The following is a 72,089-nucleotide window of genomic DNA, read 5'->3' as shown; positions in this document are numbered from 1 at the left end:
CTTCGGATTCTATCTCTGACTTTAGCAAATAAATTCATACACGTAAGTCCGCTGAATTTCATATTGATTTAAGCCTTTACATAGTTATTTTTTTGTTACAACTACAATACTCCTTGTGTCATATAAAACCAGCATATTGGATGTTGTTGGTTGATTAACTGTCTTAACTTCCGGCGAAGTTAAACTTTAACCCTAAAACCTGCAAGTTGCCATATAGGTTTATTTTGATATTTTAACATACCAAGTATCAAGATGATATTCAAAACCCGAAAAAATCCATTAATATAAAACTCGTTTTAATGAAAGGCCCGGAATTACACGATTACTTCATTGGGGAAAATGTGACCGTACGGATCTAAAATTGGATCAAGTTCGTGCTTTTTAACCGCCATAGTGTACGCTCACTATTTTATGCTGTTCAAGTGGAAAATGTTAGCATTAAAATGAACAACGCTTCACATAGAACTGTTTCAAGACTGGATGTGACAGCAGATTCAGTTGAGTCGACTCCTGGGGCTTACACCAGCATCAGAGATTTATGGGGAATATAATGATCAGACCGGGAAAAATGGCCCTTTTCCGTGCCGTGTGTTGCATTTAGCGCAAAAAATGACTGCAAATAGCAAACCGCAGTGCACATGTGCAAATAATTTCAAAACTATGATAATTCCATCAATGTGATCAACTACATTATCTACGAGTTGAACATATTATTTTTATTGAGCTCCAAGCGTTTGACTGGTCCTCAAATAAATTCACTACGGAAAGTTATGGTTTGATGTTAGAGCTGCCAGTATGCCTATATGGAAATTGAATGTTTTTTTGGCAGCAAATCCTTCTCCGATAAAATGATTTTTTTACAGCGGATTTTTTCCTTTCTTCGTAGATATATTTTTAATTGATTTAAAGTCATGGTGGATGAATTCAGGCTGGGATTTCAAGATCTCGATTAAGATGTGGACCAGTTTTGCGTTTTACTAACTGCAATAGATACTGAACGGGATGGGAGTATGTCGGAAGCATTGAGATTAAGGCTGAATAACGTGAAAAATCGCTACACTGTGGAATACTCAAAAGAAAAATGAATAATTATACTAAAGAAAGGCAAGCGTTTTAATGATATTTCAAATGTAAGGAGATAACTGGTTGACTCGAGGTTTTCATTACATGTATGAAAATAAGACAAGAATATATTTGTATGTGCATGCGAAGAATATTGCAAGCTTAATTATACTGATGCCAAATTAGTCATAGAGAGGTTTGGGGTGATAAGTCTAACAATAAGTAATGTTAGCTGGACGAAAAATTGAGACGGTAAAATGAATGGAATAATATTAATAAAAAATACAATAATGAGATTAGGGAAATCGTAGCGTAGATTTAAAAATGGATATCTGATTGCTCACAAAAATGTTGAAATCAGATGAGTCATGCACCAAAAAGGTGCTTCTAACAAGAGATCACAAATATCCTCACAGGAGTATTTTGAGTCGCATAAAATACCACAATCCAAGGCGCGAAAAAACGTAGCGAAAAAGTATTAAGAAATCCACAAAATTATGTATTGTAAACGTAAGAAGCTAACATGAAAATAACAACTCTGCAGCGTTTCACAGATATTTTTATATGGCTCAGTTGAAACGCCACAAATTTATATGTTCATTTTTTTAAAAGGAAAAACTCCTTCACTAAGTACACCTCTGACTTACAGTAACCACCTCTAACTTATAGTAACTAATTAAAAATGAAATGGAAGTATGAATGCAGAAGTTTGTTGAATGGTCGTTTTTGAAGAGTAATGAATGTTTAACATCCTCTCCATCCAGGCATTGGTACATGTGTCTACGACCTTTGTGCAACTTGACCTTGACGTCACACGGGAGGTCGTGTATCCATCCGCTGTGGACCCGCAGAAGATGATCGAGTACGCCGAGAGAGAGGACGGGGCAGCAGTACTCGAAGAAATGGCTCCTGAGTACAATTAATTTTTTCTTATTTTTCCTCGACAAGTGAACGTGAAAGTAAAAAAAAGAGACGTCTGCATACATCCCTTCACATTATCAGCGAGTATTGAAGTGTTATGAAAAAAATTCTGCATTGTTGCATCGTCTTTCCACGTTGCATTTATGTATACAACTGGTCCGTCCCTTACCTTTCCGGCTATTCAATCCTTCAACAACGTGGAAAATACTTCCTTCCGATAGAGAATTTTCTGCATGATGAATATGTACTTTTTAGAACGTTAATGTAATGAAATCAATGGGGAATAATCAATTTCCATTTACTCGGTGCTACAAATTTGTCGCGCCATACATAGAAACCTTGGTTGAAATAATCCATATTTTTGGAATATTTCCTTTAACATTAATAATTAGCAAGTTAACCGACATTTCAATAAGGTCAATTATTGTGTATGAACAATAATGCGTCTTACGTTCAGAAAACGCCACCTTTCAACTTAGTGAGAGGCATAGTGAACTTAGGTAAAATGAAAATGATTTGTGATACCATAATTTACTTGTTGAGCTGAGGTCTAAGTATTTATGAAATCTAATCTAAAGTACTTATGGCCGAGGAATTTATTTTAATCCTTGGATGCAAAATATGGAATTTTAAGGATGAAAATGTTATTGATGCACGTAATGAATGAACACATAATGAATGCCACATTTAATTGAAAATTGATTGATTCAATCAATATAACAGTTTTGCTGTCAAATTGGAGAATTCACCGAGTAAAAGTATGTTACATCGTGTCTTTCCTCTGCGTGATAAGAATGAGATTGTTTTTATCGCTGAAAAAAGTTACTACATTTTACTATTTGCTGAAATAAATATTTAGTTTTAGTTATCGAAGAAGAATCTATGAGCTAGAAAAAAAGGTCGGTAATTTGAAATTCCATCGAGGAAATTACCTACAAAGAAATTTCTCTCCACAAGAAAAAGACAACTATTTTGTTTATAACAAAAAACTACTTATTTCAGGCTGATGAAGGAATTTGAAAATACGTACATCTTCACAAAGTTTCTGGCAGAGCAAATCATCAACCAAGCAAGAACATCAGTGCCAGTGTCTATATACAGACCTTCCGTTGGTGAGTATTTATTTGGATCCAATAGTTCATTTTATTTTAAAATAATATAGGGCAAATAATATAAGGGCAAATTGAAATGATTTATGAGTGAAAAAATGGAGGGAAATAAGTATATTTGAGTTACAATTTTTCCGGGAAGGATAGTGGAATTCCATTCAGTTACCTCGTAGATTGGTTCCTGTCCATTGACCGGGGAATTATTGAAAGTATGCAAGGTTTTATGGACTGAGAAATTTGTTCAATGAATTTATAAAAGTAACAGTAGGTAAATTTCAAAAAGAAAATCAGAAAACTGAAATTTTCTCCCTAAACACTCAACCTTTTATTATTGGAACTTGTCTAATTCAATATTAATGAATTCAAACGAAGTGACAGTTTTTCATGTGTAAAGGTCACCAGTCTTAATTTTACTTGTTGTTTTCTGAATAATGAATTAGATAAATTAAGAAATATAATTTAAGGTATAATTATTAAGTTATTCCTCCCACAGCTTGATAAATGTTTATGACAGAATACAATTTAATGTTATTTCAGCATTATTTTAAATTATGCTTACTAAGTTAGGACATCGTTTCATGTAAATTGTTGCAAAATTAGTAAATGTTTGAGGTCTCAGTTTTTTATTATTTGTTTTGGCAAAAACCTTATTATTCAAGATCGTTTATGCGTGGTTGTAAACTTGGACAACCAGTTGGTACAGTGCACAAATTCTCCTATGAAGTTTTCCTTTGAGAAAAAAATAATTAACGAAACACTATTGATTAGACCACGTAAGCCAATTATGCCGTGATTCCATCACTATGATTTTCTATTGATATGAATTAGATATCCATAAATATTGAAAATTATAATTTTGAAATAATAAAAGATTTCTATTACGGAAAAAATAGGCAAAAATGAGCCTTTTATGTTGCTGCTACCTACCAAAGTTTCGCTCGTAATGTAGCTTTCTTGTAATAGTGTAATAGTACATTATAAAGTTTATGATCTTTTGTGAATAGTGTGTCCTGCAATTGAAGAACCATTCCCTGGATGGGTACAGAGCCCTAACGGACCGATGAACCTAATAGTTGGAGCTGGCGCGGGCGTTTTACGCACATTCTATGGGAATGGTGATTTGCCGACCGATCTGTTGCCAGTGGATGTAGGTGCTGATTCTATGATAGTCATCGCATGGCAAACGGGAGAGAGTCTTGTAAACATGCCATGGAATACCAAAGATGCCATTTCTATCAGGTGAGAATTTTCTCTCGAAAATAATTAAAAAAATTAAGACCCTATTGCCATTTTAAATTTTGTTTCCAATAAATTTCTAAGCTCATTGGAGTTCGGAATATATGTGAAAGTTAACGGGGTTAAAATATAGAGTTTACAAAATGCTAGTAACATTTCATTGCTTTGTATACTAAAAATATGGTCATTCACAAAAAAATTAGCATATCAAAGTGCGATTGAATTTTAAAATAATTGATTAAGAAGTAAATTCGGGATTAAGAAAAAAGAGGCTCACTGACGAATGAAACCATTGCAAAAAATTTTTGACAATAATATACAAGGATGTCTTTTTTATCACACTGTTTGTGCCATACTACGACCTTTGAAAATCAGTAAATCGCTGGAGATTAGTGTAAGATAGAAAAGGTAAAGAAACAGAATATGTGCCGAAAGATTTTATTTTGATCCTTTGCAATTCATCTTTCTCCTCAATATGTTTTATTTGCAACTGGAAAAGAAAACGATAAAAACTTAATTTTTTGCACGTAACGATAAAGTATTATTAACATAATTTTGGGGTTCGAATGTCCGTTCTTTAAATTTAAATTTTAATAATAAATAAACATTTTACCACAGAGGACCAACGTAATAGAAGTAAAAAAATTCAATGGAAAAAAAGTTGCATTATTTTATTTTCTTGAGGCCCATAAAATATTCATAAAAGCCGAGGATTCTGCTGAAAGCTTGAAAATTTCCTCAGGTGGGAACACTTTTCTTGTTCTCATCGGAAAAGACCCTCGAGTTAATTTCTCGCTTGATGTTTGAAGGTTTCATGTCAAATATAGATGATTGATTTTGGCTTCAGACAATTATTGGAATTGGCCTCCCAACACAACAACCATTAATCATGGATAGACCTCTCATCTTCTTGGCGCTTATTAACAAGCTGGTTTTTCACTTGGAAACGTTAATGGCAATGTCAAAAAAAAAAAGATTTCCAGTTCATTAAATGCTGAAATAGCTTTTTATATTTTTACTCTGGCATATGCAACGAAATGGCTCTCTTCAAATGCCGTGATTCACATATTTTTTTAGTTAAGAACAAGTTATTCCTGCTTGTCATGGAAAGCGTACGAAAAAATTAATAAATTAATGAGTTTTTAAGCAAATAAAAATGAGTATGATTGGAGAAAGAGTTCTCGGGTTTCCAGCCGGGTCCAAGGGTTTTTCAGCACCGACGTTTAGAGGCGAAGTCTGCCATCGTCTTCAGACTTCGCCCTCGAAACATCGGTGCTGAAAAACCCCTTGACCCAGCTGGAAACCCGAGAACTCTTCCTCCAGTCTATTCGCCGGAAAAACCTTAGGTCCTTCATGAATATGGTTCATCGTTTTACTCAAAAAGCAAGTCACTTTTGGAGCAAAGTTAGAAAATATATTGATTTCAAGCTATCTTAACTCGTAATTAAGGATTCATGTCTTGTCTGAACCATTATTCTCTTTGCTTCCCGAAACTCAGTCTGTTAAGCAAGTATCCAAATTAGCGATTTCTTTCCTAAAGTTAATGCCATTGCCGTCATTATTCTGGAAAACATCGTTATTCTCTGTTCAGGCGCTTTCTTCTGGAGGCGAGTATATAGCAAAGGCCATAGGGTATCATATCAAAGTATATAGGAACGATGTCAACCATATCAAGAAGATTGTTGAATACAGAAACAGAGATGGACTAACAGAGCAAGGTCTGGCGGGTTTTCTCCGCGTCGATAATGAAAATTATGTTATCGAACGGAGAAACCTCGAGAGAACGTTCTCATCATCATCTCAGCGTACCATAAAACATCTCTGATTGAAATCGTCTTACTGTGTGCAAATATCACTACAGTAGGTAAGTATACATTGGCCTCAAAGACGCGTGATTATGCCACGCGTGCCACGCTAATCGAAACGATGGAACGAGATAGTGGTGTCAGATGTGTAAAGTTTATGATTGAATGGAACCATATACGAATATTTGATGAATTTAAATCATATTGTAAAGTAAACTTTCACTGTGGTACTCCGTTATGGCTGTGATTTCTGATTCTTTTAGTTTCCCAAATGTGCTAACTTGTTTATAAGGCAGTACTCGAGATGTGGGATAATATATTTTATTCTACCCTTAGAGGGATACATGGTCTAGATATTATCATATATATATTTACACCTTAGCAGGTAAAAGAATCATAATTATAATCAAAATCGACCACCACGCAAAATGAAACGGATAACAGTGATGCAAAGCAATTCGATGAAAATCGAGGGCTACATGTATTTTGCATTCTAATGATGAATATGATATGTCGGCAATAGTGTATTGTAAAAGCCATGAATCCAGAAGCTTAGCGACCCCTCCCAGGAAAAGTTACCATATTTAAAAATCGAAAATTTCAGTATGATACAAAAATGTCATCAGACAATAGGCTGAATTTAAGTTACGAGGTGGTTAAATTTAAAGAATTTTTCGGGGTAGAAACACCCCGGTCGGAGAAAAGAAATCACGAAAAGAGCACCACCTGGAGGGTCAGCGGTCCTCAGGAGGTCCAATCCTTCCCCTAATCAAATTCCCTGTCTATGCCCATGCATGTCAGGAGATGAAACAGTAGGTTGAAGCTGAAGGCTGTTGTAGAAAAGATAAAAAATGCGTAAAATGTGATAATAAATGGAAACATTTGTGAATATTTGTAGCATTTCCAATGATTTTGTAAACTGAATTTCCACTGTGCTGTTCCGCTATGCCCGTGCTTTCTAATGCCTTTCATTAACGAATTGCACTAACTTTTCTAAAAGGGAGTATCCAAGGTAATCATGAGAATGTGGGCTAATATATTACTTTTCATGCTTAAAGGGAAAAGCGTCCCACACCTGTATACCATGGTGCCACAGGATCGGAGACGCCGATATCATGGAATAAGGTGCTGGAGTACGCGCGGGAGACTGGTGAAAAATATCCGATGCCTGAGATTGTATGGTATCCAGGTGGAGGGATTTGTAACAACAGGCTGTTGTACTACATACAGTTCTTCCTGTTCCAACTCCTTCCCGCCATAGTGGTGGACACAGCGTTGCTATTCACCGGGAGAAAAACTCGGTGAGCATAAGCATATCGATATATATATTTAGCGGATGCTAAGATGTCTCGTGTTCTGCTTCTCAGCTTCATGATATACGTTTCGGTATGATTTAAAAATAGAAAATTATCCAAAATTATTAAAACTAGATGTATTTAAGACAAAAATTGTTATTAAAAATCACTCTCAAAGTACTTATTTTAACAAGTATTTATCTGCCGATCTCGACATGGATTTGTATTTAGACATTCATAAAATAAAAATACTTCGATTGAAATATGATTTTGTTAATCAAGAAGAGCCTTGTTTTTTGAATTTATGTCGCCTAAATTGTGCAGCACTCACAACAACTAATTCAACAATCAAGTTTTATTTCTGGCTCAAAGAGTGTTATCCAAACTACTGTCATCGATTAAATTTGTGTAGTGAAGGAAAATCATCTTAATCCCATTTGACTAAATGTAATTAATCTCTACCCGCTCCTCTATGTATAAACTTAGGACGTAATACATTTATAATTATGGGATATTAATTGACGTACCTGATAAATCTCTTAGAAATGGCAAATTTCAAAACGATTGGATATTTTAGACGAATAATCTGTAAATAAATTAGAACGGTCAAGCTGGGGGCATGCGATCTCTTAGGGTAAAAACTCGATACTGAATTTTCCCTGACACATTTTTTCTTTTCCTTAGACTCGTGAGACTTCAGATAAACATCTTCAAACTGGGTCGGATGATGGAGCGATTCACTTGGAAGGAATGGAAGTTCGACAACAGCAAGATGACTGCCCTCCGTGAATCCCTATCGCCTGAGGACGCGGTCGTATTCCGCCTCGGGACCATAGGGGTCGACTACGTGAAGTACGCGGAGAATTGGGGCCTGGGCGTCAGGCGATACATGCTAATGGTGGGAGACGAGACCCTGGCGGAGGACCGGCGTAGACTCAGGAGGCAAGTGATATCCCGTGAGAGTACTAATATCTTACGGAAGGTATTCTATAACTTTTAAAACTAGGCATTTAAGTTCTCGAATATTCTTCTTTCTTGTATCCATTTTTTTATCTACTTCTGGATTTATCTCTTTCCCTATCTCGGGGAAAATTTCTAAATCAACCCAGAATTGTGCTAATAAAAAGAATGTGTGCTAATTTATTTATTTTTGTTAGTTTAAGTAGTAATTTCAGATTATATTAAAATTGCAGTTAATTAAAAAAATTGACTTATAAATAATTTTTTTTTGTATTCTGGTCCTCAGCTTTTATGGAAAAATTATAATTGGGATTTTATTTCACATTGATGTCGTTAACTATAACTAAACAACAGTTTTATACTTATTATTGACCTTTTTAGCACCTAAAATATGGTCAAACGCTAATATTATGAGCATAACTATGTCTTAATCTATGTCAATGGCCTTACTTTTGATACCATCAGCTTTCAATCATTCCATAATTACTGTAAGCCTCTGGATGACGTTCATCTATTAAATGCAAAATGAACAGCGCAAATGAAAGGAAAAATTAATTGCGAATTTATTCTTCTTTTTCTGTTATATTTTTATGATTTTATCATGAAGTATTAATACTGTTTCGCAGTAATAACTCATAGTCGTAATTTGTTCACCCAAAATTGATGGATGGTATGGATTCGACTTGCTCAATAAAGAGAGCGATGCAAAAGGTTATTGTAACAATACAATGAAAGAGGTAGCGTTAAAAAATTAAGCAACTAAAAAGCAACAGCTAAATAAGTCGATTAATATGATTCAGTCAATCTAAGTCAGAGTGTTTGCACTGAAAGAAAATATTTGTATCCCCTGGAAATGGAACCTAATATTAAGAAATGCCGTAAAAGCGGAAGAAAGGACGTTATTAAAGTATATCCCGGCCAAGCGCTTTTCCACTCATTGATTACCGAAATTTGTGGCGCTATCTTTCCTCCATTGGAAAGCACAGGTATAATTGTCTAATAATCGGAAAATTACAAAGATCTCAGAATTTTTAACAATTGCCATATTATATGATTTGCTCTAGTCTATTGAAGCAGTAAAGAAGCCACGGCAAGCATAGCTAAATTGAATTACATCATGGTGAAGGTAGGAATATATTTATGTATACTCAGGTGAATGGGCACATCAAAATAACTATTTTATCTCGTTTCTACTACGGAGAAATAATTTATTTCCAGAAATTTCCCTGGAGGTTATGGGTATCCTCCACGGTAACGGCTGGTGTCCTAACACCTGCTGCATGTGCTTATTAAGTTATGATTTCTGGGGAGCATGCAAATCTATATTACAAGAGGACCATGATCTAATTGCACTGGAGTATATTTAAGACATATTTGCTATTTTACGATCCAAAAATTGATGGGTCGCTTGTAAAATTAGTTAATAAATTTCATGCAATAGTCCTTACTACTCCCCACTCAAGCATTCTCAAACCTATTTTAATTGATAATGCTTTAAAAAAAATCCATTTTCTCACCTTTTCTTCCACTTTATTTGAATAAAAAACGAGCAAAGGAAATTATTTTAGATATAAATGAATGCGACTTACAAATGGCTTGTGCTTTTAATTCCTCAGGATCATGGATTCAGCACTTTGCTTGAATTCTGTTCTTAATGCGGTGGCCTCAATTTTCTAGCCCTAGTTTTCGAGTTACTTCCTCCTAATGTTCAATGCATGCAACAGAAAACAATTTACTCAGCATTAACGCGCCATTTATTTGATTCAAACTCTTTGCTGAAGCAAATGCGAGACTCCTGGCTTTCCTTACTTAACGTGATTAATGCGCGGCGCGGAAGCACCAGGCCTTGTTTTCCGAGGTACATCAGCGAGGCTATTGCTCTTCGCTAGCCTGGATTTCCATTAACGAGGTCGACCGGCTGATCCATTCCCATTTGAAACGACCCCTCGTTCTATTTGCTACGGGCGAGGGAGGGACGCTATAGGTTTGGGGGAGAGTGATAGTATTCGATCACACGACTGCAAACGAGGGAATGAATGCTTTTTTTTATAGAGCTTTCCAAATGGGCAAGGGAAAATAAAGAATTTTCATCCAACCTCGTCTGCAACAGCCGCGTATTGAAAAAATATTATCCTCCTACTCCTCAGCTCTCATGTATCTATGGGGAGTGGTGTGCATTGCCCGTTATCGGTGTTTACTAAGCTTCCCTCGCTTTTTTTCCGCCGTGCCTGGGTGGCATAAGTCTATGCCGGTGTTTTTGTGTGCGCCCGATAAAGAGAGAACATACTCTGTTCTTTCGGGTTTTGAGAGTCTTATCGGGTTTAATACCCAATCTATCAGCTACCATATCTGTTGACGCAGTTTCGCCCTTATATTCCGCCTGGTTGGTCAAGAAATGATTAGCACCTCGAATTTGGCTGACGGTGGGATTTTTCCGATCCTTAATCCTTGGAATGTCGGTTATAAGCGTGAGTTTAATGAGCTAATGCGACTCTATTACTTAACGCTGTACATGCCAGAAAGAGTAACCAGTAAAAATGTTGAATAACTAAAAATTTTGGAAGACAATTTATTGGTTATTCATCTACCAAGACGAGTGCTATAATTAGAAAATGAACAGTGTTCTATCCACATACTTATTATATATTATAACGTATCTGAGGAAGGTGATCTCATTTTCACGATAAAAAGGACCTGAAGCGCAGATTTTTTAGCATCACATCCCAATGTGTATACCATTACGCGACAAAGACCTTGTTCCGGCTATTATTTGACGTGGATTCAGGATTTGAAATGACTGCTGAGTATCTTTTTAGGAAAAAAAGTCAATGATATTTTTTTAAAATCATTACAGTCAGCAGTAGATTTATTTTATGGCTCGTGGTTATAATCTACGGATTATAATTACATCTGCCCTTCTTTAGGGCATTAAAATAGATATTGCACGAACTTGATGAAATGTTAACTATAATGCATTTACTGTCGAAATGTTATCCTTGGTTAGGATTCTTTTTACTCAACATGATAGATCTATATCAATGTACCAAACTGGTTAAAATGCAATACAGTTCTGACATTGAAGTTTTTATTTAAAAAAGTTAGCACATTCAGCATTGAAATAATTCTAATAAATTATAAATTACTACATTCGAGTGGATAGCATTAACCATTTTCTGAAGCAAACGTACTTGGTACTTTCAATCCATATATTTCCTCACTCCGAGCTATCACGTCATTCCAACAAATGCATCGTATCCCCCTCCAGTTCATCTGATTTTTGGCGAATCACTTTTAATTTATTCTTATTTTTACCAATTTCAAAATCGATAGTGTTGTCAAAAGTTTTGGAGACACGAATTTTCACTCTTCACCATTTATTGGTGCGAAGAATCAAGAGCATGAATCAAGTTTTCTTTCATTAAAGGTGTGTATACGTAATGTTCTCAACTATACATATTATACATGGCAACTCTATCTATGTTGAGTAAGATTAATCCATAGCTTTCTCTCCTTTGGCACGTTTGAGTTTGGACCCGTTGAGTTGAGACCCTTGCTCACCCGAGACTTGAGAGTGGCTAAGTGACGGATAGAGAGGCCACCGGTTGCGAGATCTTCCCCGTGAATCTCAGCCCACGCCCACGGCATCTGTTTACCGATGCGGAAATGTCAGGGGTACTCGAACGGATGGCCGCCACCCGGCTCCGAAACGTCCCACTCCCCCCTGCAGAATCTCCCATACATAGGCCGAAGGCATTGATGAGCGAAGACGAACTTCGTGCGTCCCCTCAAAAAGGCAATGACTATCGCACGGAGAAACGCGAAACTATCTAATCTAACCGGAGATAAGATTAAAGGGCGTTTGGTCGGGTGCATTATGTGGCGATAGCAGATTAAAACATTATACATAACCAGACGAGGGATAACATTGACCACTTTGTGTAAGAATTGTCTATTTTTGCGATATTTATTATCGTTACAATCAGCACAAATAAAATTTTTGAATCTCTATCCTTTGAATCTCAGAGCTGGAAACAAATGGACTCTTTAAATCTTGTCTATACAAGTGAAAAAGTATAAAAATGACTTAGATATGTGAATACCTACATGATTTTGGATATCATCAGCTAGTAGCGGATCATGTCAAACAGGAAGACCCAAACTCTATACTACTCTTCATGAGACAAAATTCTCAAGGTAAGGTCTAAATGCACGGAAAATGAAATTTGGTTATTTAAAAGTATCTTATACAGTACTATTCTATCCATCTGTTCATCGAAACTCGAAGAAAAATTTTTCCAATTGTATTGTTAAAATGAAACCATTGGATAAAACGTAAAAATGGGGTTTGAGAGTATATAGTGCCACTTGTTTATCTAACCATTCATATTACCCGAAAATATATTTGTTTTATCATCGTATCACCCAACTTTTATTGGGGTAAGTTTTGATCCATAATATCTGGATAAACTATTTAATAAGAAGTTTAAATGAACGAGCGTGCTGAGCCCGCTACCAGCGGGCTTACCCCGCTCTTTTCAATGCAAGTCCACAGAGGGATAGGCGCGTTTCTAATTTTAAAATGTAGATAAAAAGGCAGGATCTTATGTACAAATTTAATTGGAATGTTCATGTACAAATTGAGGTCAGAGGACCTCTTTAAACACAACATTGGAAGTAATTACACTATCCTCTGTTAAACGCACATGATGACTTATGTATCAACAGGACACTTGAATGTGGAATCAACCGCATTTTGATAAAAGTTATTTAAAGAATGCGAGGTATTGTTGCAAATGAACAAATGTATCAATTTGTGCCCCGTTAACGTCAGGAATATTTACCGGTTTTTGTTTTTTTTGTTTTTATTTTAATTATTTAAAAAACAACTGTAGGAAACAATAGCAATATTTAGGAAATAAGGTATGCCGTCGCATGTTCTCTGATAAATTCTGTGCATTTTTGGTACCTCATTTGTTGAGGTTGGTTGCGAATAAGTTGAGAAAAAGGTATCTATACAGTAGAAATAATATAGAAGATAGAGAATTCTGTTCATTACAATCACCTGAGTTTCGTGATATAAAATAATGGAAAATAAACGGCCGATATCCATCACATTAATTCCATTAGTCACTCTAATGCTGCATGAGCAATAGATGAATGGAACGGCTTTGATGGTTATACATTATTTTGGTTTATTACGATCATTTGTACCATTTTCCTTTAACTTTTCCTTGTGTTTTGTGTGTTAAGTCAATTTAAGCGTGATATTACGGGTACATGAAAATTTTACGGTGGAATTTGATTTTATGACTGAAGTTACATGAAATTATTCTAAAACGTATTCTCTACAAATAGTAATTCCGACCCTTATAATTCCGTGGCCGAATTTTATTTTTATACTTCAAAGCATTAAGGAAAATGTGAATTGCAGGCAACTGAACTGGCTCAAAAATCCTGATGATAACTCTTTCGGACGAAAATTTTGAAGAGGAACTATTTTTAATCAGCGCACGACAACCTTGTGCCATTCTTAAAACGTCTCTATTTTTTTCTCTCGGTTGATACCAAACAGGTTTTATTGGGCGGACAAGGTGCTGAAGGGCGTGTTTTGGCTTGTCGTCGCCTGGAACGCATCCTGGCTGATCGGATGGTTGGGCGCAACCGGCGGAGTCCGGGAACACTTGCCCTGTGCCTGTCCCCGTCATGGAATACACACGTAGCCAAAGCCTTGGCGTTGCAGACCGTGAATGTGGACTAAGATACTGTAGGGAACAGAATCAGTGTTTGTGGGATGCACGTGAAACCTACGTCTATATTTCATTCTCGGTCGATTTATCCGGTTTGAATTATGGACAGTAAACACCGTTAGTTCAATCTTGAACTGATGGCATTCCTTGAATGGAACGCAGGACTTATGAGCAGAGTGAAGAAGAAAGAATGAATTCCATTCTAAGACTGATGAAATTAATGTGATAATAGAAAAAATGAAATTAGTGAATAACCGGCACAACAAAGTGTTATATTTAAATACTTACTAACTAGTAGGTGAAATTCAATTTCATTATAAGAGGTGATGTTTATTTAAAGCGATGGTTGGCAATAGTTATATTACTTTGTTTGGTTATTGCAAAATTATCATTACTGACCCATGTTGTTAAAAAAGTGCACAAGTGTTTGAATTATTGAAAATTATCTAATTCCTGTATCCATATTTTTTGCTGCTGAAGTAGCTGTAAGCAATAAAAATATTTTGAAATCTGTTATTAGCTCCTTGCTGTTTTCCAAAGATACTAATGCGATAATGTCGTACTCTGGAGCTCATTTGGTCTGTCACAATGGTACAATATGCGTAAAATCTTTCGCTGAAGAAATTTAACAAGTGTATCGTTTCTTTACAGCTCAAGTAAGATCTACTACAACAAAATTGCAGCGCCAGATCATGAGTAAAAATATGTTTTTTTAGACTTTAAGTACACTTAAAAAAAACTATATTTCATTTAGCTTACGTCCATCCAACACCTGCCGATGCATAAGATGTACTACATATAACCTATAAATGTTTCATTTTTACAAAGCCCCACAAGTAACAAGTGATTTTGTAAACAGTCACGCGCACAAGTGAAAACATGCACCAATATGGAAAATATTCATGAAAACCCGAGATTTAAACTCAAAACTACTGATTGACGATCAGTTATCCTACCTGATTCACCAACTCAAAATCAATTCTTAATTTCTTTGTTTTGGTAGGCCAACTCAAAACATAGATAGAAGCTGTAAACATGTTTCATTGCATAGTTAAGAAGGAAGCCACATACTGTTATTAGCAACATGATTACCAAAATCCCCATGGCTGAAATTGAAAATAATAATTAATAATGAATTAAAAAAAGCTTGTAATATGTCAAAGCTCCAGAATGGGCTGCTTGTATATCCTTCGATGTTTGCTTCTTGGGGTCTTAGTTTCTCTGATGACCTTGAGAACACAGCGATTTAACTCTTACACAATTTGACGCCAAAGTTGTTTTCTTACCTTGGAATTTTCCCATCTGGTAAATGTCACTATTCAGGGCTTAGGCGTAATCTCGGGATTTCAAATCAAATATTTCAAGACAGCAACTCACTACAATGAAACCTATCATTCATCATTCTTTCGTTCCTATTTTTCATAGCACCCATCAATTTGATGAAACATGAAGACTATAATTCAGAGAAATAATATGCAACATAACTTTCAATATGGATGTGATGATTGAAGTAGCAGTATCAAGTTACACATTACACAACAGGTTAGCTCCTTCAATGGCTTAGCGCTCTGTTCAATTAGCATTATTCAGGATTGGGATTGCTGCTCATCGGCAGGTCATATTTCTATGTTTTTTTCCCCTAACATTCTATCCCCATATCACAGTTGAAGTTGCAAATGTATCCATGTTTTCTAATGATTTATTTCCTCTTCCGTGTGATTTTCAAGTTAATACCTGGTTATTTTAACTTGCCTTTTTTTTGGAATTTGAATGAATTTTAATTCATTCAAATTCCATGTGCCTTGAGCGGTGTTATGCCATCACTAAAATAGTATTGAAAAAAATTATCTTGATAAATCCCGATATACTATATAATCGTTTCATCCCTAAATAAAATATGACAAAAAACGCTAGGCCATTCATTATTCATGTAGGATCAATAACGGCTGTATTTCTAAAAAAGTTAGCAAATTCACAGCCGAAAAATAATATACGAATTAATTTTTTCTGGATAATTCATCCATTACAACATTAAACCTTCTCTACTCATCCTAATAATGGCATTTTTAGAACTCGCAATGCACTATTACAATTTTGATCGAAATGACAAGATGAGAAAATTGCTACATTCATCAAGAAAGCATTTGCTGTTCAAATTGGGTTGTACATAATACTTACTTGAGGAGCTTTCTCAGTAATTGAGTCGAAAAATCTACAGGTAGAACAGGAAGATGATGATTTTTTGATGAAAAATGATTTAGTGTGAAACTTGTGTCTGTTTATTGGTTCTCATTATTAAATATGGGTGATTACAATGCTGAACATTATAATATATTGTACAAGGTACAACAAGGCATTTCAGGAAGGTACGTATAAAATAAATCCGTACAAAAGGAGTGAGAACAATCTTTCATTACAATAAATAGAATGATTTTCTGTCTTCAGAAGAACAAAGATCATCAAAAATTCAATTAGAGGTTTTTCACCACGTACAGTAAAATCAGTAATAAACACACTCAATCAAAAAATTATCGTGATACATATAGACTACTTATTTGGACTCAAAATAACCAGCAACAACGTATTTTGCAAATTAATCAATCAAACATATTGAACATAGCGGAACACATGAAGTATACGCCATAAAACTTTACTGGTGATCAATTTTAAACCTAAAATTTAACTTGAGAAAGAATAAACAATATGTATGTAAATTGTTTTGGTAAAACTTGAATCTTGCTGAGAACAACTCAAACAGTCATAGGTAGGTAACAGTTGATCTAGCTCATTTACGAAGTCTATAACTGCCACAGTTGGGTCTATTGATTTAATTTTGTAATTTACTCAAATGCCATCTGACCTAAATGACTCACTGTTATTTTTTCCACAGAGTTTCAAGCAAAGGTTTACAAACGGAATCTTCTTTCGCAAAACACCAAATTTAAGCAGCAATTAAAAACATAAACAATTGACAAATGAGGACATTTGGCAACAGAGGCGCCCGGTGACAGGCTCAGCTATATTTATATGTCGCAAAAATACGTATCATACACTTCTCTTCATTATATATATATCATACTCTTGTGTAATATTTAGAAACAATACCACCTTCGCCTCGAAGATAACTGACTTGAAAAAAATATTCCATGAGTATAAATATACATTTAGTTTTTTGGTATATATTACTTTTTGTACACAAACATTGGTTTCTCACTATCCATATTAACATTCAATCACATAGAATGCTTATACGTAATATCTTTTTTTCTTCCTTGAATATGTGAATATATAAATGAGAAAACCTAATGGGTTCACATTGTGTTTATCGTACACTCCTCTTCCATCTATATTTACAGTTTGCACAAGGCCTGCAATGCTTTTTTTCCCTCTTCTTGTAAACGATATAGTTTTTATAGTGGATCCTAGCTTTTTTGTTTTCTTTCCTTGTTTTCAATGCGCACGATTCAAAGGAGCGTTCTCGTTGCCACGGAAAGAAGAAGATCGACAGCATTGAATGGGATGATTTGAGGTCACATTTTGACGTCAAAATGTGCATTGAAATCTGCGAAACGTCTCTTTTTTCCTGGGGGCGAAAACATTATGTGCCCCGTCAGGATTGGAGGAAACATGAGTCTTAATAGATAGACAGATGGAGAGAGAGAATGAGAGAGAGAAGAGTACGGTAGAGGGCCAGTCGAGAAGACACGAAGATGATTTTCACCGTTTGAACGATTCCACGCGACATGGATAGCCAGGAGACAATGAGTTGACGAGTAGGTGTTTGTTAAATGATAAAGACTGAAATAATGTTATTGGGAGGATATGGGATAAATAATATCGTTGGGAGGATACCCATCTAGCCCCCTCCAACCTCCCCTTGTCCGTATCCCGGATCCGTAAATCATCAGCTTTATGTGCCTGTAAAAATAATTATTATTCATCCATTACTGAAATCCGTCAAATGATGAAGACATCATCGATTTTCAAATAAAGCTGACAAAAAATAAAATTGACTTGACACCTAAATAACCATCATCCCATGATACTCCCACGAGGAATGAAGATTAAATAATTATACCAAGTAATTGGACGTTGAGTAGTTGACGTCATTTCCAAACGTTTATGAGAATAATTTTTAAGAATAAAAATGAATGACATTTCGTTGGAGAAATCTCTTGAGAGCTTGATTCTTGACGAATCTGATGAGGAACATCAGGAAGAAAAGACGTTGGTGGAATCGAAAACTGAACCGAGTAGGAAATAAATTAAATAACCTGATAGATACCTGTTGATGGTGTTATTCTATGAGGATAGAATAGGATACTAATAAACTGGTAAACTTAGAATGAAAGGAGCGATAACGGTGGAAGAGAGTGGGTAAAAGCATAACTTAGCAACCGATAATTTAAGCGATGACGTAATTTAAAATTTATCAGGTCTAAACGTGCAGTGGAAATCGAGAGAGAAAGACATTGATACTTAGCGGCAAGGTTAAAAAGAGGTGAGTGTTGGTCCACATCGCGTAAAAGGAGAGAATAATATTTTAGAATGAAAATGGTAAAGATGATAAATCACTCCTTGAAATTTCTTTAGCTGGGATCCACTCTATAACCACCTACCCTGCGATGTATTTTAAAATGAATTAAATTGTTTATATGCGCAGTGCGGGACACTGTTTTCGTCTCCTCCTACACCCTGACTTCTCGATGATATAAGCTCTTATTTGTTCCATTTCAACTTCGTTTCAACTTTATCTAAGTATATTTTTCTCTCTCGTGATACGTTAATTTTACAGCAAAGAAATCGTCAGACGCCTGCGGGCTGAGATTGCCAAGGGTATCATTCAAAAACGTGTCTCATTGATTCTAATTGATGAAAAAAGAAAGAATATTGGATTAGGTCTTCGTCTTCATCGACTACAAGACGGGAAGTTTAGAATTTTTAAGCGTACTACAATAGTACAATTCGTTTCTTTGCAATAACAATGGGGCTCAACTTTAAATTTGTGGGATTCGGCAGTCATGAAAAATATTTCTTCTCCATAATGTTTCGAGGTCCTAAAAATGTTTTATTTCTAACATTGAGCCTTGACTTTAACAATGAGAGCTGTTGGAGCCCCTTGTGATGGTTACTAAAGAAGGATTTTTGGTAAAAAGTATACTCTTTCCTGATCCTATGTGGCTAACAATTAAAATATTTTCATGAATTTTGAACGGTATTCATCCAATTTTAATCTGTAGAGTGTTCTCTCAATTTCTCTCCTAAAATATTACAGGCTCTTTTACGCCAGCCTCCATCGGCCCTCAGCATATGGCGCCAAAAATTGAGACCAAGTGAATATTAGCGACTTCTTCCTACCGTGGCCGATTGGTATCCCTCTTGTGAACTTATATTTTTTTTGTTATTTTCACGTACAAATTTGTTTCCAAAAGAACACATTCACACATTTTTATATTATACCATTAATAGGCACTACAGTTCTTCATTTCTAATCGAGTCTTTCAGCTTAAACATCTCAAATTTTTTTTTAAACCGTTCACCGAGTACAAGCAGATCCTTTCTGGCCATGCGCTTCCCAATGTTCCAACCTCAAGACAATATATATTCCCCAAAAGGTCAATTATAATCTATGCCATCGGCCGCAGGATAAAATCAGCTACTCCCAATTCCTCACTCCGCGCGCCCTCATCACATTTTTCCCCTAGCAATGTACCACAAATGGTTCTAGTCATGCGTCATATTTTCCTCAACAAAATAAGTCGATCATTTGGGTCCTCTATACATATTTCCCCCACTCCGCTCGCGACCGAATTATTAACTCTCTTTCCACGCAATTAGTTCCGTGCAATGTTTGTCCGAAAAAAAATCCTAAATACCACAATCCTTTGAGACGGTAGCTTAGCTCGGTTGGGTGATTAGACACCGATCACTATAAAACTGACCGACATTTAAGCAGCTGCGGACTGACTCACCTGAGAAGCCATTACCCTAAAACACGGAAATATTTCGTCTGCTTGAAAATATCATCAATGAGGAAACGAAAAATGAATCCGCTATGAAATCTGCACATGAAACTTTCCATAATTTTTTTCTTACAGTAAACTAACGAATTCACCCGCTATTTTCCCTCAGTGACAAAAAAGACATCGACACTAAATTAACCATTAACATTGAAGGTGTTTATCGAACAATAAACCTGCAGACCTCTTTAAACTCTTTAATGCTTCTCTTAGTCTGGGGAAAAAATGGCACACTTAACACTATTGTTTTCTTAAACAATTAAGTCATCGAGACTATTTGAGAGCGGTGGAGGCTATGGGAGCACCAGCTTTAGGATTAGAAAAAAATCAGCCCCCCCACCCCCCTGGCCGCCTGATTAAACTAACGGTCAGGGCGCTAAGGCGTCACCTTCACAGATACACACGATTGGCACCTATATTTACGGTCAAGGAAAGTACATTTCTCTCTCCGGTACCATCTACGTAACATAAAGATGATAAGTGTCAACGACTCAAAAAAAAAGAGAACTCTCTCGTTAACATTTACATATTACTTACTGGTATATCTCAATTCTTTTCTCCTAAACACGCAAAAAATGCTTGTTGCGACCAGCGCAGCGCAAAATCAAACACTTGAAACACTTGGTTTAAAGACACGCTATAAATTTTTATGTGCATACATGTACATGATTAATTTTTCAATAAACAGTCCCCGTTTCGCTGTGATAGACGCAAATGCCCATACCTCGTGTGGGGATGGGACTTAAAACATTTAAGCTTGAACAAGAAATCTTCTCTAATCACGAACCTTCTTATTTTCCAGATAAGATCCACGCTGAGCATCACGCGGAGAATTAGTACGAATGTACCAAGTGATGGGCATTTGCGCGCCACGAAAAGGTAAGACTTAGCTTGTTTTGGGAGTACGGAAGGATATTCTTATGGTTTAGTTTGGGAGCAACATCCATACCCGTGGGATAAGAGGTGCGTCTATAGCGGCTTGCACGGCATGTCATTTGGTGTGTGTGTTTGTTTCCTTCAGTTGTGTGGGAATATGATCTCCGAATGATGTCGTGTTTTGTGACAATTTAGACGCATTACTAGGAAAACAAAAAAAAGGGTTTTGGATGACTTTATATATTTGTTGGGAGGCCGAATCTTAACGAGGTTATATCGCATGAAGGGGTCCCAATGATGATTAATAGTGTCGCAAAAGTGACACCATATTATAAGTTTCAACCACCGCCTTCCTGCGTGATTGTCCATAGACGCACCTGGCGTCTGTCAGTCTTTTTACTATAGCGACAGGCGCGGCTTTTTCCTACAGATATCATCTACTTTTTCGACCAGCTCTCACTTTCCTTGATTGCATGATAAATATAGTTGAAGATACATTTTTACATATAGCCGTGTACACGATATTTGATACATATTGCATGATTCTACCACATGAGGTATCCTATGATGCGCAACACTTCATGTGGCGTCACCTAGTGAGAACAGAGGCGTAGAATGGCTTAGGAAATAATATGCTTTTCCGTCGGCATTCTGTCCCGGATATAATAGAGTATAATTTACCAAAAGTTTCCATTGTTAGCCGTTATGCTCTAGCCTTTAATTTAAACGCCCTAAACTTTGATTTTGTTAATTTAGCAACAAATGATAACGTCGATCCAAGTAAACCCACAGTAATAGTGATTTTACATAATTCAGTTTAAATGTGAACTAGAAGACGCCACAATACTTAGCCAATGTGGTAGTATCATGCATGCTGACTATATACACAGACTAAGTTTTACAAAGTCTGGCATGATTATTTTTTGCTTAAGGTTTTCTGTGGTCGATGTGATTTGAACTCCATTTAAGTAATGCAAAGCAAAATAAGACAGCCAGAAACGTACTCTAATATCTTATTAATGAGTCCATATCAAATATCAACACAGACAATATTTTACCAGACGTCATAAAACCTCGTAAAACGTGTAAGGAAAAGAAACAACGATCATTGGGATTATCGATTCAGTAATACAGTTTCCAGGAGGTATTGATTATCCCAAAAAATTCTAGGCATTAATTTGATTGTTAAACTATGGGGCTGGGTGAATTTTTACCGATGTGATTAGAGTTAGGTTTGAAAAATTGATTTTTCACAGTTTGTCTGGGGGAATTTATGTATGTAACGTCACGTTACGTGGGCATGAGAGACAGGGTGTCTTCCTTTTAACGATGAGAGTACAAACAAACACGCACACACCGAGAAAACAAAGGAAGGCGACGAATCCGTGTCTCTCCTTCAAGGAAAACAAACTGAAGAACGCCGTCTCCCTCAGTCGCTCTATCCACTTATTTTTAAGTATTTCGAAAAAATCTTAATTGGCCCCTAGTTAATAGTTACCACGTAACCTAGTAATACACACAGCAGTTTTAAATTACATAATGACTCTTAGCTTATTATACTGTCCTTAAATAATTAACATAGATACTCAAGTAGCTAAGGCTCCGAGGGGATATAATTTCATTTTTTTCCACGAGGAAGAGACGAGCGAAAAATTCTAGATTCCACTCGGTCTTACATTTATTTCACAAACTATCTGATTCAGACACCAAAGCCGTTCGCATTTTCCCAATCGGTTCAGCAAATCTTTAGTTCACAGAAAGCGTGATTAACATGCTGAATATGACAGCATTTCTCCTCAATACTTTTTAACTTGTTCATATCATCTTGGCAGAAAAAATATTATTTTTTTGCCTTACCCATTGCCTTTGATATTTCACCAAAATATCGTCCACACACATCGCAGTATTTCAATAACTCAATTTTCCCCAAAATTTCTAACGAGTTAAAAATCTAAAAATGGCCTGTTACGCCACATTGGTTTTTTCTCTCTTTTACTTCAATCAATTCTTTGGTAATTTCCCTTCTCGCTTTCCGATTCACTCTTTTTTTCGCCTCTTCATATCGTTTGTTTTATAACGACCAATCCCATCACATATTTCTCTCTCTCTCCCTTCCTCCGGGTCCACTCGCGTCACAGAAAAAAAGCCTTGGCACACTCACAGGCGCGTGCGTTCGCAATCTAACGCACGCACACGGTTAAGCAAACACACTCAAACACACACGCACTCACGCACATACGCTTACAATTTCTCACACATTCTATGCTCACATTAAAAATTTTCTCGTTAATTTTTTTTCATTTGCAATCAGTCAGTCAGTATTTAAGTCACACGAGTCAACGACGAAAAAAAATATATGTATACGTTTATATTTATATATATTTATCCATGCGTATAGTGTATTTTATATTTAACTCGCCCTTATCCTGTTCCCAATGTCCCGGCTTTTTTTTTTAATTTCTGAGGGGTATGAACAGGTTGGCAATAACTGGCTTGCTTCTTATTCTGTTTCAGTACATTATAGGATTGACAAGATAAGGGTGCCAGGGTACTAATGAGCAAACGTAGAACGCAGTTACAGTCAAAGCGAGCGCTGAAGATCGAGGGTTATTTAGGAGCACTTAAGATAGCTCCAAAGATGTACACGAAAACGTAGGCATAGCATACAGAGATGACTTTCTCTGACTGCAACATGGAGAGTTGCAGTTTCAGAAAAGACACACTTAAGCAATCTACCTATTACGGATGTCTCTAAAGTCATTTCAACCTTCTTCCACTATCCCTTCAAGTCAGTTCCTTCCTCGCATAAGATTCCATCGACTGCTCTCGCTTTTCGACAACACTATAGGTACTTACGAGCAAACACAAAATCTGTCAATGTGGGAATTTTCGAGGAGCCCATACATCAAACGTTTTCGCGATAAGGATAGCACTAGATTTGATTGTCAAAAGCGTTAACGACTAATTACCTTCGAGAAAAGTTGCCTTCACTCTCACTTGGGTACACGTTTAAAATAGTTCTGCGGGACTGTGGGTCATTACAAATGCTGCTTTGCGATAAAAGAGATATGCATTAGCTTCCTCCTAACCAAGCGTCATCCCTAAATATCCAACGATTGCCAAGTCTGGGTAAAAAATCCTCCCTCAAAGCAAATTATGTCTCTAACGTTTAGAGAAGCTATTGGGGAATTTTAATTCAGAATAAATTTGTCACAAGTGTACAACGATTGGGCGAAGAGGATGAGAGAACATTGAAAGGTACACAGATTTTGTGCGAGAAATGACAATTGGCGAGACATATAGACCACGGAGGTGTGTCGAGGAACGAAGGTGATAGAAATTTATAATTTTCATACGGAAATATTAACTAAAACTTTTCAATAAATATGGGGAGCTAGAAAAACTCCTCATGAATAAGTTCAAGTAATCAAACAATATTCACTGGAACATTTGTTCCTCAAAGAAATGTGCGTTAGATAATTGACCCAACTATGCCCTGATCGAGGAGTCACAAATGAATGGAAACTAAACCTTTCACAAATTGCCATAATTTCCACACTTGACCACTTTGAGGTCGATGCATAGAAATGTAATGCAATGCAGAAGGACAAAACTGCAAGTTAGGGCGTGAAAACTGTCATTACTTGGAATAAAAATCATCATTTGAATCATTTAACTAATTCCTGATGTCTAAACCAATAGAATAAACACATGGGTAGATCAGCGTGCAGAATACCGTTCAGAGAAAACAGTGCTTATGATCACCAGGTAAACAATTTCCTAGAAACTATAAGCTATTACTGAACACACACTCATGTACATTTAAACAATGGTCCCAAGACGCCAAAACTGAACAGGGGTTGGTTAAAGTTAGAGATAGAGATCAAAAGAAGGCTAGGGATATTGATAAACCGAATAGAAATGGTCGCCTCACCAATGTATATATCTGTTGAGAATTGAGAAACACTGGTTGACTGGCGGGACCACATTTACTGGATGATGAGATGTCTTTCTTTTCTTATCTATAGGAGGTGGGAACTTTTGTCTCAAATAAAGAGGGGACCTATGAGACCCCTGCGACCATCCTCGGTGCAAAAACCTCAGCAAACCTCCACTACTCCAGGGAACAAAATACGTAGATGATTTTCCAGAATTCCAGGGCGAGACAAAATCTCCACATACTGGGGATGGAGGATGGGCAGAGAACCTGAAGACACCACGGGGTTTGGAAAAAGTAAGGAGCCACTGCGATCCACTTACAACACCATCAATCCATTCCCCACCTTACCATCCTCGAACCCCCGAGACGGCTAAAGGGATCTTCCAAGCGCAACAACTCCCTCCACAGTCCATTCTTCAACCCCTTTTGCTCCCTCTCGCACCACAGAAGTCCTTGGGAGAAGCAGAGGCGTCAGGGGAACAAAAAGAACCCCCCCCCAGAAATGGAGGGTTGGGGGGTAAAGCACGCGCAAAAGGGCACCGGACGCAGGGGATTGCAGGAGGGGTGGGTTAAGGCGACGGAGCCGACGGGTCCCACATCCGGAGACGAGTTTCATCCCAATGTCCCATTATTACCTTCTCTCGAGAATTTTTCCTCGGTTCCCCAGCCTCTGCATTCTTCTTCTCCCTCCCAATCCTCTCCTTTCCACACTTCGTCTTCTTCACCTCCTCTAAGCCTTCCATCTTCTTTAACTTCTTTACTTCTTTCCACACTGATTTTCCTTCCCTTCAATGTAGAATACAACTCTCCAAATCTCCCTTTCACTCTTTTTCCTTCATCCCGTTTGCTTCCCCTTCGCGAGAAGAATGGGTCCTTTTTGAACCTCTCCACAGCGAGTATTCCCTTCCTACTTTCCTCCTCTCACTTGAACTCTTTATACGCCCATTTTCGTCTCCCCTTTCTCATCGAAAAAGCGGTGGGACATTGGACCTTGACAGTCAAGGGCTGTCGTCTCTGTGGGAAGGGCACATGGATGGGAAAGAGTATGGGTAAAAAGTGTGAGGAGGGAGACATGGAAAATTTAGAGTGAGAGAAGACGCCCTTTCCGACGTATTATTCACAAAAGACAGGGTTCTCCACACTCGCAGTCACACACATGTGCATGCACACAGCACGATGAAGAAAGGAGTCGAGTGGGATAGAGTAGGATGCACACGAGCTCACACGAGTAGACAGTGATGCAAAAGCGATGCGGGCACATCTTCACAGCACAACGCATTCCCCTCCACGAAAGCGGAGATAAAGCTATTTTTTTATTAAAGGGGGTCGAATTAATTATCCAGGAACTAGAGGAGGAGCACGTCGAAGATTATATCCTCATGAGAAGGGAGAAATTTGAAAAAAAGTTGGGACACGGTCGAAATTTTTTAAGTATCAGAAAGGACACGTTGCAACGTTAAGCGTACACTCGCACACATATTCACTAGCAGTCGCGGACACAGTTACCAAAAAATAAACGTTTCCACTTGCCGACAAGGGAATGAAGTAGTTTACGACGATGAAATAATATTTTTGAACCGTTCAAAGTTTTGGATTCTTTCCTTCGAGGAAGTCTTTTCTTCTATTAATTTGAGAATGCTATTGCGTCCTTTAATTCTTTTTATTTTGAAAAGGAATGATACACGGAGTAGAATTTTCCTGCTGTGGCCTTTTTTTCCAATTTTACCTGAAAGCTATAAGAACCGATGAGGGGTTGAAGAGGATCACAAGGAATGGTAGGTGAAAGGCAACCACGTTGAGGAAACAGATAGATAGGTTGTGATTCCACTTAAATTTTGAAAGCATCACTTGGTTGACTCGTTGCGATCTTGTGTTGACATCGACACACAGAAAATAAACACACACCAACGCAGCCACACAGATCGTTACAGTGGAGGCGAAGAAAACGCACGGGAAATTATTTTTCATTTTTTAAATTTAAAAAGGTCACAGGTACGAGGAGAGACAGCTGTGGGGGGAGGGTGGGAACTTCCACAATTTTTTTCTACCTTCACTAGGTGGAGGGGTGTAGATAGAAAGGGTCACACCGAAATTTATTTTTCTTTTTGACTTTCTCAAAGGGAGGGAAAAGAAAGCAGCACTTCTTTTGTTTTAACACACGCACACACAAGGGAGTGTTTAAGGGAGGAGAGAATCCACTTCACCATAAAATGGAGAGAGGTTCGTACCGGTCGCAAAAGAAAAGAGGGGGGAGAAAAAAGTCAGTCTCGAGGAAGGTTTTTTTTAAACGCAGATTTGGCGCTCGATTTTCGTTCTTTTTTTTTTTTCTTTCGACGAAAGGGGTGAGTTTGATTGAAGGAAGAAGGGTGCATACATCTTCTCTTTCTCTCTCTTCACCTTTTTTCTTTGCCGGGACACGGGAACGGGGCAAGGGATTAGGGTTCATTTTTTTCATTCAGAGGGGAGAGGGCCGCAAATAGGTTTTTTCAAATATTTTTTCTCTTCTTTTTAAACAGGGGAATAAGGGGGCGCATCACAGACGAAACACACTCCCTTCCGTCACGCCGGACTTCATCTCTCTCGGCCCTCATCTCCAATCCATCCAATTGCGTTCCACTCTCCAATCTTCCTCCTTATCTTCCGCCTTTTCGTCGAGTGAGCCGTCCTCGGCGTCGCATGGCCAATCGGTTCTTTTCCGGAGCGTCTCCCCTACTCCGGCTTCAGTCTGTGCCACTGCACGATAGTCTGGCGAGGCTTCGTGATCATGTCCTGCCAGTGTTTCGTCTCGGAAGCCCCGGAACCATTCTTCCCTGTGAACGAATGACAAAGGACCGAATAAATGAACTGAGATTAATATTAAATGAGTGGAATATTCAGGGGGATTTCAGTATTTGAAACTATTCCGCACCAATGCAAATTTTGGTCAAGATCTTTCGAAAGAAATGGTGATAATTCTTGTCAAAAAATAATTAATACGTTATATTCTGTTTTATTTTAGAAAAATACCATTTTTATGATTTCATTTATACGTAAGCATTGTTTGACAAAAATCACCTGAAAAAAGTACGTTATATTCTGTTTTCTTAAATAAAGGAAATAGTGTCTCTTTAAACGACCTTGTAATTTACAGTTATTAGTTTTCATAATCACTATCCTTATTTACGTATCAAAGCGCTGTAACTGTAAAGTTAAGAATACCAATTAATAAATTGTAAATTGATTTAGTTAGTATTATTAACTTTACAATTTCAGCGCTTTGATACGTAAATAAGGATAGTGATTATGAAAACTAATTACTGTAAATTACAAGGTCGTTTAAAGAGACACTATTTCCTTTATTTAAGAAAACAGAATATAACGCACTTTTTTCAGGTGATTTTTTTTAAACAATGCTTACGTATAAACGAAATCATAAAATTGGTATTTGAAATAAATTTTTATTGAATCACGACCATAGCGTCACCGGTCATCGTCATATTCTGCTCCAGAATGGTCGTGATTTAATTAAAAACTGTGGAAAAAGAAAATTTAAGCTATGAATTCAAAATTTTCAGCATATTCCACAAAACATCGCCGGAAACCACAAACTTTATATATTAATTGGTATTCTTAACTTGACAATTACAGCGCTTTTATACATAAATAAGGATAGAGATTATGAAAACTAACTACTGTAAATTATAAAGTCGTTTAAAGAGAAACTATTGCCTTTATAAATCAAGTTTGAAAGAAGATAAGCCAAAAGCGATATGAAAAATACCTGAAATCATGAAATGTTGAAAAAATATCCTTATCTCCGGTCATATCGAGAAAATTTGGCAACTGTTTCTTAATGCCGATAAAATAATCCATTTGGAAAAAAATACACTTCATATTATTATTTAGATTTTTCCAAAATTGCCTAATTAGTTTCTGTAAAATACAATATTATCTTAATATTGATTGAAATTCATAAAGAAAAACCTTGTAATAGTACATGCATTCGTAAAATTAATGGTAAAATCTCTTCACAACACATTTGTATTCGCCTGCAAGAAGGAATACAGTCACATACAAAATAAAATTACCATTGCAATAACTCTTTACAACCCCTCAAACACGTTACCTAGAGTAGTTATAGGTGATTAATTAAACTTAAAGGTAATAGGGGTGTAAGGAAAAATTTTCAAAGGAGATTAAAAGACAAATGGAATAATGATTACGGTCATAAACTAATAGCAAAGCATTAAATTCAAAACGTTGCTGCTGTAAAATCGGCAGATTAATTGGAGGATCCGTGAGCAAGAAATACGAGAGAGCTGTATGAGATGGAATAAATTGACTGCGCATTGCAATTCATCATGATGCTGAATTAGCCAATCAAATTCTGTTTTAGAAGAGCATTTTACTTTCTCTGGCGGAGGTATGCAACAAAAAGTATTAAAATAAAATTTAAGTACTTTAGCCCCCATAAATAAAGCATATTTCCGTGATAAAAAAATTGATGAGTGAAGAGTAAAGCAACCGATAACAATTTTAATTTTTTTTTATTGATTGACGACTACAAGGTAAAAATACTTAAAAAGTGGAAAACTCCCAGATGCCAATGATACAGCGTTCTGGCAATTTTGTTTACAGTCTTAGAATAACCACGCTGAATAGTTTAGATAAATGATAAAGACAGGTTATGTGATAAAATGATTTTATTTAATAATTTTCCACCAATGTTATGCTAGATTTAAGTGCAAGGTCACTGGTGGTAGGTAGAACTAAGATACCAAAACCCCAACACAATGGATTTGATATAATTTCTCAGCTATTAGGCTTAATTTACTGTTTGTTTTAAGAAGTAAACGAGAAAATTTAAAATAAAAGTTGAGGAATATCACGATAGCGCCATATGATAGACCAAGTCATTGCTAGATGGACACAATCGTTACTCAGTGATGAAGTACAAAAGTTATATTTAGAACGCTCCACTTGAATAAGAACGGATAAGCAAAGCTTTAAGTCACTCGAGAATTTTAGAATACTAAAATATTCAGCGTATTCATGCATAACTCCACGGTCGTGCAACATGGAAATTAAAAAGAGCCACCTCGCTTCGTGTGCGGCTTTTTTCTCCCGCGGAAAAAATATATTCAAGCAATGTAGAATAACGGGAGAAGAGATGTGGCGGTTTTTAAAAATTAAATTTTGACAGAGGATCATAAAAAAGAATTATCATGTCAAGTCAAGGTACGTTGAAAATACTCGTGCGTTAGGATGAGTGCTGATGTTAAATTATATCCGCCGCGTTCGACGGCCTTCGTGCGGTCGACGTGTTTCGAGATTCTCCCCGCAGCAGCAGCGTCCGGAGTATTCCGTCTCTTTTTCACGGCCATTCACTTTCACCACGCATTCTCTCCCGTCCGCGTAACGGTCTCGCCAGCCTTTTCATACCGTGTGTCATTATTATTATTGTCTCTTTTTTTTGACGTGATCGTTTTTTTTCTACGCGGCGAGCTACCGTGGTGCAGCTTCGGATACGCCGCCGCACGATTTCCCGCTGACCTGTGTGGCCAGAGCGGCAAGGATAAACCGTCATCAAACATCTCTTCCACGGTATAATTTCTAACCCGTTTACTATAACCTTTCCTCAAGTTAATTCCAAGCCGCTAAAGCTTGTGAAATGTAAAAAAAGCATAAAAATACGGCGATTTTTTTCAAAACACTTGTAGTAAGTGCGACTATAGATTGACGCCAAATTTGAAAAAAATATCAATTTAAGGCAAGTTTACTTAGTGGTATTTCAATGTAGTTCAAACGAAACAAGTTTTCATATTCAACGAATATAATTGAATAGCCTCACCAGTTTCAGTCTATTCAGGTCATTCCAAATATTATAATAAAACAAATTAGTTTTATTGAGTCGTAAACAACTGCTGAAAATTTTTCAATGCGTAGGGTAGGATTATTTTGAGTAAAAACACTGCATTAGAAATATCATACGATTTTTAAGAGAAAATTTCACTTGTAAAGGATTGCAACATTCACCAACAAAATGTAGCCAAATAGCAATTATTAAATTCAATATTGTCGAATATTCTTAGAAACCCTGACGTCTGATCATTCGTGAAAGTACATCCGCAAAATATCGACCATTTAATATGGCTTTAAAGATGCCTGGACTTCAATGTGTTGGTTGATTCACTGGTTTATGTACCGCTACTCATTACGTCAGAAATCATCCCAAAAAGATCCAATAAGGGTAAACAAGGGAAAAAGAGATTACGGCAACGGTACCGACACGATACGAGAATGATAGAGACACAACGAATAGGTTGAGGATAAATTTAATGGAAAACACGCTAGAAGAGACTTGACTAAGTTCATGATATCTTGAAGGAGTGATTTTTTTAATATAGAAAGGTTATCAGCATTCACGTGATCAATCTACACACGGTAGTTTTAATTTACTCCATAAACTACATATATTCTCTGGCACTCATTCATTTTCCAGGGCTTAGCTGGAATATTCACCGACAGCTTTTTATCTTTTAATGAATCGCGACCCACTGTCTTCACCGGCAAGGGTCTACATCCTTGCTGATGAAACTATGTTTTCTCCCTCATTCTAGTGCCTAGGACGTTCCTCTAAGCTTGCTCTCCGACTGCTAAATGTACTTACCCAGTAACCCTCTGGCCTGCTCATCCTAGAGGAGACCGTCTCTCGAGTTTCAACGACCGCATCAACCCTTCCTTAACGACTTCCCTCATCCAGAGTGACGCTGTTGTCCTGCGTGGACCTCCACTCAGACGCCACCCGGCCCACCCACCGCGGTTTTTTTTGCTGTCTCAATTTCTTGGGCCTCAGGTACGCGCTTTCATTTGCATACACAAATATTTGAGAACGCATCTTCACGGCTCGGACAGTTCAGGAGGAAGAGCATGGTTTTGGGGAGTCGAGGCGGAGAGGGGTCGCCGAGGGAGCATGCGCTACGCGGCGCGACAAACTTTTTGCTCGCTTAAAAAAGGAGTTAACCAAGGGAGAGTGAGATTGAGGCAGGGTTGAGACATGGCACGAGAAATGATGGGCATGGGCAAAGTTTAGAATTTTGTGTTGGAGAGGCTAGCAATCCCGCCAGGAGTTTAGGGGAAGTGGAAAATACCCGAGTGAAACTGGGGGGTATTCTATAGCCCCCAAGTGTTCTTGGAAAATTTGTTTAAAATAGCCTCTGACAACAGCATTTTGAGTATCTTCTATCTAAGATTAAAATTTGTTTAAACTTTTGATGTTTTAGTTTCCATTGTACTTGAATGTATAGGTTTCGTAGTTTTTTTTGGACGAAAAACAATTTAAATTGGGGGACAGGCTACCCCTCCTCCCCCAAAACTCCGTCGATGCGCGTAGGCCAAGGGATAATTTTAGGGAAACTACAAAGGATTAGATTTCTACGGATTAGTCGCTTGTAACACGAATAAGAACAACGGAAAACCATGGAAATTGACCTGAACAAGTACCAGTGGCTTTAGAGAGCAAAGAAGTACATTTGTATTTGACACAAAATTCCGCACGACCTGACAGTGTTGTGGCACAACAACGAGGGTAGAGTCAAAAGTTACACGCGAAGTCTCATAAAAAACTTTTAGGAAACAAACGTGAACATTTATGAAGCCAACAGCAAGAATACTGACAGTTAAACAATCTTGCGAAGTGGACATTGATCTTCTTAGCCCTGACTAAAACCAATAATCCACAAGTTTATACCAAGTTGTGTTGAGTAAAAAAGTTATCGGTTGCGTCGTAGTAAGTTGTATTAAAATATTTACTCCTTTTTGGATCTGGTGTCGCAATCTTTGGACCTATAGCCATTGAATTTGTGAAAAGATTTATTGAATTCGTAAATATCGCTCAGGTTACTTAATTTCAGAAGAAATTGTGACCTACTCGATGAAGATGTTTTTTCTGAGGATGCGATCCTAGAATGAACTGAATTTTCGAATTTGTTTATTTGTTACTTTAGCATTTAAATGTCTTACGTTTTGTGAAAAATCTAAATTAATTACTATTTAAATCGTTCAGTATTCATGGATTCCAATAAATAAGTCAAAAATAACCTAGTAGTTAATTATAGAGGCAACAAAGATTCGATACACGCGTGAAACAACAGAACTAATTTGAGTTTGGGAAAAAATGCTAGACTATCTCCCGATCAACTTTTTGATAAGAAATTGGAAAAAATGTGAACTATGAGTAAGGAATAATAATTAAAATAACAATAAAATATTAAATTTCGCATTAAAATTGCTTTTTGGAATACCTTGAACATGATAAGCCGTGAACAGGCAACTGGAAAATAAGTATGATGATCGCATTTCGAATACATGCTCCCATAAAAATATCACAAAGCAATCGGAAAGGGCACAGAGGTAGATCCATTTTGAATCATCTTCGTTCCAATAAGCATCGTTCTTGTTTGTACAGTTCGAGCAACACATGCTGAGATAGCATGCCCATAACGATACTGTTATGATGACTGGTTATAAACTTTGTTCTCGCGTGGGCGGACAAATTTCGCGTGGGTATACGAAAGGGGGCAGTTCGGTATATGGACCTTATCTCGTGCTCGATACGTTTCCCGATCAACGCCTCGTCGTGCTTGCTCAGCTGTTGATAGATAAGAGGGAACAACGGTGATCAGAATTGCGCGCCAAAGGGAGAGACTGGCAACGAATCAATAACGAAAGCAAAGCGTGAGTTTCAATGGGGAGAGGGCGAGTGAAGAGGAAACAGAACCACAAGGGAAGTAGAATACCATATCCCACGCTTGAAAACCCTTTTCCCAATGCAAAGGTCCATGAAATGGCTCTCGCGTATAAATTCAAGACTAAAACGCGATCACCAAAGTTTTCACCTTCGTTCTTTATGTTATTTATGCTGGAGGTATTGCGTGAATAACTCATAAGGAAACGCAATTTTCCTGAAAAAGTATTTGTACACATGTGTACTACGATATCTGAGATCCTTTCAAAACTTTGAATTCATTCTTTAACCTATACTATTTAAAAAAAACACAGGATATTTATCTTATTTTCTGGTATAAAATACGAGAAAATTAAGCAATAAATAAAACAGACATACCAAAAGAGGTCTAAATTACTGTATATTACTTCTGTTATCCGTGTAAGAAATAGAACAGCTTTCTCTTTTTTACTGGTATAAAGTATTAGAAATTAATAGTTAAGAATGGATAAAACTGACACGCCAAAAGACATCTAATTACTGAAGACCATGCCGCATCTTATAATTAACTCCCTGAAAATAATGAGTAGATAGGATTACAATTTGTACAACTAATTTTGAAATAAAAATACTGAGAAAATAAGATTGATTATCACTCAAAATCCTGCATACCGTCTAAAATGTACAATATGTATCTATAAGGATCATTTAGGCTGGCAATGCATATAAAGTCATCTTAATTAAGGGGGCAAGGCATTAAAGTAGTTGTTGTAATATCTGCCCCAAAATAAGCGAAAATGTGCTGCTTAAAATATGTCCTACCAATGAGGCGGTGCCCGTGATAGTTAGGATACCTTTTAATGATATTTACATTTATCACGATGCAAGATTTATGATTACTCTTTCGTGAAGTCGTGCAATATAGCTGCCTATAACTCAGAAAAAATTCCCTAAGCTTCGGGTATCGTTCAAAAACAGAAGGTAAAGATCGTGATATGACATAATGATGATTACTCCTCTTGGCCTTTCAAGGCTTATTGGATACATTTATCTAAAAAAAAGTCAATCCCATAATAATCTATGTGTTCATACAGTTATCCTACGATCTTGAATGTTCATCATCCCAATCAGTGAAGTCTGTCTTGGAGGAAAAAATAAGATTTTCGGTTTCCCACAGCCATTTAAACGATATAAGTACCATGGAAAAGTTACTGAAAACATGATTACGTTTAATTCCAGCATGAATTAGCTAATCACAAAAATCAGAAATTTCTGGAATCAACCACGAGAAAATTGGTGGCGATCAATGAACAAAACATACGCACCAAGCCGGTTCTAAATTGTTGAATACCATACTGCTCGTTATAGTAAATCACCATCGGCGTAACAGTGAGAAAATATGGTAATAATTTTTAAACGAAGTTCAAAATAAAGATGGATGGAATTTAAGATCCGTAAAAATAAAAGTCCAGATGCAAGCGATGAAGTACCTGCAATTAATTTATTAATAATACCCTGTTCTAGAATTATAGCACGGCGCGAGGGCTTGTGTACAGGCAGTAAAGTAGTTATTGTCTATAAGAAAATTTCATAAATACGCCATGAATAGAATATAACAAAAGTTTCCTGTGATGTAAAATATCCTCCTTGGTATAACACAAAGGTAGGTTATATAAGGCGAAAAACATGTGTAATACAAGGAACTCTACACTACAAAGACGTGAACAGCATTAGGTCACTAAAAGACAGAGTATACATCCATAAAATTTTCTCTTCGTCACTACGAGGCACAACAATTATAATTAGAACGTGACAATGTATGGCGTTTGAACATATTAATGCAAGTTACTAACCTGCCAAAAGAATCCGACCAATGAGCTCATTCCTGCCAATATTGTCAAAATCCATGACCATGACGTCCAAGGAGCACTCCCTTATCTTCTCCCATGGTACGTTGAAGGAAAACGTCTCGTTAAAGATCGGATTCAGCGTGCACTTGAAAATGGGCGTCTTCCTCTTCTCTATCCTCTTCTCACCAAACTGAAGCCACACCTTGACGTAGGGATCTGCGGGAAGAGGGAAAAAGGAATTTAGAACACATCAAGTGATGAAACGATTGAAAAAGACCTTGTATTTACGAGGGAAACCTAGACAAACGATTGTTTCCCCATAAGGTAACTAGGCATAAATATTAATGATTTAAAAATAGAATTTTAGCAGTTACGTTCACGTGTTTTGGGAAAATTTAAGTAAAATTTAATTCGTTAAATATTTCTTTCAAGCAAAATTTAAGGCTTAAGAAATACCCTGGCGTAGACGATAGTTTATATAACACAAGGCAAACCTTATTTTGCTCATATGTCCAAGTTCAATATCAATTATATGTATCATTGATAAACAAAAGAACTGCATTAAAATCATTCATGAAAGACATTCACATTAACATTAGGCATGGTCTCTCTATATGCGTAGAAAGATATAAAAGTCTCCAAGAGAACTGCTATATTAATTGGGAGCCAGACCAATTTGAGCACCATTAACTTAAAAAAAGAGCTTAGATAAAAGACTTAAACCGCCATTAGAGTTTTTGAAAAAATGAACTCCATAGCGTCATGTAGTTATCAACACGTGAACTGAAGGAGAATATCAAATAGAATTTTAAGACAAATGTTAATTTCTACTGCATAATTAAAATTTGCATTACAGTAAATCTCATGTTCCTTGATTTACTTGTTCTCAAGAGTAAAACCATGGTAGTACGACCAATACGGATGCGAATGTAAATTTATCCGTGATTAGACTGCCTATAAACGACCAATTTTCATTCATCTTCAATAAGGGTATTATAAATTCCGGTAAGAACGTGATCAATGTAAAAGAACGATAAATTGCAAGATAAAGAAAAAAACTAACAAAAATCAATTTTATTGTAACAGATTTGGTCAAGTCCAAAATTTACGTCAGCCCTTATTCTGGGCACTGAATAATACCAATTACACGGGCAGTTGGTCGATTAGTAAGGAGTCATTTGTCTTTAAGCGAGTTGTATACGCTGAGTACTCTGGGAGTGACACGCTGCATCGTTCCATATTGCGTGCACATATGGCGTCTACGTATCGCTTGGATCATCCCTCCTCGTCCATAACGATGATAAATGCACCATGAGCAGGCAACTCCATGCTAATACGAAGCTGAGCTAATTACTAACTGCAGCGTACGGGAATAATCAATAAAGATGATATAGGTAGAGGCACTATGGCTATTATATGATTTATTAAGCTTTTTAGAATACTTTTTGGAGCTATAGTTTGATTCTTATTCAGACTATAATAAGTCATAGGGTGATCGCCTCTCAGGTTTTCATAGGTTTCTCTAGAAATTTAGCAAGTTTCCTTTATTTAACCAAAATTCTCGCTGTGAATACTCTATATGCATAGCAGCACAGTTCTACATTTTGGAATTATTACCCCCTTATGAGGTACTCCATTAAATATGGAAACATTTCAAATTTATCCAGTTATATTTAGTGGGGAAAACTATACATCATAAGAAGACTACGTTTTAAACCAGTTTAAAATGAAACAATATTAAAAATAACCCTTAACTTGATACGCATTTTCCATTTACTTTATTTTGGTCAAATATGTACATTGAAATGACTACCTTAATATATTCAGACCCAAAAAGTATATCCAAGTTGATATAATAAACCCTCTAAAAATGAACAATAAACGGCACGGAGAGAATAGTCGTTGCTGATCGAAGGTTGAATATAAAGACATATATGCATATATTAAAGTGATTATAAAAATGGAAAAAGGTAGAAAACAATAATCTGAAAGAAAAATGACGAGCGAAAAAACAGAATGTATATACTTTTAGAGGGAAAACAGCTAACATTTGATCTTAAAAAAGGAGCTGATGACGATTAGGACCCCTTTCGGGTTTTTCCGTCGTTCCAAGCCTGATAAGTCTTCTCACGAGACCTAACTGTCCCCAGTCGGTCAAACACGAGTCCCTTTCTTCCCCCTTGCCCGATCCCCATGGCAACACCTGGCACAGGTGGGAACATTATTTCCCACGTTTCCTCTCGCCGGTGACCCGACCGATAACCCATCCGGGAGGAAGGGCTGTAGAGGCCGAGTGAAAGTGAAAATGACGCACGTGCATGGACTGGGGCGGACGTGGTCATTGGCGCATTCCAATATTTTCATTGTATAATTTTATATGTATTTAGCAGAGGCCGGGTGGATCCTAATTTCCAAACCTCGATCTTAAATCCTCGACAGATACTTTAAAACGATTTTGTCTTTTCTTATTGCAAACCAACACGCAATTAGACTCTCTGCACGTCAAATTACACTTTCAAAATAATTTCATGCCTTTCCCTTATTCCATAATTATGAATGTTTCATTTTTCATCCCTTTACCATTTCGTAAAGCGTAAAACCTAGTTTCATTCCGTTCTCCATTTAGGCCAAGGGCAAGCTGCAAATGACCATTTAAATAATTATGGATTCTTTTGTAGAACGCATAATAAAAATGATGAATTGCCCACAGATTATTTTGATACCACATGTTTCAATAACTTGGCGCCATCATAAAAAAATCGAAGATTTTCTTGATTATGTTTCATAGAAAGTCGAGAAATTAAACAAAAGATCAAAGGAGGCATACCGATTATGAATATTATTAAATGATTCTTCACGACACATCAATGGTTAATGTTGAATTTCATTATATATTATAAAACCATTGATGGAATTTAGGGCATAATTTCAATAATAACTATCAACAGAGAGAGATATTTAGAATCTGCTCAAAATACCAAATCCATTATTTAAATATTCAAAAACTCCATTAGCCTTGCGGTTAATTTATACAAGAACTGTATTCGTGAATTAAAAACACATAACATTCAATGATGCGATTAATAGAATTTCAAAGGTTATATAAAACCAAATGTCTACATGATATCATAATAATAATGTAATTAAGGAGTCTAGTCAGTCATTAGGCTTGTAATTTTCATATTTTCTGCACTAGATATAACGGCATTCACATAATAAATGCGTGTTTAACCAAATGGAATGAGTAATCAAATAGACTTAAAATAACCAATGGCAACTATTATGATTGCAATTCCCTAATTATCAATCAAATTTATAGCAAAGCAATAAAAATGATTTGATAAATTGGTGGATATTTTTTACTCATTTAGGCGGCAAATGTGATTAACTGTATCAATATTGAGTAATTTATTGTAAGTAGCAACCACAATTTATTTGAGTCATAAAAAAGACAAACATGACGTAGCTACAAAAATGTTGATGGCAAAAGCAAGGATAATTAGTACATTAATGAGATGGTAAGCGTGAAAGGGATATAAATTAAGACGAGCTAAATATATATGTAGTTATAATTTTTTACCATGTTTCACTTAAGGTGTTTAGTGAAATGTAATATCATCAGGAAATGAAGATAATTTCAAATTTATGTAAATGAAATAGAAAAAAACCTCCAACTATACGTGATTAAATGCAAGGAATTACGCCATTAATAAGCTTGTTAATTAAAGAGGTACCTTTGCAACAGCAAGAGACGATTAATTGAAAAATAACTCGCAAAATCTATGCATAACTTACAAACATTTAATTAAAAAGAGCTACGAAAGGAGCGGCTTTATATTATCCAGTGTTAAAGTGCAAAATTTTAAAGTTATTTTTTAATATCTTACTCCTCATAACACGTCTTCACGAAAAGATAAATTTTGAATAAAATCCAGCAAAATGTAAGAAATTATAGGTAGTGAACGAGAAGCCGACATTTAGCACGAGAAAATAGTATTCATTGTGACCAAGCGGTCAAACTCATGCTGAATGAACTCCCACATGCAATTGAAGAGAATAATGAAATGTTAATTAAAATATTATCGCGTAGTTTACTATTTGCTGTCGGTTTTTAGTTATTTTAGATAAGGATACACTGATAACGACCTTGAAGTAGAAAGTTCTATATATTTTTTTATTCGGGAGCCCCATCACGGGTATTACGAGATGAAATCATTTCCAATAAATTTATGAATTCAGCAATTATTCCTAATGTATGTAAATCATCTTTGGAATAGTACCTCATGCACACGTTTGGATTACTTGAGTAAGAAAGTATTCCACAATGCTGCTACGGATCATATTTCATCCATAGAAACAATTACGCGTGGCTCACTCAACCATCAGAATTTGTTCCTGCTGCGTGATAAATTGATAAGACTTTAAAAAATTATAAATGTAGACCTCACCATAAATCCGGTTGGACACAGTCGCTATTGCAAAAGTTATCATCCATTATAATGTATGCTTGAGTAGGGTGGTCCTTATTTTTCGGTTTTTAGAATTTCTTTCGGGACAACCCCTCGTTTTATGACAACTGGTGTAAAATCATTTCCTATAAAATATTATTGCAATTGAATGAAGGGAAGACGTGCCACATCGCACTCAAAGTTGAGACATTTTGGCATTTTTGGCTGTTTTTTGGTTATGAATAGCGATAAGGAGGCGCTGGTATTTTTCAACTGATTTTATATGGTAAAAAACGATACATTGGACATCTTAAATGCCTCATATAAAAAAATTTCCAATTGTGACAAGTGATTCCCGAGATAAGGCCCCAAGAGTGAGCGCGTGCCACCCCAGGCAGACACTTTGGGTGTCACGCGGGTTGCATACGCTCAACATTTGTTGATGATTCTCGCTAATCGTATAAGCATAAAATTCTTTAGATAAACTTTAAACTTCGTCAATATAAACTTGAATTTATCACTACTTATTGCCAAAATGGGCTAGTATTCGGGGTTAGTGATTTATTCTCCATAGATTTTGAAATATTTAAAACGGAGGAACATTAGTGTCCGAAGACCTCCCGAACTTTGCGTCGAAGACACTTTTTAAAACCAGCTTGTATATGCAGCGCCAGCATGGTAGAATTTGGAAATGGAAACTAGAAACGCCGGTCAAATATTTTTAATTGGTCATTGTGAGAATCAAATTGTTGGCTATTAGTTGCCATGTAATGCACAGTTTCTAAGGTTTCTATCTATAATTTTTTAAAGATAATTTTAAATATGCGCTCTTATTATAGACTTCCATTGAAAGAAAATATGGTACTTTTAGATGTTAATAAGGATGGTAAAACGTGGTAATTTCAGCGCAGCATTTTGCCTTATTATATCCTACATTGTTATACAATCTAGCACACATTTGAGTAGTGACGGTTGCGTTGCAAAGGATGCAAGTGTGAAATCAGTGTTCTTAATTCAAAATGACTGGCTGTCTTGTACACTGAAGTGTTAATTAATTGCTCGAAATTAGTAACATTGAATATAAGCTAAATAACAGCAAATTCATATGATAGTTAATTCCTTCATACGAATATTTGCTGTAATAGCCAAATAAATTTTCGCTAATACATCCTTTTATAGAATACAATGGCGCTGTGTTAATTCTTTGCATAACCAGCGGTACTACGATCATGATGAAATTTTTAAAAATTTTAAGGTGCATGGAAAATTATCAAAGAGTATTCGGAGGATTATTCGATATTTTTGTAAATTGCCTAAGTTCGTAAATCTTTGTTCCAAAACTATATGTGCGTGAGCGATAGGGGGAAAATTCAACAAAAATTCGAGTATCGGTGAATTTTTAGATCATATTAACTGAATGCCTAAATTATTTTACGTGAGATTGTCATGATCTGATTTTATATTTTGAATACTAAGACAATAGATTAAATTTAGTGCATGAGTGTGTTCAAAATAAAGTATGAAGGAAAATTTGTTTGTATTACCTGAGTATTGGAAACAATTAAAGAAATAATTGATGCTCCAAATTTTAAGATAATAAACACATCAATGTGAAGCATGCGTTTATAAATCATAAAGGTAATTTCATTTCTGCTGGTTTATCACCTGTTCATATACCAAGTCTTAGTATTATTAGAATGGTAGATGTGGCTTTAAATTGATGCTCATAATATTGTCGAGATTTTTAAACCAACATATACGATAATTACCCCAAAAATTATGAAAAAGAAGTCTTAGTTAGTAAACACTGAGTGATCAAAACTACACATATATAATCAGACTTATTCTAAATTACAATATCTGGCTAATTATTATGTGTATGATTAATAAGATTACAGATGGAGTCACAAATAATCCCAGCAGTGAAACCATAATTTGCAACTCTACATCACTCACCCGATTTCCCGTTTATATCCTTGGCTTTGAGGTTCCTCGCTTTGAGCAGAGTTAGCGTGAGGATGGAGTTACTAGGGTGGTAGCACAGAGACGTTAGCAACTCTCCACACTTGTCCTTTGCCGGTGGCTTCAGCGCCTTCCAGAAGGACGGCTTCTCCGAGAGATCAACCTGCACGAACAGAAATATGCCTTTTATATCATTACCTGGTAGCTTTTTTACACATAGAAAAATTAAAACAGCCAATACGTGTTAATTAATTCCATGAAAGTAACTCGTTTTCTTAATTTTTTCCATACACATCAATTACGCCATTTCACGCGATAACTAGCAGCGCTCTTTTACTGAAGTGACCAGAATATCCAATAAAACATCTAGAATGCTCGAAATAACTTCGAAATTATCACAAAAAACTTGAAATAGTGATATTACAATGGTGCTGTCATACATTAGCATGTTAAATATAACCTAACATATATATCATAATTGGAAGCTTAATTTTCACGAGAAGGTATGAAATTGGTTCTATCGTAGTTCGTTAAATATGAATAAATATGTTAATCGTATTTTAAAGTAATTTACGATTTGAAACTTTATTTATGAGAAGGTATTTTATTTATTAAGGAACTTTATTTATGGGAAGGCCGTTAAAAGTATAGATGTAATGATTTTACGCCACACTGTACTATAATAATTAAAAATATTGATCGGCTTGTTTGCCGTTCATACTCAGAGACATGGCTATATTCTCGCTAATAACGCTGTTTCAATCATCTCCCAAAAAAAGAGGATGCCATTGGTTCACCTCTCATCAGAGTGTCTAAAAACGATGTTATAAATCCCGACAACGTCATGTGTCACCAAAATTGAAGGCTTTTCTCACGTGGTACTAAGCCTTGGTCTAGGAAGCTGATTGTTCCTTAAATCGACAGAATTGTATAAAACCATATCTAAGGAGAATTTTATTCGGTCAAAAGAACTGCAATATTAAATGCTTCACCATAATTTTGCGCTTTAAAAAATCACACTTCTGTGTGTCACATATTTGATACCAACATTGCCTTAACTAAATCGATTAATATAAAAAATTTAATTTTATAATTATGCAATTATGTATGTGTTTCCAATTATAATCCCCCATAAATAGTCTATTGAGCAGTCTAAATTTTAGCTAATGTACTATAGGAATAATGAATTGACGTCTTGATATTGATAAAATATTTGCTTAGCTATAAAAAAGAGGGAAATATATAAGTAAATGCGCTAATTGTTTGGTGAAAATGGTGTAATACAGGAGACATACGTAAGACACAATAAAAAATTGGGGTGAAAAATGCATGAAACTTCCAAAAACACTGCCTGTTTTGATGTATCTGAACCGGCCAAAATGTTTAGATTTCTCGATTTATTTTGCAGCATCATCCCGAATCATCTAGAATTTATTTATTGACGAATTGAGTCTCATTGCAAGATATCTCAAATAACATCGTCAGACCATAAAATAAAACAAAATGATGCATAAAACGCATATTTTTTAAATGTATCTCAATTTTGATGTGAACATAATCTTAGAAAACTTTCCAGAGATTTATGCGTAATATGAATGTTATTAGGCATGAATGGATAAGTTTGGAATCTTATTAACAAAATAAAGGTAAAACTTGTAGATAGGTGCATAATTAATGCTGATGTGTGCATAAAAACTGACTAATGTAAGTCGCCAAGGTCCTCTCGTCGTCGTCGCCCGGGGATTGATCAGGAAAATCGCACAGAAAAAGGAAACAACTCATGTCGTCAACAACCACTCTTTAATCTTCCCTTGTTAGTGTCCACTCGCCAATTGCCTCGCGTGCTGTCATCCCCCTTTGGTAAGCGTTTTTCTGTCATTCTCAGGTGCGTAGCAAGCTCGCGTTCTTAAGAAGATGTCTTACCTTACGTGGCCACTTCCTGTCGGGGTTGGGTGTTGGGGAATCGTGGGAGCCGAAAGGAAAGGAGTTTGTATGGGAAGGGAAATGAGGAAAGGAGGATGACAGTCGCCTCTTACACTAATTACTTAAATGAAGAAAATAATGCTCATTTGCCTTCCCTTACAAAGAAAAACTTTGGATCGGAATTGAATGCGTTGGAAGGAAATTGATAAGTTGCATATTGAAGCTCACCTGGCAGAGGGGAAGGAAGACTTCTCCTATAGAGTCGTCCCTTGAAAATCTGTCGTAGTCGAACACGTGTAGGTGAAGCACTCGGCTCTGCAGCTTTTGAATTGGAAAACCTGAAAGGCAATTTATATTAGCTATCTCTTCTAAACAGATGAATTTTAAAAATAGCGGAATATCATTTTAAAGGATGGATATAATTTGCTTTCAATAGCTAATATTTCGGCAAATATTTCTTCTTTCTTAGTAATTTATAATAATATTTACAGCAAATGAACCCTTAATATTACTTGAATGAATTTGTTAATGGTAGAAACTAGTTGATAATTTATTGCTCTGACATTGGGATACATAAATACTGTTTACACAGATTTTGAAATGCATTTTAAAATGTATTTTCCATGGAATAAATTTAGTCTTCTGTACTCCGCAACATTGAATTATTTTTAAATATAAGATACTCAATATGGGTTACAACTGCTTTTAAACCATATTTCTGTTTTCTTTGGAGAATAGAAGGTTCCTTTTAGCAGCTGTTTGCAGAAATATATCCTGTAATCAGCAACTGAAAGATTTGCGACGGGGATTAAAAAAATCACTTGCACCGAATACATAATAATAGATAGGTTAGCAGTTTTCCAGCAGAAACTTTCCGACAGCTAACAAACACTCATTTTCCTTCCAATTTGTGGTTTCCTGTTTCAGAATCATTAGGAACTCCAGAGAAAAACATGTATCGGAAAAGTATGAAGAATGAGTATCATTTGTGTAATTGGAAAGCATGTGGGAACGAGGGAGCATCAGGAAGAACCACTTGAAAACAAGTGTTCTTGAGAACTCACAGAAAAATTCTCGAGATTATAGAGTTTCGAGACGCGAGTTTTGAGCTATTCTCTTGAAGATGGTGGCCATTTTTCCTTTTCAATAGATCTGGAGATGCCATGCACTGAGGATTCAGGCGTATCACGAATCCGTCTCCGTCATGAGAGTCAAGTACTTGAGTTAAAGGCAAGGAAAAACGTGCACCTTTTTTATTGCTTCAGTAATAAAAACCACGGGTAAATGAGAGAGACGTATGCAAACGGTGAAGCCGTGCTTAAGTGTCTAGTTGGACCATGGTGACGCTTACACGTCCCTTGAGTCGAACGACCACTTGTTGATTTATGGGTGCAATATTACAGGCGAAAAAAACATATGCTAATTACATAATTCGTCGATTTATATCGCTTGAAAAGTGTTATAACCCCCTTTTTAATTATTTATAGATATGTTTTGAGTTTTAAAATGTTACCATATTTTTGCTTGATTATATTATTATATTTTTAAATTATCGCCTATATCGAGGAACAATACATGTGGCCATAATTATCCACTTGCACATTTACCAAAGATCCTAAGAAATGAAGTACATAATAAAATTCATTGGTTATTTTTGTTAAATTTATATCCATTTTGTAAAAAGCAATGCAATTTTCTGTGAACCTCTTTTTGAGTATTTTTGTTAGTTGTTTCTAAATGCATATTTCCACCAAAAACCCAAAACAGCTTGCTATCATTAGATGTAAATTCATTTAAAAGGATGTAAGAAATTATAATGCAATTAATTAATATCATCCGCCTTATGCGAATCACCTTACTTGCACTGGTCATTTATCTTTGTCAAATAAAAATGGAAGACAATCGCATAAATACCTACTTTTTGCTTGAATGAAATCAAGTATTGTTCATTGAGTTAACTGCATAGAATTTTTTCTTTGAATATATGTATTGCACATCACGACTCCAGCCAACAATTACCCTAAAAACAGTGCTGATGGACATTTTCGGAAGCCTGCGGCGGCGGTCGTTCCCCCAATTATAACAGGATGGTTACAACAAACAGGAGAACGAAACAATGGGTATGGTTCGTGAATTTTTGGGGGGTTATTTCGAACAAATCTCATTGCGGATTCACTCTCACGTTCCCATCCGGAGACAAAAGGTAATTTTGGAGAGGAGGGCTATTTTGTCGAGAGGGGAGTGAATGGGTTTTTCGCCTGAAACTTGCACGTACCGCGAGGCCTGAGTGGAAACTTTTACCCGGCCGCGCGTTTTAGGGAAGCTGGTTAATTTCGATTCTCCCGAACTCCGATGGGAAAGCAATGGCAATGGAGAGTGCTGGCGCTCACTGGGGGGCCCCAAGTGTTTGTGCATGTGTGTGTAGCACGGGCTACTTTCCGCGAGAATTGCAGCGGTAATTTATGCGAAACACTTACTTAAACTATGCCGCAGTTTTGCTCTGGGATTAGGGGCGAGCGGTTGGAACGGAGAACTCATTATTCACTTTAGTTCCTAGTTGTTTTCGCGAGGGGGGAGGAAAAAAATTGAAACTCAGGAAATGGAAGTTTTTTGTAGCTATCTTTCTGTGGACAAAATACAACTTTGCTATAACTACAGTTATCTGGGACTCAAACATATATTTTCACCAAAAGTGTTTGATTATAGGTATTCCAGTAGAAAATCAAATACTGTTGCCTAAGCTACATGCAGCCTTTAGGCCACTTAGGAAATAGTAAAGTTAACATAATTTATTTTTGATGGAATAGAATTATTCGTCCGACTGCCTAATTCATAAAAAAAATCAAAAATTATCATCCAATGTTTCTGGACTATCCATGAATAAAAATGTCACAATGTTTGATATTGAGGCGGTGGGCCAAAATATTATGATGAAGTATTGAAGGAGAAATACTTCGAAGATGTTTTATATTACCAGGAGCAACTCGCCGCCAATTTTTAATTTGCCGCTGGCAGCAATTACCCGCCAATACAACCGTTAGCATCACCAACTAAAGTCAATGGAACAATCTTCTGAGAAATTTTAAGAAAATATAACTAATGTCACTTAATGTGATATACTTAATGGCTCCAACAAGGTGTATCTGGATTAGTTAAACATGCTATGATTTGCAACCTACCTTCAAAGTAGAATGTCTCGTTCCATCTCGGGTTTAACGTTCTCCGTTTAATTTTAGTCTCCAGTCGATGCTTTTTGTCCGGCAGCAGCGTGACCCTCACGTAAGGATCAGATGTCCCCGAAAGATCCTTTGCCGGCAACTCTTTCCCCTAATTAAATCCAGAAAATAACATTAGATGTCTTTGGTAGGTTTAAAATGTGCATTAGATTATGCTGAATTTCAGAATCAATGTTTGGAAGAATTCATCCTTTTGGAAACAGAATATTTTTATGTTTATTATTCTTTCATTAAGCATGCAACTTATTAATAAGCTTTTACATAAAAAATAATAATACCTCACTAGAATGGTATTTGATTTAGATATGTCTTGAGATAGTTAGTTTAATGGGAACTGTGACGATTGTAAATTAAAGTGGATATGAATGAGGACACATCAATAGATTTTCCTGTTATTTTTACATAAAAATAAGAATAATTCCCTCGGGTAAGGGAAAATATCGTGAAAATAAATCTAAATTTCCCAACAAAGTGAGTTATCACAGTAGAAAACTTAGGAAAGTATTTCATTTAACATAAAACATTATATTTTCTCTGCAAATGTTATCGTCAATTCAGATGAATATTTTTTCCTAATGATTGTGAAGTTTATACCAGGCATATAAATATAAGAAGAAAAGCAAAGTAAAACTTTGAATTGGATTTTACTATTTACACAGAATGTAAATTTCCAATTAAAATGATTGACAAAGGCTTCCACATTTTGAAGAAATTATTAGCCATGTCTGCAAATGAAATATTCTCCCAGGAATCTAAACCCTATGACATATAATTGACGCTTGCGTCAAATTGAACCATCTTATTCGGGAGGGAAAATCGACGATGCCATGCGCTGTGTGTCTGAAATCACGAATTGCGCTGACTCAAGGCATCTCTCGAGTTGGATGGCCATTACGATAGACACCGTCTCAAGATTCATTCCGCATTTGGGGGAACAGTTTCTGATGCCATCGATCTCCTGTCCGGGGAAGTTTTAAGCAGACGTCTCTGCATCTACTCTATCCTCTGGAAACTTCGGTATCTGACGTGCCGGATGTGGGATGCCCTCTCAAGTGGAAAGATATATCCGCTGGCGCACCGTAGGAAATCCACGAGAACGGGTATTCTGATGATAACGCTTGAGTTACTTCATTTTACATTTCCCCTCATGCATATCCATGCATGTCTAAAGGTATTCTGAAGCCAAAATATTTAATTAGAGCTGGGAATTTGATGATTCATCAGGTGTTCATGATATTTCCACTTCAATAGGAACCACAAGGCGTCTTTGCTATCGGATTTATTGCACAAAAATTGTCCATTTTATCAAAGTAAATATATGACTTGACTAATACTCTCTTTTTCACAAAGCCGCAATGAATTTACATTATATTTATGGGTTATTTATAATGATTTTATTCATTCTTTTACACCTTTGCTCATTCGTAAGTTGACGAGTTGAATTTCTTGAATTTGTTTACAAAAATATTTGACAAAAACATTAAATAATTACAGTTAATTGATCTACGGTGGAGCAATGAAAAAAATGTTCTCCTGCAAAGCACCTTAGTGCTAGGTGTTGGAGAAAGTTAATCAAACGCAGTATCCTACAAAACAACAGCTACATTTGACACAATGGTATCGACGATTGAATGAAAAAAAAACTTTCATACGCATAGACCGCTGCCTTTCTCACAGTATATCACAACATTGGTGATCATTTCTGATATTTCGATTGATTGCTAAGTAAACCATCCGTGGCCGCGGAGAAAAATAAAGGATTTTATTAAATGGAAATTAAGATTTCACAGAAAACGTCCTTCATCGGGATATCCCACTACACGTAAGTTATGTTTCATTTTTTTAAATTTCCTAGAATCACGTAAATTAAGTTTGAATTTTTTTAATTTCCTAGAAACACGGCATGACAAGGTCCAAGGGTGCAGATGAGCAGGCTACTTACCTGTAGGATGCGTAAGATGAGCGTCGTGTTCTGGAAATCGTACTCAAGGCTGAAGTGGATCTGCCCGACGTTCTCCGATGGCTCCGAGTTGTCAATGTACATGTCCACCAAGGAGATGGAGCGACTCTGGAGAAATGCCATCTAGTGGTCGGACATTGAACACAAAACAACAAAGGGGGAAAAGGGGGAGAGGGGGCAGTACAGGGGATCGGGGAGAATTTGGAGAACCGGAGGTTGTTTTTGTTGTTGTTGTCCGTTGAAGAAGATTTTGAAGGGAGCAGGGAAATGATGTAGAGAGAAGAAGAAAGAGAGAGAGAAGCGAGGACCGAAAAAAGAAGCGAATCGAAATGCGATATTAATTTTCTGCAACGTAGAACCTGGAAGGGAATTCTATGTGATTTTGGGAAAGGATTCTTTTTGGCCAGTTGGTCCATCACAACAGGAGGCAAGTTCTCACTCGCACAGTCTACAAATTGCAAGAGATTTATTGTTAATTAAATTATTTTGCCAGAATAGAAGTATATTTATATTATTTCCTAGTGGATGACATTCATATCCACCGCTCATACAAATAAAAGAAAAAGTAAATTTTTTACACGGCAAAGCTTTAGCCTTAGTATCAATGGCATCCGCGGACAAAAGCGTCCTAGGATTATTTGCATGGCCAAACTTTTAAGACAGTGAAAGCAAACATGATCTGATAATTAATAAAAAAAGGAACATAGGAGCGCTTACCGAGCCATTGTCCCTCTTCTCCAGATAGCATATGATGGCTGTGGCATTCTATTCATGCCATAGAGTACATAAAATAGCAGTTACAGTCAAACAAAGAGAAATAGCCCAGACAAAATAAATACAGGATAGTATTACTCATTCTTTTCATCCATATTTCCGCAAAACAACAGTAAAAAGAAGCCGTCAATATTAGCTAAAGCGTCAAAACCTTTACCACACTGAAACACCGAGCATGCGTAGCTATCATTTCTTGCATTATTTAACACCTTTTCCAATCCTTTGAAGCCACTATTGCTCCCACAGTAAATTTAAGTCTATCACCTACATGCACATTCAGGAACATGGTTTGATTTACTACTGCACGTAGTAAGGTTTTAATAACTGACATGAAAATAAGACGACCTATTCAATACGATCAAGCATGATATGTTCTTTATTTAGCTAAAAGAAACGCACAAAACAACTTTGGATACATCTCTGGCTTTAACTATGGCTATAATACATTTATGTTGTCATATACGCTAAACATTCTCTCAAATAATTCAATTTATACCCACTAGAACTTAGTCCAATTTAACGTCCTACAAATTTTCGGGCACGCAACAAAATCCTGTAAATATAGTGATTCATCAATTTAAAAAATTATTTCAATTGGAATGATGACAAAAAATATGTGAAGGTCTAGAAAAATACATTCATGAATCACGCAAATGAATATATTCCGTTTCCATCCTCAGAGAAGTATATGCCAAAACCGCATATAAAACATCGGGCTACGGTTTTGCGTTTCTATATTATTAACCAAGAAGCTTTAGGGAAAAGGGTAGAATTTACATTTCCCATGGAATTTTTTCGTGCAATTGGAATTTCTGGTTGCAAGAAATGAGTATTCCTAACGAAGCCGTAAGGCTCGAAAAGATTATGTTCGGATAAAAAAAAAACAAATACTTTGATCCTACAAATTGAATCGTGTTTAAAATTTTCGTAAATCCTGCATAGAAGGTTTTCATTCGATTAAAATGAATCCAGGAGGAAGCAGCTTTGGAATTTCAATTTTCTGTTTTCGGGCATCGCTATAAAAAATTTTGATACCAAATTCTCTCTTTCGCAACCATCTCTTCATAAAAGTTTTTCATGCAGAATTTAAGGCTCGCATCATACGAATTATACAGAATATGACGTTCAATCACGGATTTAAGAGAGCATTAAGAGGGTATCCTGAGGATTTCAATGGATTAATCTCCATAAATTATTACGTTTTCGCACACGCAACCAATAAGAAGATATTGAATATAATATGTTTAGGAATGACTTTAAACTTGGCGGGCCAATGATAAATACTTCCGATTTCGATTTATTTTAGGCATGAAATTTCCATATTGACTCTAATTATCAGTAAATATGGCGCTTCCTATTGAAAAAGCATGATTTCAATGATTTTAATTATTTTTAAAAACACGTACAGGAATAAGCCCGGGATATTTTTATTTACGTCGGAGTCATGCGTGAGCAAGTTATCCGGAGAGGTAGGTAGTTTAGTTTGTACAAGTCTAAATGCTTCGTTAATATTGCTGAATATTATTTTTTCACATTGAATTTCATACTTAAAAAGTTTAAATGATTTTAAAATACCTTATTTTTCATGCAAAATACAAAGTCGTCTAATATTGGAGTCTTGAGTTTTAAGCAATCCATGGGTTATGGAAAAATGATTACGGCAATTTGGTTATAGAAAACAAAGGAAGAATCAGTAAATATTCGACGAAAAACATAAATAGGATTCTTACTAATAGATTTAGACACATCTCACAGCAATCAGCAGTAAATAACACTGCACTGAGTGTGGAATAGGAAGGAGAAAATTGAACGGCAGAATTCACGTCGAGCGGACGTTTTGCAACCGACTGAAATAACAAGGCGTGGGAAAGTAAAGGGAATATATGAACATACTCTCGGAACTAGAGCAGTTGTACCTTTTGCTAGGATTAGATAGAATGGGAAAGTAGATAAGATGGGGATAGAAGCACCGGAGAAGGTAGAGATGACAAATATTCGTTAAAATAGTAATTTTTTGTGAAGAAAAATATAATTACATTAAGGGTGGCACAATAGGCTTAAAATTTATTTGAAATAGAATGATCCTATAAATATTAGGGTATTGCCCGTGGCTTGATAGTTTTAAATTTGTATCGCTTTCTACGTCAGTTGATTAGAGGGTCAGATGAAGCTGCTATTGCTTAGTAGAGAGACGGAGTTTTTATCTAAGAAGCTCATCCCTCTATGAACGATTCAATTAGGCCAAAAGACGTGTTGAAAACACGCCGATACATGACACGCCATTGCAAAGAAGCTATGACTAACATGTAAAGTACGCAAGTGATCAACTTTTGCACATTACTAGACTCGAGGATAAATTTATAAGACATGTTTGGCTTATTCGAGACAATTTCATGGAATATATTTACAGCAATTAAATGAGGTAAAAATATATGGCGGAATCTATGCAACTCAATGATTGGCATCCTGAAATAAACATTCTATCTGCGCATTTGAGAGTAACTTCAAATGACATGCCTGGCTTATCCAAGATCATTTCTGTGAGAATCCATAAAATAATTAATTAAGGCAAAAAATTATGATGGAATCTGCGTAACTCAATATGTAGGAATTCACTTTTTCCCGGCAAATGGTGGCATTATATTATTCACGGGATTTCATCCGGTAATCTCCTCATGGAGATTGAGGAGATTACCCAGATGAAATCCGGAGAAGAATTTACTACGTAACTCAATGGTACGAACACTGGAAAAATTTTTTTGATCCACATAAGATCGTTACAACATCGATGATACTGCATCGATACATATCGCCCTGGCTTACGAAAGACACCTTGAGATAGATTTTTAAGGGATAAAGGGTGTGGCGGTAGTACTGAAGCTGAGAGGGATCGGGGATTGGAAAGGCTTTTGAGGAAGAGGGAGGGGAGAGGAAAAGGGGGTTGGAGCGAAGGCACGAGGTGCATGAGAGATGAAGGGAAAAGGGGCGGGGTGGATGATAGAAGAAGGGGAGGGGCGGAATGAAACTGGATGAAGACATGAGCAGGGTGTGAATTCGGCACAGGCTGGGAATAAGGTACGTGGCAACCGATCTTACGAAATTACACGTTGATGATTTGGATAGGTTATTAAATTAATGTCACGCATATAATTTAACACTACGGTTATTCACCAATAATATGTATTTTTATGCTAATTGGATATAATATCGTTAAAGTATCTTGAGACTGATAGAATAAAATGATCGCATCCTTTGTAATAAAAAAAAACTTCCAAGCATGTAAATTTTGAATGCACCAAAAACTCCAATCTATTACGGTAATGGACCATATCACAAGATTAGGAGTTTTTCCATAGCAACGCACTTTATAAATATTAGATAAAAAAGAAATTTTGGCCATAATTTATTACCCAGACCAATAGAAAAATTCATGTCCGTGACTCAGAAAATATTAGCTTGGGAGAAATAAAATCTATCCAACCATAATAAATAATTGCTCAATTCAGTATTAATTTATCCTAAGGAAATGATGCCTTATGCTAGGAATTGAGGTTTGGAACGGAGATACTGAAGACACGCAAAATATTCAATTCTAGATAATCATGAATGACAAATTTTCAAATCATTTGCTGGGAGTTATTTTATTTGCATTAATTTGTTCTAAAGAAATGATGCCAATGATTAGGCTTAGGCTAGGAATTGAGGTTAGTAAGACTTAGGTTAGGTAAGCTGAAGACACGAAAAAATTCAGTTCTAGCTAATTTAGCTAATTATGAACGATAACTCTGCGGCTGATGGCTAATTATAGAGAGATTAAATAAAATAAATAAAAATCAATAATTTTTGAGTCCCAGTAATGAAACTAACTCTACCCATCAAAGAAAAAACCTCAGTTAAAAAAAAGCATGTGGATCAAAATTTTTTATGTCAAGTAAATGAATGTAATAAAGCTCAAAGTGAGTTATCGGCGACACTGAGGATGGAAATATGCATAGAGAATGATTAAAATATCTTCAGTGGCACATCCTTTGAAAATATACAAAGGCTAACAGTTCAGCAGAAATAGGGAAGTGAACGGGTGAGGGGGACCTCGGTGTAAAATAAGGCATATCGTGCCCAGGAGGTATCCCAGTGGAATTTCAGGCCTCAAAGCCGCTGTAAATCACTGAATAAAATCGAGGCAATGAAAAAAGAAGAAAGTGAAGGCATCAATTTTCCTCGTGTCAATGACAGATTCGCCACATGTGACGAGAGTGTCTCGTGCTCAGCAAGAATATATGAACGGAACAGGAGGGATGGGAAAGGAGAGGGGTTGCTTTGGGGAGGCTTTGGAATTTTAGTGAAAGGAATTTTTGAATTATAAGTACCTGTTAGCTTCTGAGAATATTCGAATAGAAAAAAAGGAAATGAAAGGATATGATTTTGGAAAGAGTGGTTGGATATTGGCAAAGGCTTTCCATACCTTAACTGACTAAACGTGACAGCTTCAGATTCCGTTTCTTATTCAAATTTTTGTACACACGTGAAGATTTCTTCGAAAAATGAAGTAAATATACATAGATGGATTGCGATAATCGATTCTATCGGAAATGAGTGACAGATATGTAAAATGAGGCAGTTGTGAATGAAAAAAATGGAATAATTTAGCACTACATGCCAAAATCAAATGAATTTTCTGCACGTTACAATAAATCTAATCTTTTTTTGTAATACATAGACTTCAGTGGAAATATTTTTCTGATCTGATATCAGCCAATAATGACCATTAGTAGAAATAAATTGGTCAACCGTTGTAAGATTAGTAGATAAGGATTAACCATCACCTGACTTTTGTATTATCCCTGTGGAGGATGAACTTTTCTTCATAATTATAATCACGTAGTGGGTAAGATAATAATCTTAACAGTGTATTAAAACAGGAAATTAAATCCTCGAATAGTATGATGAGGAAATTTTATACTTAATTTGGATAATTCTCATGAAACCGATTCTGAAATTTTCATGGCAAGTTGAAAACAAATCACAGCTTTGAATACGAGAAACTTCAGTGTTCCTATTTCATTCCGGCCAATAATTGTACTAAGAAGAATTATACACATTTAAACCACAATTAAAAATAGTCTCTACGACAAAACGTTGATACAATATCGATAGAAACCACGAAAAAGAAAAAAAACCCTGACGACAGGAAAACCAGAAGGGGAAAGATACCGTGAAGAGTGCTTGAATTTCGAGCAGCGGAAGATTTCATCTCGAGGACCTGTCGAGAAACGAAGAGTACCTCACGAGAGAACCACAAACCAGTCCCGAAGACTTGGGAGGCCTAATGATGATGACTTCAACATCTCTCGGCGTCACCGAACCGACAGCGACAGCCCTCACGTACTTCAACTGCGACGAGGCGGGAGATATAGCTCGCGGGCTCGATGGATCAAGCGATAGATGGCGAGATCGACGCAGACTCCATCGCCCTTAAGATCCCTCCGGTGGAAACGCAAGCAAGACAGACGGAGAGGGCGGGTGGAGCGTCTTGAGGTGCGAGCGAGGACAAATTGGGATTTTAGAGTGAAGGATGACAGGGGAGCGCGGTAGCAGACCAATGCTGATGTCGTGGGTATTTCACTCAGGTTTCAACCTTAAGTCACACCCAGAACTGACGAACCTGGAACGATCGAAGTCTTATCCTCTAGAGAATTGGTAAAATGTAAGGGATCTTCCTTTACCTCACACAAATCCTTCAATTGAATACCGGGAACATTGAAATACTTATATTATACATTTGGAGGTGCAAGATCAATTAAACGTTATGCTAAGTATTATTTCATAAAGATACCATGGCAATACATCGCTATGAAAAAGTTAGCGGATAGGAGAGAGGAATAGAGAAGTGCGTCAAACTAATCTTAGGATTGTTAACTAATGATAATGATGATGACATGATATTTTATATTTAAACTAATAGAAAATTTAAAAAGCATTAAGATAGTACGAAATTACTAATGAATGCTATATTCATACTATTTATTCAAATGGCGTTAAATAATTATTAATTTATTTTTATTCATTCTGCGGGAGCCTGAATCCTCTGAGCCCCCTTCCAAATTCGCCAACGATCAGAAACAAAGCTTTTCGGTATTCCCTCCCCTCTACCTGATCTTAGCCATTAAATATCCTTCTCCTTTCAATTCTCATCTGAATAAAATTACTTTACATTTACATGATTAAAATAATTAATAATGGCTTTGATTATTCTCTTTTTTTATTTTCCTTTCCCCCAAAAAACCCCATTCGAACCCCATTTTTCGCTGTTATTTTTTAAGTGTTTAATTGGGTTTCCACTTATGGGCTATAATTATAGACGCTCGTATTCAGAGAGGACGTACAGAAAAAATATAAATATCAGCTATTGTTGCGCATCTGGGAGTAGGAATTTCATTTTAGTATATGGTAATAATAATAAATTGCACATTTTCCATTCTCAGCTGTCACATTCATTTTATCTACCGCTCTATATTTGATTGCATTTATAATTCATCATGTAAAACATGGTGTAATTCAGGAAAAATGAATTCTCCACAATGAGAAATATTGTGAGCTTTTCACTTGATTTTAATGCTGACCAACCCGGGTTTCGGCAGCTCAATGTCATATTCTAGGTCTTGATGTAGAAAATGGCACTGAACTACCGAAACCCGGTGCGACCATCATAACGTTGGATACGTATTTCACTACTGTGAATATCGACAACTTCCACAGACTATCGCTTGAGACTGTTTCTCACGCAAATCCATCCACAATATGATCTTACCCTACGTGAAAACGCAAGGAAGACCGACGGAGATGGCTGATGCGGGAGCGTGTCTTGAGGTGCGAGTAAAGACCAATTGGGATTGGGGTGTGAAAGACGGGAGAAGAGAAGAGGCAGGGGTTAGACGAGCACTGGAGGGGGGGGGGGTGAGACAAGAAGGAGTGACTGTGGAGTGGGATGGAGGACGCAGGGGTCAAGGGGTGACAGAGGACTGCTGGGAAGGTCGAGACCAGAGTTATGGTGTAGATGCGGTCAGGACCGTAGGAATGATTTTAAAGGCTGCCTCTGAATCAATGGTCATTCCCGCATGCATAGTTATCATTGCTGCTATTCACAAAATAGCATTCGACAATCGTTCATTGTTCTCATGGGATAAATATGAAAATTTCTTGAAATGTCTGAATTAAATGTCTGTTAACACTTGTTGACTCAAAATATATAATTATAATTCACACAGGTACATGAATTTTATTAATCATAGAATACAGTTGTGTAAAAATAATTCTTTTGATAATTCAATCACAAAATTTACATTAAAATTTTTTTTGTACAATAAGATTTTCATGGCCAAAATTGGAAAATCACGAAAAATATTTCATAACCCTGCTTCTGGGAGAGTTCAGGTAGTGGCCTAGCTAAGATGTCTAAAATGCGTAAACAGAGCAAGTACACCATATCTTAAAATTAGCCTCATTGGCATTCGCTTCTTGAGAGTTGGAAATATTATGCTCAAATGGGGAGAGAAAAAAACTTGATCTTGAACTCGCTCGTTCAGCCCCTCGCCCCTCCAGCAAGATCAAGCTAAATCTAACCAAAGATGATTATGTGTCCGTTACCGGTGAGATTACTTGGAAAAATTTTAACATGGCTCAAATTAAATTTCAAAATTATATTTAAGTGTAATTCCTTAAAAATATACGCGATTATTGCTAAATATTACCTTTTGATGTATGGAAAAAAAGGAAATTTAAATATGAAATATCAACCATATAAATGAATTTTATGTTAAAATACCTGTTATTTAGCTATCCGGAGGTAAAATCGTGCCTCCTTAACTCATGTATTCCTTAGAGGGGGCATATAAAGAAAAATGGCGATTAGAAATATTATACCTAATTACATTAGAAGCAACAATAGCACATGGTTGAAATATTTCAGAAGAATTATTGCTACAAAATTCCGGCTATATTCGAGTACAGGGAACGTTATGTCGCTGTAATAATATTTCAAACCTCTTTCTGCGAAAATGAGAAGCAAATAAAAAAATCGATATGCTTGAAGTGGTGCAAAGTTTGCCTTGTAACCTTTGCCCACAGATTACAGTTTACTATTTTTCTAAAAATGATAACAGGTACTCATTTTCACAGATGATTTTAGCTACAAAGAGATAAACTATATCAATTTAAGTGTTTTTATGGATAAATGCGGGTGTACTGAAAAGAGGTGATTTTAAATTATTTTGATTTAATGCAAGGATAAATATCTGTCATGGTTATGTATGAACGGGAACAGACTTCCGCGGGCTGTAGGGAGAATCTGAGATCAGGAGCTCTTTGGCCGGGGTGACCTTTGGGCCTCCTGGATCTCCGAACGGGGGTTTTTCTATTGAGCGTCCCTCCCTCGAGTAAGAGCGAACCCTTCATCATTTCCCACCCTTCTCCCGGCAGCAGAAGCGCGCGTGTTGTGACCCCGAAATTTTGGTCCGTGAAAAGGGAAAAGGAACGGGCGTGGATTGGAAGCTTCAAGTGACGTGTATTGCGGAGGGGATGAAGTAAATGAGATGGGCAGTCAGAGAGGCGAGCGGAAAGTTGGATTTGATGAGGAAGGGATGGAAATACCAAGGTTAGAAAAACGGAATCCGATTTGAAAGGCCGGGAGTGGGATTAATGCAAATACCACACTCCATAGAGTGGGAGGATTCTATAGGGATAGGAAAACCACGATCAGTCACTGACGAGGAAAACTTGCGGAGATTAAAATATTACCAAAATTCCCTAGTCAGTATTGGGATTATTCTGTAATTTCCTCTTCCAGACAGTCGAGAAAGTACAATTTATTCCTTCTTCATTATTATCGATCGGATTAATGTAAAATAAATGAACAGAGAACGATTTCAAATTATTTTTATCCCCATATCTTAATATTTAATAACCTAAATTACTCAAATCTACTCCAGAGCAACAATATTGAATATGGATAAAAACTACAGGAAAAAATAAGAAGTGCGAAATGATGACCTAAATATGCTGGCTAGTGGCTGAGCTTCCATGGGTGCATCCAGAGGGGTGCCTGAGGAACAATAGGATTTTTATATATAAGTTCAAATGCGGCCTGACTCTCATAAATACTATACTTAGAAATTTCATGAATTGCTTGACGTATTTGTATCATAATCAGGATAATATACAATTTTACTCAGAAGTTAATCAAAACGGAGATTTACTACACATGATCATCCAGAATTGTCCATGAAATCTACGAGGAGTACAAAAAATATAGACGTAAAACATATTATACGTGGTTTTGAATATCTGTTGCAATGTGTCACTCGAAGTTTTTTTTGAAATCTTACTCGTCGGAAGGTCAAAAATCAAATTTTGCCTCCAGACCACTTCAATATTCGGCAGATCATTCATGGCGACGGTTTCCTGACTCATCGGCTGCACCAACACACTTCATCCGAATATCGACTGGCGATGCGGCGCCGTCCGTTCGCCTACGAGAGCTAAACCCGGTATCCCGCTGAATTCGTTCGAGCCAAGCCACCGCGTACTTTGTAATATCCGCTCCGCTCGACATCTGTGACCAATATGCAAGGAAGCGAGGGGATTGGAGCGAAAATTAAAAAAAATATTAAAGGCTTTTTTCCATACCCTCCTCTAGTGATATGGGCTGGCAGAATATCAAGTGGGTATTGAATTTAAAATAGTGTTTAACTCGCGTATTTATCCGCTGCCCAAAATTATGACATTTATGGATTCCATGCGATAAAACACTGGTGAGTACTTTCATAAGCTTTAGTTGTTACCCTAAACTGATTGCGAATGTTATTTAAAGGCCATTCAATGCCATTAAAATTTATCTGATAAATTATACAATCACAGCTCGTACTTTTTAACTGCATCGCATTGATATTCACTTAGCAGCCCAACAGCTGTGGCTTAAAATTGTTTGGGAACTCGTACCTAAATCCACGAATAATTTATAATGTTTTGCATTTATCTGGGTAGCCATCCAGGATCTTTACGGCAAGTTATAAATACACAGGCCTTATATCTTTATATTTTGGTTATACTTCCGAAAAATAACCGCGGTATTACCGGGAACTCTTAAATCCTCGAATAATTTATAACCTTGGCATCTACCTGGGTAACTACCCAGGGTATTTACGGCAAGTTGTGAATTCCCAAGACTTATACCTTCATATTTTTGGTTCACCTTCGGAAAATATTCGGGGTGTTTGAGAAGTTTCGTTAATTACGAGATATTTCATATCAATGCGTTCCATCATCCCAACTTCTACGCTGAAGGGTAGACTGGGGACACACGTGCGAAGGGAAAATTTTCGCGAAGCTGTTGGCATCGGCTGAATTATGCACCAACAAAGGAATAAAGATGAGGAACGCCGATGGAATCCGGTTTGTCTACCGTTCACGAAAGAAACCTTTCCTCGGGCCTGCATTCTCTCCGCCTGAATTGATAACAAGAAGGATACGTATTCAAATCTGTCGAGCGTGCAGTCTTTTGCCAGCTCCTCGCCCTCCTTTGATTTTGTAATACCCTGCAGGCGGCCATAAAAGATTGATACGAAAGGGCTGTAGAGAAGAATGGAGGGAAGAAGCAATTCCGAAGAAGAAGGCAGGTGTTTGTATGCTGAGGATATGACAGAAAGAGAAGGTGACGCGAATCGGCTTCTTAGGCGGAATAAATTATGAACACCGAAGACGAAAATCAAAGCACTCCCGTGTGAGCCGTTCATGAATACGGAAATGAGCGAATAATTGAACCTTTGTGACAAACACTGGGCATTGATATTTTCTAGGCTCAGAAATAGTAATGCTGTCCTTAGTCGGGGTGCTAACTGACGGATAAGGAACTGCAGTGGTACCATTTTCAGATGTGATTCTTTTTGTCACCTAAATCTGCGGTTGTATTGACAGTGTATTTCGGTAAGAATTTACAGTGAGGAAATGTGAATGTTATTTCTTTGAGATAGAGTTTCACAGAGAAGATAAATAGTTTCTTAATTTATAGAAAAAACTATTTGGAATAAATTCAAATTCAGCAACTTGATAGCTTAATAAGAATGATCTCTATTTAGACCGAAAGAAAAAAAAACTTGCGCAAGAAACTGCCAAAAATGTTGAAAATTTCCCAAAGGAACTTGCAATTATGTTCATGCAGGTGACTTATATCCCAAATACTTAATGTGAGCTTATTTCAAGGGTAACTGGACCCTGTAGTCAGAGCTTAGATGTTTCCAATATCTTAAACAGTAGGAACAAGGAAAGATAAACACTGAGTCGGAGACATATTCAAGTAGAATGATAGCACGATAGAGATCCTTCTGCTTTAGCAAACACTGACTTTGTTTTTTTAATGACTTCTATTTATGGGAAAGGGGCACAACGGGATGGAACGGGAAATCAAATTCTCCTGAATTAAACTCCTGACAAAGTATTTTGTCACAATATCCTAATATATTGTGGGACGAATACAATACCTTCAGGCTGCTGATCACAGTGACAGGGTTTCAAATTCAGGTAGAGCTTTTGATCAATCTAACCCTAAAAGTTCTTTGCAATGAAATGAGCCCCTGGGATACAAAAAGCCATCCAACCTGCATCATAGTCCAATGCCTACGGCATTACAAGGGAGGAGCTCTACCCTCACCTCTTCAAACCATTCATTGGGTTGAAACACAATGTGAATACGAGGATTAGAAGTGGCTCATACGCCGTGCGTTAGGATTAGACTGCTGAACGTTCAAAATTTTGAATATCTCCTTAACCACATTAATGATTCGTGATTTTATTTCAAATAAAGTTTATTATATAGTAATTTGCATGGAATATTCTTCAAAGTAGCGTAATTTAAAATTTACCTAAGCTTATATCTAGTGCAAAAAATTTCTTATTTTTATAGATGGCTCGGTTCATAAAATCAAGGGTTGCAAAAGCCATACACTGTATGCAAACAAGGCATTGCACAAACAAGGGTATTGCATAGTTATTGCACAAAAGCATTGCTCAAAGAAGGGCAATAATGAACAAAGGCGTTGCGTAAATAAGGGTATTTCATTGTTAATTAACTAAGGTATTGCACAAAAAGAGCATTTCATTGCTATTGCACAAAGGCGTTGAAAAAATAGGGGTATTGCAAAGTTATTTACCCAATAAGCGATAAAGTTAACGCACTGTCGATAAAGCATGTACCAAAATAAAAATTATGATATTTAAAATCATAATCCCTCGCGACCTAATATAGCGACACAACAGAAATAGAGCAAAGGGACTCTCATGACGGATTATTCTAGCGGTAAATATTCTAGAAATCTAGAGTGAAGGAACCAGAAAATACAATAACTCGCATTTTGAGGAAAAGATGGACATTATTTTCACGCCTGACCAAATTGAAATCGGGAATCACTTCCATCAGGAAAAGCTAAAACTGAGTGTTTGGGATTGGGAGAACAGAAAAAAAATAAAGTGGGGTCTTCGGGTGGGAATCCCTTTCCAAGCATTTCCGAGAATTGTAATGAATTCTCGTTCCCGGATTCCAAGAAAAAATCGTCGGAAATTCAGGCAAAACATATTATTTCCCCCGGTGATGATATAATTTGTTGGTCCAGGATGGCTGCTAAATCAACGGTACTCCATTAGTTTACTCAGGCAGCATAGTAGGAATGTCAGTAAAATTCTGGAATTGTAGAGGTAGCCGATCTATTCCATACTCCAAGTAGGAATAATAATTAAAGGAAAGTGACTTTGCACAAAAATAAACCAACGCTTCGAATTTCAAAACTGTAGTGGTCTCACAAGGATGGCGCATTCACATTTCACTAAATGCTCAAATTGGTGGTATTGATTATCAATGCGGTGCAGACATTATGTTAGCCACCAGATGGATCAGAAAAATAGCCTCCCTTGGTGTAGGTTTAAATGAACAGCGTTGCTTTTTAACAGGACATTGAATTCCCAATCAAAAATCGTAATTTGTGCTCCCAACAATGACTTTACAAAGAACTTCTTACTGCAACAATTGATCAAATAATGCTTACGTATTTCAATCGTAAATTCGCGTTAATAACTTTTCGGGGACATGATAAACAGAAACCATTGTTTCATTGAGAACATTGGCTACTCCTAAAGTGCAATCTACATCACTAAAGCAAAACAAAGGCAACTCCAACGACAGCGTTGGCTTACTCATTGCGACAGGCGACATACGAAGATAAAAATGATGTCATATTTGATCGCTTCTTATAATACTTACTACTAACATATAATACTTCGATAGAACTCATCACTCCCGCTAACTTGACCTCTATCCATGGCGTATAATCGTAAAAATTGTATGCAAACATCGTAACGTATTCAAAGAACATGAAATGGATCCTTGGCAACGTTTTTCTGCACCAAAAACCTGAAAAATTTTACCTCAGTGTTTTCTTAGATACAGACTTTCTATATTTGAGATATAGAAAAATGTTTAAGCAGTCATACTCTATTTACCCAGAAAATATCATGATAATAACTTTAAAAGAAGCTAATTTTCGCAAATAAGACAAAGTATAATAGTTTGAGAGAATGTGTTACTTCCTCTTAAGATCTATGCACACATTGTCTGAGTGGGAATCGGGATATCCTATACAATCAACTTAGTTCAAACTCGGCTCTTCGGGATGAGAAATACTGAGTTCCTACGGCGATACTTATGAAACTCAGGGAGATAATATACGAGAGGTTGCATTATATACCCTTAAAAACTCTGCGCATAATAGCCGAACGGGGAGTGGAAGTACTTTGCAACCAACGGGATTAGAATCAGCTCTTTGGAATGAGAAGTTCCTAAGGCGAGTACGTATTAAACTCAGGGAGATAATTTACAAGAGAGTATTTATTTATTTATTTATTTCCATTACCCCATAAACAGCACATTGACGGCCTTTACAATGGGGAATTAACAATTAACAATGAAGGACATTCACACACGCCCATGCCCTGGATAAGGGTAACTTACCCAGACGGGACTCGAACCCGCGACCTTCGGTTTGGCAGTCGATGACTTTACCCCGCCGCCACCGAGGCCGGCAGTATTATATCCCTTTAAGACCTCTGCGAATTTTATCTGAATGGGGAGTCGAAATCATTTGCAATCAACGGGGTTCAAACTCGGCCCATCGGGATGAGAATCCCTGAGTTCCTACGGCGAATATTTTAGAAATTTAGGGAGATTATATACCACGGATTGGATAGTAAAAAAAGGAGGAACATGGATGGCAAGAAAGACGGGAGTGTAGCGAGGATGGATGGAGAGCGAGTCCCTTAGGGAAAGAGGGACCGATTTAGACAGAGCGGAGGGGTATGAAAAAAAATGCGAGGCAAGGAAAGGGAGGTAGATAGGTGTAGGGCGGACCCCGACGGTTTGACGAACACGACCAGAATCGCTTTTGGAGGAGCTCCGCTAAACTTGCCTCGCAAGCGGAATGTCTCCTGGGGAGCTTGCGGGCACAAGGGTCGAGGAGGAGGAAAAAAAGACGGAGAATAATTGCATGAGAAGGGTCGGAGGAACATGGCAGCGACAGAAACAGGTTTAAAAATCTACCCACTGCTTCCCGATGTCTTTTTTTTATTATATCAACCGGCACAATCAACCACAAAAATATTTTCAATCCGAAAAAATGGCAACAAACGTGGCTTTCCCCAATTTTCATTTATCTGTTAAACCGCTTAAGGCGACGCGTTGGGAACGAGGCAGCGTTGCGTAATATTGGGCGATGATTTTGTTGAAAAGTTACACTCAGCTGAGGTCTATTTTAGTGATTTCTTTTTCCACTCCTCGTAAATGCTTCGATTTAAAACTGAAGCGTAATAATCTAATTTCTAATAAAAAAACAAAGAAAAAGTGAAATAATGACTTTTTCCATCAACAATTTTCAGAAAAAATGTATTTAATTACCTGCGATTTCCTCGAGTTTAGGGTTACTTATAAAATTATTAATATATTACTCAAATTATTTAGTAATTCGCTTAGATCAGTAACGAAGAAATAAATTTGAATAAATCAATTTTAAATATTAAATGCAGATTTCATGCATACACTGGATTTATTGACTGGGAAATCGTAGCTCGATAGGTTTTAGACTACAGCAAGAGAAACTCACTATTCTGACCTTAATTTCACCTTTGGATATACTTATTTACACTGAAGCGTAGTTGAAGCGTAAATACCCCGGGTTAAGACAGCTGCAATGAATATTTTGCGCTACGAGGCAGTTTAAGTACAGAATAGCATAGATAAAACAAACTTACACAATGCCCCAGAGTAAGCTAACACTAAAATGCACAATATAATTAAAAACCAAACGCTGAAATGTCTCGTATGCATACAAAATATCTATCACAATTGTTTTAAAGGTTCACGATCATTGCGAAAGATTAACTAAATAATCCTTACGTTTACCCCACCAGCAATGTATTTCCGGAATAATTATTTGCTTAAAAATTAAAGTAACAATCATGTATTCCAATAATAAATACTGCAAATACTACGGAGCAGGAAGTAATTCGTCGTTTCCTTATTGGCGATTTTGAAGGGACAAAAGTCATTATCTATGCATCCTCCTCTGTTCTTTGATAGCCTATTACTCTGGAAATTCCCAAAAGGCATGTATATCTACTGTTCCTTCCCTGTAGGTCTATTTTAAAATCGATCGAGGCTGCTGGTTCTTTAATGGAGGTTTGAAACAAAATTTAATCACAATATCCGAATGAACAGACGACCTACAAGAGGGCTACTTCAGTAAACTCATTCCGTAAGCCTTTCGGTCAGAGCCGAGATTAAAAGAAAACCACCCGAGGTGTTCGGCGGATCTCTTTCCGAAAGCAACTAGAACGTTTTCCGGCAGGGAAAAATTCTCCACGGGTTTAACAAAAAGAAAGAAAAAAAAAAGAGTCCAGGAGGAAAATGGGGCTCCAAAAATGTCCCGAAATCCTGTGGGATGTTTGTTGACCGTACGACATCGTTGAGAAATCTCCCAGGGAAGGACACTGAGAGGGGATGGGAGGGGCGAAATTAATCGAAGGACCACGCGTTCCGCGATCTGATTATTCTCATCCCCATGGTGATGAGGATGCGGTTGGAGGGAAAGAAAGAAGGGGCCGGTTGGATGCTTTCGGGGACCGGTTAGATTGGGAAGAGGGGGGAATGTTGTGGGGGTGGGTTTCCATAAAAAGGGAAAGAATTTTCGGGGGACGGAGGAGTTTTAGTGGGAGAACGCGGAGGAGGGGATGGATATACGGGGTCAGGACGCGGGGGCGAGGCTATAAATAGAGCGAAGAGAAAGGATCGCGGGAATTCGGCAGCAAACTGGGAGAAAGGGATTCAAAGTGGGAAAGCTCAGCATGGGGGCGTAATTTCTCCGGGAGAATAGTTCCGTCACACTAAATGCATGAGGTTAGGGTAGAAAAATAACACATACTTTCGGGTAACATCCACAGCGGTAGCAACCCAATCACTAAAGCGGTTATAACGTTAAGAATGTTCGTAGGCTTTCCCGGCGTATTGTATCGTGGAAGTGTAGTAGAAGGAGAGGTAGTGTCATAGTAGTGTAGTAGAAATTAGCAGAATCAATATAAAAATTAGGTAGTATTGGAATGAGAAGTAGTGAATCAGGGTATGTCCTGATGACAATGGACGACTCGTTCATGAAAACGTCGGCCGTGATGGAGAACCTGACCCGGTGGAAATCCCGAATAACCTTCCACTATTTTAGCGTTAGGAAACTTTACTGGTGGAATGCAAGAATGGATAAAATAATTGATTTTGGTTATATTTTTCCAAACGTAATGAGAATGAAATTGGTTTCAACCTCTTCAAGGCAATAGATAGAGATAAAATTACTTTCCAAAATGGAGATTAACCAAAACATTGTTCTCAATGGAAGAATATTTGCATGGATTTGTGGCTGGAAGTTTATATTTCTAATGGTATATTTATCACTTCCCAGTCTGATTAATGTGCTTATTAAATGATGGAGTAAGGTTAGAGCCCTAAAATATAACTTTGTATAAATTTATAAGGATAAAAACATTCAACAAGAAAAACAATGTTGAAATATACACGTTTATGATATGAAATTAATAAAACGTGATGAAAATCAATATAAAAATGTAGTAAAATATAATTTTTTTGTTTAATAGGAAAATTTACACATTTTAAAATATTTTTGGGCAACAAGCTTTTCATAGTTGATAGTGGATCAAAAATATCTTAAATTAACTAAAAACAAATGCACCCTCACTTTAGAGCATTGATTATGCCGATCATTTTTCGACCTTACCATATGGATACTACATCATCTGCATTAAAAAATTCACCACGAAATTGATTCACATTGGTCAGCTCCGCGTTGAATTTACACCAATAGACCCTCTTTGCTGATTTCATCTTTCGGCTGTACCTTGAGTCTTGTTGAGCATCCGACCGAAATATATGCCCAACCTAGCAAAGGGATACCCGCAACTACGAGCCTAAAGAAGAGGTTGAATCTCACGCTCCCTGGGCAAAGAAGGAGAGGACTCAGACAGAAACGTCCCACCTTTTGCAGTCTACAGAAAAGAGAAGGACGTTCACTGACTCATCTCTTCTGAATATTGAATTTTGGTCATTGATACTTCCTTTTTTTCCAAGAGTCGGATTATATACTACAGAAGTAAAAATTCACAATCCCTTCTGACAAATCATCAAAACTCCTCGCAAACATTACGAAATACGCTGACAAAAGATTTTCAGCGGCAGTCCTCCTTTTTTTAGAAGTTAAATACATCAAAAGCAATTAATATAATTCCCAAAACTAATATTATTGATTTTCAAAGGAATTAAATTAAACAAAATAAATTATTTATATAAAAATGGAAATATTCACAAATTGTCACCAAGAGGTCTTCAGCGCTGACAATATTTTTTCCGCGAATAATAAAATTTCTGCACGTTTCTGATATTTTCTCAAGTTTTTGACGATATTTATCGATCAAGTTTACGTTAAAAGTAGGTATAAACTGATAGAACCGTATAATACGATAATTAAATTGATTTTATTGAACGACAATTGACATTCTATAGATACATAGTGATGCCTAATGTAAACTGAAATGAATTGAAGGAAATGCGGTACTAACTTCAGAAAATGAAATTCTCCTCTCTAAAATTATTGAAAGAGTCACTTTATGACGTTTTTAAGTGCTAAAGCTAGGAATTTATGAGAATGACCACAGTGGACTAAAGAATGAAAATGAAGGGCAAAATAAATCAGAAATTTTTTTTTTCCGAGGGATCGAGTAAACAACTATATCTCAAAAATGCCATAAAATAGGTGAATAATATATGGTTTTAGTGTTACGACGAAGAATTAACTTGAATAGGTAGAGGGATTATATTTAAGAATGGCTGCGATAGTAATGCCTGTTTCACACTGAAATGACGCATAACATTCCAGTGAAATTCTGTCAAAAGCGGTCTCGCACATGTTGATCTAAGCACGTATGTAGCTAGAGGAATAATATTTCCACTTCTATATAAGATATCAATATGCACAAAATACATCCATTAGTTGTGTTTTACCAGATGAGAATGATTTTAATACGAGACAGAGGAGATGGAGTACAACCAGGCGGTATTAAAAATCATTCGAGGAGATTCAAATGAGGGATATATGAAGTTTTTCCACTACACGCCCGAGTAGCAGTAGAAGTCCATCACTCCACAAGCAAGGATTGAGACCACATATATGCAATAATGTTAAAATCCCACTCAATCGAAACAGAAACAAAAAACCTATATGAAAGGCCGGGATTAATCTAAGAGATGGAAAGCATATGAACTCAGGATTGTTGCAACATGTGGCATTGAAATAAAAATAAAACCCTAAGCTTTCAAAGGTAACAAATACGACCCAGAGTTGGAGGATGATCGAAAAAAAATTCATGAACTTGCTTTTTGACCGTGACCAAAAGATCTAGAGCATCTCATCATCTGATACCTCATATCGCAAGCGCAGCATTTGACTCAAGCAAATGGAAAGAGCAAACGATTCCAAGGAGAGCGCTTTTAAACAGAGGGGACGTGACAAAGAACGGCGTGAGCCATGGAAACCCTTCGCAAACCTCACGTTTGCTTGAACGACCTGTCTACACACAGCGGAGACAAAGAGATACTGACGCGAAAGAACCTTTTCGCGTCCACTATAGGAAAAAAAACTGTTCTCACTTTAAAAAGACCATTGAAATTTTGGATACGGTAAACGTTGAGGTTTTCATATTCCGATCAAAAGCTAGAGTGTCGCGTGAGTTGAAATCCACAAGGTTCAAAAAGCCCAAAGAGTACCAGGAAAGCCGAGGCATGAAAAAAGATCCGCGAAGGGTTAAGTTAATAGACGCGAACTGTTGCACTTGCCCGCACAAGTGCAATGCTGAAACGGGAGGAAGGGAGGAAAATGGGAGCCAAAGATCTAAAAAGTCCTAGAGAGTGTGCAAAAAAGAACTCTACTCGACGGATCGATTTTTGTTTTTCCGCAAGCCTCTTGACTCATTCATGAGCTTCTCCTGGAGTGTTTGACAACGTCGAAGGTCGCACCTAGCAATAATGTGAAATGGCCTCTGCTAGAAGTTCTCCCACTATCTCCTTTGCTCGCACTCAAGAAGGTTCTATCGGGGCCTCACGAGGAAAAGAAAGAAAATTCCCGAATTTGCTTTGGAGCCTTCAAAAAATCATACAGCTTTCCTCGGCCTTTCGCGTGCATTGTTTGCACGGGGATGACTGGTGACAAAACAGAAGGCACCACCATACGCGGACGATTCCATATTTTACATCCTTTTGTGGGAAAAGATAAATAAATATATACTTCTATATATATCCAAGTGATTTCAACATGGGTAGAGTGAGGGTAATGCGATGGCTAACTCAAATACGATTCCTTTTAATTTAGGAATTATTCATTCGAATAGGATGCGTTGACATTTTTCACTGCAAAAGCCTTAGATCGTCATTCCTTCGTAGCAATTAGTCCGGAACTAGAAAAGCAAACACTGCCTGTAACGTAGGATAATGGAATAGACATGGCACCTTCTGACCATCTATATCATATTAACCGCAGTAGTGACTTAGACAATTTAATTAAAGTACTCGATGTGACTTCACTCGAAGAATTCTAGCTCGATGCCAGGTCATGGTAGACAATTTTCCTCCTCTGCGGAATATTCGCATCCCATGGTATGATACAAATCCGATCCCTTGGCACGAAAAGCGTGCATTTCAGTCATCACATATAGTCCCTATCCACCGACGCGGAGGCGTTCGTGGCATAGAGAAAAGAGCAAAGCTCTTTCTCGCTCTGGATGAATTGTGGTGGGACAACGAATGTGGAACAATGAGGAGAGGCTGAGAAGCATTTTTTTTTATAAATGGTGTTGGTGTGGAAGAGCACAGTTGGGACGGAAGGCATGACGGGACGGTTTATCGGATGGAAAGAAGCGTGGGAGGATGGGAGTGTAGGTGGGGAGTGGAAAATGGAACGTGTGGAAAGGGGTAGGAGAGGAGGCTTTCAATACGTCAATTCATCGGCTGTTCCATTTGTCGCGCCAATCCCACCACTCGCTACCCATGCGTCTCTCCTAAAGTTTGCCTAAGGAATTCCCGCGTCGCAGCTTTTTCCCATTTCCATCCGTGATCGAATCCTTGAGGTGGACTTGATCTAGTTTCGACCGAGAGATCGGGCGGAAAAAAACGATAGAGTTCTCGAAACTAATGACCGTGGGAATGATGAAATACATGTACACGTAAGTAAATGTATTTCTTGACGCTTGTAGGTAGAGATTGAAACTCATGACTTGTAGAAATGACTAATGGCTTGAAGAAATGCTTCAATTTGAGTAGTTAGATAACTTAAACAAGTTATGAATAAGTAAAAAAGTTATAATCAATTAAATAAAACATATCACTCGCTCAAGCATAATCAATCAAACTTTAATTTAACTGAACGTGATTAATTGAAATCCAGGAGCTGAATCCTAGGTGATTCCTCTTTCACTGAAATAATTATCATGGACTTGTAAAGTAACTTTACCAAAATATGTTTGACTGCAAGAATGCTGTAGCCCTTTGCATTACATTGATATTGTAATAATTATGTAAACGAGGAAAAGAGATATTATGCGGCAATGTAAATTCATTTAGTGCAGGTTTATAGCCTCAAATGAAATAGGATCCCTAATTCTTCAGCAGTAGGATTTCCATAAAAAAATTGCCAATTTTAAAAGTATTTTACGCATTCAAGATTGAATGAATGTTATAATTACTAGAAAAATTAGGAGTTAATTTAGAAAAAAAACCCTGATGCGATTTTGGAGGTTAGTAAAGTGAGATATGGGTAGTTCGTAAATGTCAATACCTCTCGATACGGTTTTAGGAGTAACAGAAACAGCTTTAAGTTAAAAATCAAAATAAAAACGCGATACACGGAATAACTTGGCTCAAATTAAAACAAAAAGGGATCATTTGGCTTCAAGATGATAAATGGTGCATTCTCGGAGAACAGGCAAAAGTGCGCTGAGAAAGAGTATTGTAAACACTTAAAACTTAAAAAGGAGACCAAATGTAATTGCTAATGCTATGAACTTAAGCCACGTGAGGAGAGTTGAATGGGTTAAAAGCATCCATAAGAGGGACTTTTACCGGGGCTACTTCAACTCATAAATATTTGTAGATATTAGTGCTACTCCGACTCCTTAACTATTCAAAAAACTTGAGTGCTGTCGTTACGGCGAAATCCTGGTTCTTTCATGTCTACACAAAGTATAACGTGATATTTATGAAATTATACTAAAAAAATCACCATTTTTCTTGCTAATTTAAGTATACCGGGACTATCCACGGTGATAACTTTACGGAGTCACCATTTTTTCTCTGTGGATTTTTTGCCTAATTTTCTTGCTACCCTTCCCTTTAGCTGTAGGCAATATACGTATTTTCATCATGAGAGAGTCTGTGAAATAAATACGGAAGTAGTGAACAAACGTAATTAACATGAAATAGAAAAATTCAAACTAAAATGCAGCTCAAGTAGGTATGTAAATATGTATGTGCTATAAGGAGGAGAATATATTGCGATAAAAAATTGAGTTTTTTTAATGTGTGCAAGTAACCTTTAAAATTAATGGTAATAATTAAATTTAA

The 72,089-nt window shown here is 36.8% G+C and overlaps 2 protein-coding genes across 2 annotated transcripts in view; one reads left to right on the top strand and one right to left on the bottom strand.

Moving 5' to 3' along the window:
* LOC124153842 (fatty acyl-CoA reductase 1-like) overlaps window positions 1-14,651 on the top strand; it is a 23,694-nt gene extending 9,043 nt beyond the window's left edge. The window contains exons 3-8 of the mRNA XM_046527220.1: window positions 1,827-1,975; window positions 2,986-3,095; window positions 4,097-4,331; window positions 7,192-7,434; window positions 8,113-8,370; window positions 13,961-14,651. Of these exons, the coding sequence (XP_046383176.1) occupies window positions 1,827-1,975; window positions 2,986-3,095; window positions 4,097-4,331; window positions 7,192-7,434; window positions 8,113-8,370; window positions 13,961-14,108 (1,143 nt within the window). The 3' untranslated portion in view covers window positions 14,109-14,651. The remainder of the gene's footprint in view (window positions 1-1,826; window positions 1,976-2,985; window positions 3,096-4,096; window positions 4,332-7,191; window positions 7,435-8,112; window positions 8,371-13,960) is intronic.
* A 1,740-nt stretch (window positions 14,652-16,391) lies between these two features.
* On the bottom strand, window positions 16,392-49,449 carry LOC124153841 (synaptotagmin-7). The gene is made up of 6 exons (XM_046527219.1): window positions 49,037-49,449; window positions 47,038-47,185; window positions 44,087-44,196; window positions 41,930-42,098; window positions 35,529-35,741; window positions 16,392-27,781 (listed from the first exon to the last, which is right to left on the bottom strand). Exons 1-6 carry the CDS (start codon window positions 49,175-49,177, stop codon window positions 27,681-27,683), a joined length of 882 nt encoding a protein of 293 aa, XP_046383175.1. The 5' UTR covers window positions 49,178-49,449; the 3' UTR covers window positions 16,392-27,680.
* Between the last annotated feature and the right edge of the window lie 22,640 nt (window positions 49,450-72,089).

Source organism: Ischnura elegans, chromosome 2, assembly GCF_921293095.1.
Source record: "Ischnura elegans chromosome 2, ioIscEleg1.1, whole genome shotgun sequence".
Classification (NCBI taxonomy): domain Eukaryota; kingdom Metazoa; phylum Arthropoda; class Insecta; order Odonata; family Coenagrionidae; genus Ischnura; species Ischnura elegans.
Note: the sequence above shows the minus strand (reverse complement) of the source record. Positions and strands in the feature narration are given on the sequence as shown.

Coding starts and splice junctions, on each gene's coding strand:
- LOC124153841 (XM_046527219.1), bottom strand. CDS start 49,177: ATGGCATTTCTCCAGAGTCGCTCCATCTCCTTGGTGGACATGTACATT. Junction 42,099..44,086: donor TCTTCCTTCCCCTCTGCCAG/GTGAGCTTCAAT, acceptor CTGTTCGTGCAG/GTTGATCTCTCGGAGAAGCC. Junction 35,742..41,929: donor GGATATAAACGGGAAATCGG/GTGAGTGATGTA, acceptor CTCTTCCCGCAG/ATCCCTACGTCAAGGTGTGG.